This window comes from Nicotiana attenuata, chromosome 12 (assembly GCF_001879085.1).
Source record: "Nicotiana attenuata strain UT chromosome 12, NIATTr2, whole genome shotgun sequence".
In the NCBI taxonomy this organism is placed as follows: Eukaryota; Viridiplantae; Streptophyta; class Magnoliopsida; order Solanales; family Solanaceae; genus Nicotiana; species Nicotiana attenuata.
Window position 1 is genome coordinate 41,338,563 of NC_032000.1, and position 71,911 is coordinate 41,410,473.

At 42.0% G+C, this 71,911-nt stretch overlaps 3 protein-coding genes across 4 annotated transcripts; 2 read left to right on the forward strand and 1 right to left on the reverse strand.

The window, feature by feature from the left end:
* LOC109236061 lies at nt 8,169–9,187 on the reverse strand. The gene is made up of 2 exons (XM_019402290.1): nt 8,507–9,187; nt 8,169–8,456 (listed from the first exon to the last, which is right to left on the reverse strand). Exons 1-2 carry the CDS (start codon nt 9,185–9,187, stop codon nt 8,169–8,171), a joined length of 969 nt encoding a protein of 322 aa, XP_019257835.1.
* LOC109236243 lies at nt 12,067–13,707 on the forward strand. Its single transcript, XM_019402440.1, has 6 exons — nt 12,067–12,441; nt 12,533–12,641; nt 12,882–12,963; nt 13,049–13,094; nt 13,259–13,313; nt 13,413–13,707. Exons 1-6 carry the CDS (start codon nt 12,103–12,105, stop codon nt 13,589–13,591), a joined length of 810 nt encoding a protein of 269 aa, XP_019257985.1. The 5' UTR covers nt 12,067–12,102; the 3' UTR covers nt 13,592–13,707.
* On the forward strand, nt 22,412–26,797 carry LOC109235607. 2 transcript variants are annotated; one of them, XM_019401784.1, is made up of 9 exons: nt 22,412–22,790; nt 22,886–22,977; nt 23,776–23,914; nt 24,041–24,172; nt 24,299–24,445; nt 24,545–24,745; nt 24,833–25,897; nt 26,007–26,176; nt 26,287–26,797. In XM_019401784.1, the coding sequence occupies exons 1-9, from the start codon at nt 22,695–22,697 to the stop codon at nt 26,438–26,440; spliced, it is 2,196 nt and encodes a 731-aa protein (XP_019257329.1). In that variant the 5' UTR covers nt 22,412–22,694; the 3' UTR covers nt 26,441–26,797. The 2 variants fall into 2 exon arrangements, with proteins under 2 accessions (XP_019257329.1, XP_019257328.1); XM_019401783.1 differs by having other exon boundaries at nt 24,545–25,897.

Genomic DNA, 71,911 nt, shown 5'->3' on the forward strand with positions numbered 1-71,911 from the left:
ATGGCAATAAATGTAATAAGAGGGAGTTTATCACCCAAAGATAATGTGACTTGGATGATTCTCCCACCTGATAGCAACGTGGAAGGATGGGAGTCAAAAATGGATAATGAATCCTCGGATCTAACGGAAAGTGAATAATATATGTTGAGTTCAGTAGTCAGTGAACAAGACAATAGTTGTATATTCTTCTTTTTCAACTTTTTACAAAGTGTTCTTATCAGAGGTCAAGATCCCCCTTTTGTTCTCTATCTCTTCCTATTTATAAGGGATATTTCTCAAAAACCCTAAAAAGTACAAAATAAGGAATATCCAAAGGAATATTCCTTATATCCATATCTAAACTTATCCTACCGTTATTTCTTCACTTCAGCTGCCCGTCCTTGGCATCAACCCTCTCGAGAACGGCTTTCGGCTATTACACCATGGTCGACCCCGACCTTGGTCCCGTTTATCTATTACTACCAAGTCGCCAAATTTAAACCAATATAGTTAGTCCCTTCGCTTGTTGAGGTCGTGGTCCTGCACGCCCTCGATAAGCGGACCTGATTCACCTCTGTTTAGGAGAAATTTGGTTGTGTTGAATAAGTCGGGTTGGTCGAGGTGGAGAGAACGGCGCAACCAGCGAAGTTATGGTTGTTGTGGCTATCGTGGGGTGACGTCATGGCCACACGCGTCATCATTACGCATCTTCTCGAGACATCATCTGTGTGTCTGCCGCTTTGGTTTTGGTGCCATTGACAATCCTTTGCTTCGATTCTTGCGCCACCCAGCCCTATAAATATATGGGGGTTTCGTTTTTCAGAAGTTTTCACCATCCTTTACTTTGCATGAGTACTGTTCTTCTTTGATCTTCTTCCCCAGTTTCTGCTCCTAATTTTCCTTCTCCGGTTCCATTCCTCTCCTTCTTACCTAGTTGTTATCCTCTTCTTCGAGTTTTATAGAATACGTTTCACTGTCGAAATATGTCACTAACTCTTCACATTCATGATGAAGTTTCCGATGACACTCCGTTATCAGTGGCACTTCCTCCCAGTGGTGACGAATTTATGGCTGAAGAGGATGAGAGCTTCGCTACCGCGGAGGAGATAGTTCCCGGAAACCCTTTGGCTAGAAATGATTTTCCCAAGGAGCCTGCTCCTGCTCCTGCTAATGTGATCTCCGAGACTGGACCGTCTCATATAGCCGACCTTCGGTCCAAATATTGCATCCCTACCCATGTCGAGATAGTTTCGGATGGTGGTGACATCGTGGAGGTCCATCGACCTGGATATTGTGCCTTCTATGTCTACCCGTTCTTGATCGGTTATACTCTTCCTCTTCTTCCGCTAGCGGAGGAATTTTGCCGATTTTACAAGTCTGGCCGACGCAACTCTCTCCTTACTTGTATAAAGCTTTTTTTATGCTAACGAAGTATGCTGAATTGGCTAGTTGTGAGGTTGATGTTCGCCACCTACGGCACTTATTTTCACCAAGTTTTTATAGAGGTACTATGATACACCTACGACATCGTGGGACCAGAGGGCTGGTAGTCGGAATGGATGACAGAACGAATCGAAAGTTTTGGCATGAGTACTTCTTTATCAAGACCGAGCACTTGGTAGCGGACCCGACTGGGTTTCCCAAGCAGTGGAATTATAATCGTAAGTGTCTTCGTCATACGCTCGTTGTCTTCTTTCGTCCTTTCGTTATCAGCTCACTTGCGGTTTCTTTGTTTTTCAGCTGAAAGGCGTACACCCTCCCCTGTCTTCGACATTGAAGATTGGGTGGCTCGCGTGTTTCCTCACATGGCAGGGATTCGTGATTGGGCGACTTTCCTCAAGCGCTTCGGACCGAAGGTCCCATCTAGTAAGTGTTACTTTTGCTTCAGCTCTCTGTTGTTTACTATTGCTCATTGATACGACCTCCTTTTGGTTCCAGGTCGACGAATTTCCAAGAAGAAGGCTCCAGATTCTGCATTTCATCAAGCTATCGCATCGGCTGGGATGCAATTCGCTTTGGACGAGACCGTTCATGGAGGTCGTACTCAGGCTCCGTCAATGAGGGATTCCTCCCATCAGAATGTTGCTGTGCGGGATGAGATCTCTTCCCGGCCTATCTACCATCTTGTAGATGAGTCGTCTAGTGGAGAGGAGTCGCCATCAAGAAAAAGGCGAAGGATGGAGCTTAGGAAGGCCGTCGTCGCTGACATTGAGCCGGAGAAACTTATTACTCCGAAAGTGGCGTCTGCACTTGTACCAGAGGTAGGGGCCGTTTTTACGGCGGGTGCCATTATGGAGAGGAGGCCCTCTGGAGCCTGGGGGAGCATGATGGCGGGGAGCTTGTAAGGACCGCAGAAGGTGGTGCATCATCGGCGGCTGGGGGAGATAGCGGTACCTACGGGAGATGACGGCTCTGGCTCGGATACCGATCCTGAAGAGGTACGGACCTTCTTGGAGAGGAATACTCGCGTGGAGGTGAGGACGGAGGGTCCTAACCGGCACGTAATCATCCCAGTGGGTAATGACCTTTTGGCCAACTCGGAATGGGCGGTGCCGTCCTTTGCCCCCTTGTGCGCGGCTTCTAAGAACACGGCGCTACAGGCGATGAGCGATGTGGAGTTGTCGCTGAGTATATCTGGCATGGCTCTACGAGTAAGTGCTTTTTAATGTTAGAATTTGTTTCGCATGTGTAATTTGCTCATACTGACTCCTTTGTTTTGCATGTCAGAATCTTATCATGGGGATCGAGCGTGACTAGCAGGAGGAGCGGAGGACGGTCCTCTTTAAGAAGGTGACCTCTAAGTACAAGGAGTACCGTACTAAGCACCAAACGCTGGCCGACGTCTTTAACCAGGATAGCGAGTTTCAGTTGTTTCATGACGGGCTTAAACAGAAAGATAAGGAGTTGGGGAAGAAAGATGAAGAGTTAAAGGAGAGGGATGATGAGCTAATGAGAGCCATCGGTCAGTGCAGCGAGCTTGAGGCAGCTCCAAAGGCCGAGGAGGATGAGCTCGAGGTGAGCAAGGGGTGATGGCTGAGAATGCCGATCTTCAAGTGCGGGTGGCATTTTTAACTACCGAACTTGGGCAGAGGGAGGCGAAGGCTGTTGATCTGCGGGGCGATTTGAGCGACAAGGTCGAAGAATTGGCTCGTGCCGAGAAAGACAGAGTGGCCGTTGTAGCTGAAGCGGCAGCTTTAGAAGACGCCCTCCGCATTTGCAGATCCGAGCGGGAGAGTGAGTCGGAGACATCGACGCTTATGGTGGCGAGGTTAGAGGAGCGGATCCAGAATCTGGAGGCAGAGTTATCTGGATTGAATGAGCAGGTCGTTACCTTGAAGGCTGAGGAGGTGCGACGGCAGTCACAGCCATCCACGTCTTATACTTTTTCCGATCCCGGCGTGCCGCGGGAGTTGTATGAGATGTGGGTTCACACCGAGGCTCAGCTCGACGTGTATAAGTCTTTGAAAGTCGACGGGAAGATTTCCGAAGCAGAACTCGAGGGCGTCCGTGTTAAGGCACGTGCTGCCCATTAAGCTTATGGTTATGCCCCTGGTACGCCTGGTGGGGATGATGTTGACGATGATGCGGATAGGCTTGCCTTCGATTCTTGGTATGATTATAAGTATGCCGATGGGGATGACGCGCTGTAAAAGTCGTCATACTTAGTTTTTTGTTTTGTTTTTCTATTTTTGTAAGGGCGTCTTTGGGCCCTTTGTAAAAAGTATTGTAACTTGACAGTTGTAATGGAACAGCCCCCTTTTTGCTACGCGTTTCTTGATTTCCGTTCTCTTTTCTTTTTGTTATGTGAGGAAGTCCTTGATTTTTTGATAAGATCGATGTTCGACGCGGTTGAACATTGAAGACTTCGAGCGAAGTCGCATGCAAAACAATTCGAGCAAGGTCGAATGTAAAACAATTTTCGAGCGAGGTCGAATGTAAAGTAATTCGAGCAAGGTCGAATGTAAAACAATTCGAGCGAGGTCGAATGTAGAGTAATTCGAGCAAGGTAGAATGTAAAAAACGATTCGAGCGAGGTTGAATGTAAAGTAATTCGATCAAGGTCGAATGTAAAACGATTCGAGCAAGGTCGAATGTAAAACGATTCGAGCAAGGTCGAATGTAAAGTAATTCGAGCAAGGTCGAATGTAAAGTGTGAAAAGACTTGGTGGAGTGTAAAAATGCTATTTTATTTCATTTATTGGAGAATATTACATGTGTCCTTTGTTTCATACATATATTGGAGAAGTTTCCATATATCTAGTCCCTTCATCGTTCGGCTTGGAGAAGCAGTCGGCAGGCAGGGCGATGAACTATACTTGAACTTCGAGACGTCCCCTTTGTTGCCTCATTAAAAACCTTTCCGACAAAACCCAACTGGGACAAAACCCGGATGAGGGAAAAAGAGTACGACGCGGAGGGTGTCTGTTTTCAGAAGTTGAAGTATTTGAGATGGGCGACGTTCCAATTGTTTTATAGTAGTTTTCCCTCCATCGTTTCCAGCTGAAAAGATCCTTTGTTTGCTGCTGCCGTGATTTTATATGGCTCGCCCAATTGGTTCCTAGTTTGCCTTCTCTCGAATCTTTGCTCGCTTGTGTTTTAGCCTTGAGTACATAGTCTTCGACTTTGAGTGGTCGTACTTTGGCTTTTTGGTTGTAGTACCGTTCTGCTTGTTGCTTTTGGGCTACTATTCTTATGTAAGCCATGTCTCTTCACTCCTCTGCTTCGTTAAGGTCCTATTTTCCATTTTCGTTATTGTTTGGCCCGCTTTCATTGGAGTATCTCAAAATGGGTTCACCGACCTCAACCGGTATCATGGCGTCAGTCCCGTAGACTAGTGAGTATGGCGTTTCTCCTCTGCTTGTTTTTGGCGTGGTGTGGTATGCCCACAGTACCTCTGGTAGTAATTCGGGCCATATTCCCTTGACATCCTCAAGTTTTTTCTTCAAGATATTCAATATTGTTTTGTTGGAGGATTCAGCCTGACCGTTACCGGCAAGGTGATATGACGTGGAGAGTATTCGCTTGATGTGCCATTTTTCGAAGTACTTGGCGGTCTTCTTTCCGGTGAACTGGGGTCCATTTTCACAACTGATTTCTTTAGGGATGCCGAAGCGGCATATGATGTCTTTCCATATGAATGTGATAATTTCTTGTTCACGTATTTGGGTGAACGCACCTGCTTCTACCCATTTGGAGAATTTGTCAGTTAATCCAAAAGAAAACATACATTACCTCGCCCTACTGGGAGGGGTCCTACGATGTCCATTCCGCAGTTGATGAACGGCCATGGCGATGTAACAGAAGGGAGGTGCTCGCCGTCTTGGTGTATTATAGGGGCATATTTCTGGCACTGTTCGCACTTCTTGACATAATCGGAAGCTTCCTTCTTCATTGTGGGAAAATAATATCTTGCTCGAATAAGGCATCTGACGAGGGCCAGATTGCCTGTATGGGCACCGCAGTGGCCTTCGTGTACTTCCGCGAGTACGCATCTTGTTTGATTCGGCCCTAGGCATTTCGCCAAGGGACCCCCAAACGTTCTTTTGTATAACTCATGATTTATGAGGTTGTACCTGGCCGCCTGCTTTCGAAGCTTTTTGGCTTCCTTTTTATCTGCTGGGAGTGCTCCTTCCTGCAAATATGTTATAATACGGTTGGGCCAGTCCCAAGCCAAATTTACAGAGTGTACCTCGAGTTGGTCTATCGATGAATGGAGGAGGGTGACCACGTTTTCCTTCGTGATGTTTTTGGTGGCCGCTGATAACTTGGCGAGACCGTCTGCCTCGATGTTTTGTTCTCGAGGTATTTGATCAAGTCGCATCTAATGACGATTCGCCGTGCTCCGTATTTGAGAGCTAGCTTTAATCCTACAATTACGACCTCATTGTTAGTCATATCGGGGCACCGTATGGATTGGCGAATGACTTCGCCTATTGGGACCTCGAGTACGAGTCCTAGTCCAGATCCTGACGCGTTGGATGCGCCGTCGGTGTATAAGACCCATAGGTCGGGAAAGCTGGACGAGATACGAGAAGTTTCTTGTTCGACCTCAGTCATTATCTCGGCATTGAAGTCGGCTAGTACCTGTGATTTTATCGCTGTTCGCGGCTGATATGTTATATCATGCTCGCTTAACTCTATGGCCCATTTGGCCAATCTCCCCTATAGCTCGGGTTTATGCAAAATACCTCATAGGTGGAAGGTCGTTACTACCGATATGGGGTGGCACTGAAAATATGGTCTAAGCTTCTGTGAAGCTATAACCAGTGCTAAGGCCAATTTTTCAAGGTGAGGGTACATCGTTTTGGCGTCAACAAGTTTTTTGCTAATATAATAGATCAAAGATTGCATACCTTTATCTTTGCGGACTAATACTGCGCTTACCGCGACCTCTGACACGGCTAAGTATATTACGAGGCGTTCACCGTGTTCTACTTTGGCAAGCAGCGGGAGCGAAGATAAGTACGCCTTTAGTTCCCTTAGGGCCTCGATGCATTCTGAATTCTATTGGAGCCTGTTTTCCTTTTTGAGCACGTTAAAGAACTTGTGACATCTGTCCGAGGATCGTGAGATGAATCTCGACAGGCAGCTATGCGGCCCGTCAATTTTTGCACATGTTTCTTGCTGGTTAAAACTTCAGGTATTCCCTCAATGGCCTTGATTTGGTCGGGGTTGACCTCGATGCCTCTTTATGACACCAAGAAGCTGAGGACTTGCCTGAAGTTACTCCGAAGGCACATTTTTCGGGGTTCAGCTTCATGTCGTATTGCCTTAGTATCCCAAAGGCTTCCTTTAGGTGATCGATGTAATCTTCCTTCCTTTTCAATTTGACTAGCATATCGTCTATGTAAACTTTCATAATTTTGCCGAGTTGGACCTTGAATATTTTGGTTACCAATCTTTGATAAGTCACCCTCGCGTTCTTTAAACCGAATGGCATGACCTGATAGCAGTACATTCCTTGATGGGTTATGAAAGTAGTCTTCTCCCGGTCCTCTTCCTCCATGAGGATTTGGTTGTAACCTGAGTAGGCGTCCAGGAAGCTCAACAACTAATGCCCTGCTGTTGCGTCAATTAGCTTATCGATATGAGGCAAGGGAAAAGGAGTCTTTCGGGCAGGCCTTGTTCCGTGAAATCCACGCACATCTGCCACTTCCCGTTTTTCTTTTTTACCATGACTACATGGCGACCCATTGAGGATACTTTAGTTCTCGGATGGAGCTGTTAGTGAGTAATATATCCACTTCTTCGCTGAGGGCCTCGTTTATTACGGCATTGAATTTTCTTCTTACTTGTCGTACTAGGGGGTAGAAGGGACCGACGTTCAACTTGTGCGTGGAAATGTCTTTTGGAATACCTGGCATATCTGCGTGGGAAAAGCAAACAGATCGGCATTATTGATTAAAAACTCATGAAATTTACCTAGTTCGAATAGCTTATGGCCTATGTAGGCCTTTTTGTTGCTGTTGCTGCTATCTAGTTGGATAGGATCGAGATCTTCTATTGTTGATCCCGCGGCTTCCACGACGTCGGGGTCCTTGATAACGCCTTTCTGATCGTTGAGTTCGGACCCCGACTTTAGTAATTGCTATGCTTCTGAGTTTGTTCCTTTCAGCTGTTGAGTGAATGTGCAATCTTGGGCGATGCGGTAGCATTCTTGGGCCGTGCGCTGTTCGCCTGGGACGCTAAATATCCCCCACGGGGTAGGGAATTTGATTACTTGATACAAAGTGGATGGGATAGCCTTCATGGCGTGTATCCATAGTCGTCCTATGATTGCGTTGTGAGTTGTGTCCTGGTTTATGACATGGAATGTTGTTTCTAAGGTGACGCCCCTGGCCAGAACGGGCAGCGTTATTTCTCCTGAGGTCCGTTCGACTGCATTGTTAAAACCTGTTAGTGTTATGCAGCGCGGTACTATCTTATCCTCGAGTCGCATTTGTGCAAGAACCCGAGGGTGAATAATATACGCGTCGCTTCCGTTGTCTACCATTATTCTTTTAACATCAGTATCTGAAATACGTAAAGTAATGACAAGAGCATCGGAGTGAGGGAAGATCAAACCGTTGGTATCTGACTTATCGAAGATGATACTTTCTTCGAGGTCATCGTACCGCTCGTAGGTGATTGACCGTTTGAGCTTGTGTGTGGTGGTAAACTTTATGTGGTTGATTGTTGTTTCGTCGCCTCTACCGATGATCATTTGAATGGTGCGGGCAGGAGAGGGCGGCTTTGGTGGGCCTTGGTGTTGTTCTCATCCGCGGCCAAAATTGGCTCTTCCTCGGTCGCACATCAATTCCTTTAGGCGCCCTTGGTGGAGCATGTTCACTACCTCTTGTCGTAGGGCAGTCCTCAATTTTGTGACCTCTCTCTTGATGAAATTCACAAAGGATATTCGACTTTCGGGCACTTGGGTCGGATTTCATCTTTTGCAGCCACTTCACCTTCGGGCTAAGCTTCTCTAGTGCGTACACTATCTCTGAAGGGGAAACACAAAAATTATGAGCAAATAAGAGCGGAGGCATACATTTTTCGTTCCGCTGAGTCCCTGTATGCGGCCTGGACGGTCCTTCCACATGGCGAGGAGATAGTGGGACGCGGTTCTGACATAAGGTTGGTGCCTGTCTCGGTTGAAGCGGGGTCCTGACTGATCTCTTCGACCATCACTACGACGGTCCTTCCTCGGCTCTGTTTGAACCGATGTTAAGCGTTGTATCGGACCGTTGAGGTCGTCTTCGTCCGCTCTCACCTCGGCGCAGTAGGCGCTGTGAATTTCTTCCCAAGTGGTGGGAGGGTATTTCATGAGTCTGCTTAATAGTTTTCTTGTCGCCCTTGATCCGTTCCTATTCAACCCTTTCTGGAAAGCTGCTACCTCCATTCCTTCCGATACATTTGGTAAGCTCACTCTTACCCTGTTAAACCGGGCTAAAAGGTCCATGACTCCCTCGCTAGGCGATTGCCTGACGGCGAATATATCATTTACTCTGGCTTCCGCTTTCTTAGCTTCGGCGTGGGCGGTGACAAACTTGTCGGCCATTTCCTCGAACGTCGTTATAGACCGTGCCGGTCTTTGTGAGTACCAAGTTAGGGCTCCTCCGGTTAAGGTTTCGCCAAACTTTTTTAGTAGCACTGATGGTACTTGCTCCTTTGATAGGTCGTTGCCTTTCACTGTTATGATGTAGTGAATGATGTGATCTTCGGGATCCATCGTGCCATCATATATCTTCAAATATGGCAGCATTTTGAAGGTTTTAGGTATGGTATGCAGGGTTACCTCCTCGCTGTATGGTTGTTCGACGAATCGGCGGACATCCCATTTTGGTAGCAGTTTTGGGGCGCCCGTTATTTTATCGACCCTTTCTTGGTGTTCCCTCATCTGGTCGCGGAGCTCTTTGTTCTCGTTTTCCATTTCTTCCATTTTCATTAGGATGGTCGTGACTCATGAGTGCATCATTACCTGCATCAACTGTGGTGTGAGTGTTACCTGTTGGGGGAGCGGGTTGCTCACCTGTAGTCGTTATAATATCTGTCAGCGCGGCATTTCTATTCGCCCTTTGAACGGGTTTGTCGAGTATGTCATTGAGGTACTTGTCAGCCACCCCTCCAATAATTTCTTCACTGCTGGTGGTGCTTCCTCAGTCGTGGATGTGGAAGCTCCCCTTTCGCATGAAGCGGTTACACTTGCATGAGGAGGAGGTGAATCACTCCGCCTGGGTGTAGCATTTGGTGTTACATTCTCATCGTCTCCTCTGTTATCTTCGTTGATGGTGTCTAAGATGTTGGTAGTGACACTCATTATTGCTTTCTGTCTTTCATCTCCTTTTCCTGCCATTGTTAGTTTGTGCAGATGAGGAAAAGATGGTTGTCCCTTCTTTATGATCTAGAAGAAACAAAAATTTTAACTAAAAACTCCCCACAGACGGCGCCAAATTATTTGAACGAAAAGTGTTGAGCCTTTCAGTTAAACCAATTAATGATGAGATGAGAGATGAATCTTAGTTAAATATAACAAATTCTAGATCTAATGTTGAGGGGTATCGACTGTATAGATAATGTCTAATGGCAGTGAATATCAGATATGAGCTCAATGATTATCAATGTACGCTGCAATAATATGAACATGCAATAAATGTAATAAATGGCAATAAATGTAATAAAAGGGAGTTTATCACCCAAAGATAATGTGACTTGGATGATTCTCCCACCTGACAGCAACGTGGAAGGATGGGAGTCAAAAATGAATAATGAATCCTCGGATCTAACAAACGGAAAGTGAATAATATATGTTGAATTCAGTAGTCAGTGAACAAGACAATAGTTGTATATTCTTCTTTTTCAACTCTTTACAAAAATGTTCTTATCAGAGGCCAAGATCCTCTTTTTGTTCTCTATCTCTTCCTATTTATAAGGGATATTTTCCAAAAATCCTAAAAAGTACAAAATAAGGAATATCCTGAGGAATATTCCTTATATCCATATCTGAACTTATCCTACCGTTATTTCTTCACTTCAGCTGCCCGTCCTTGGTATCAGCCCTCTCGAGAATGGCTTCCGGCTATTACACCCCGGTCAACCCCGTCCTTGGTCCCGTTTATCCATTACTACCAGACCGCCAAATTCAGACCAATACAAGGGGGAAGGAACAGTAAAATGGGAATAGAACTAATATAGTTAGGAAGAAGAACTAAAGGAAATTGGATGGATGGGAATAATAGGAAAAGAATGGGGGGGAACACTATTAGAAATCCAGTAAATACCGACCAAAAAAACCGACCAACTTTGGTCGGTTATGGCCAATTACCGACCAAAACGCGACCAAATACGCTTGGACGGTATTTTGATGGTCGTTTTAATATACCGACCAAAGTTGGTCGGAAATTACCGACCAACGTTGGTCGGTAAACTAAATTCAAAAAAGAAATATTGCGACCAAAGTAGGTCGGTATTTTAATTATGTAATCAAAAGGTTCACGGTCAGGGAATTGAACCGGGGTGTGTACAGTGGCAGGATACTATTCTACCACTAGACCATTGGTGCGTTTTATTTTAAGATTGTCTTTTTTATTTATTTATACTCTATAATTGTATTTTCGCACGAAAATAACCAACCAAAGCTGGTCGATTTTATTAAATAAATAAAATTACCGACCAAAGTTGGTCGGTTTTTTAAAATGACTAGCCGAATTTACCGACCAAAGTTGGTCGATTTTTTTAATATTAATTTTTATTTATTTTAATTGCTAAAACCGACCAAAGTTGGTCGGTTTCCTGAAAAATAAATTTCGCGGGACTCAAAAGTAGTTTCCCGCATTTTTGCGCCAAAGAAAACCGACCAAAGATGTCGGTTTCGTAAAAAAATTAAAAATTAAAATATTTTGAAAAACCGACCAACTTTGGTCGGTTTTTGGCCAGTTTTTTTACCGACCAAAGTTGGTCGATTTTTCTTGGTTGGTTTTTGCCGAATTTCTAGTAGTGGAAGGGGAAGGGGGAATGGGAAGAATGACAAAAGGGGAGGAGCAGGTTGAAAGTGATAATTTTTTTTTTCTTTTTCTTTTTTGCTTTTCCTTGTAAATTTTTTTTTTGATTAAAAATCTATTTAACGAAAATCAATAGATTTACACGCCATATGAATGTGACTTGCACGCACTTTGTCCACGTAAGATAAGCTACTGCCACATCAGCATAGTCAATGGTTAAATGTGTTAATTAATAGTTATTCCATCAAATGTGAGTGTTCAAATGGGAAAATGAAGAGTTCATGTATGGGCGTTAAAATTGGGTGCAAGTTTAAGGGGATAGGAGGTCATTTTACCAAAAGTAAAAAACGCTAAACTTAAGAAACGTTCTATGAATGCTTTAAGGAAATGGAGAAAAGAGAGAGGGAAGCATCTGTTTTAATCGTGCATTGCCATAGCCCATATACATGTCCTGAGGAATGCTACAGTATAAGTCTAATTCCCAACAGTCATATTCTGAGGGGGAACCCTAATTTTAAAGCAAGGCACATAACATTACAACAATATTAAGAAAGGCACTTGGTACGACCCAGTGATTCCTTCTCTCCCTACCAAGGCATTGCATCAATAAAACATCAATCTTTCATTAAATTTGTTATCCATCATCATGGCATTTTTAGGCCAAATTGTCTGGCATAGTTTATTGTCCAAGCCGGAGTGTAGCAATCGCCAAAGCGTTCCACCATTAAAAGCTCAAAATGCAGCAATTGGAAAGACATACGAACAAAAATTCAAGCTAGGATGTATCAGGAGCAAAAAGAGGTCCTTGGTCACGCTTTCAATGCTCAATCCTGATACTTGCACAGGTTCATTTTCCGCATCTAACACAATTAGAAAGTACTACTCTAGCTTAAACAACAAGGACTTGAACCAACTGGCACTGCTCATATCTGAAGATTGTTTCTTTGATGATTTCTCCTTTCCTCAATCATTTCAAGGGAGAAAGGTTTGCCCCTAATTTTTCCATTAATAATAACATGAATTACACTCTAATTAATCCGACTCTATATATAGCTCCCTTTTGCAAATTTATGCAGGAGATTTTAAAAATTCTGGAGCAACTAATCGCGAGCATGAACACAGAGTTCAGCATAGACAACATTTATGAAGGTGTTGATCTTACAGCAATAGTAAACTGGCATTTAGGTAATCACTACTTTTTGAGAGTGAATTAGAATTGCATTTTTTTTTAATTACTGGTCATTAATCATATTGAATTACTCCTAAGTGGTGCTGTCTTGATGGAATCAAATAACCAAATAGACTCCTCAAATGGATCGACGATACCAATTATTCAATGATATGCTAAAATTAATTGTAACCAACTCATTTCTAGAAATGTATAGATTAGACGCTTAAATTGAAAGAGTATACTTGTAATTGCAGAGTGGAGGAAGAAGGAACTTCCTTTTACTAGAGGTTGCAGCTACTATGAATTATCAAGAGATGGAGAAGAACTACTCATTAAGTAAATAATTAAAACCCATTTTTAGTTTAAGCCTCTTACTTTATCAGCACAAGCTTAAATACTGAGTGACATATAATGCATGCAGGAATGCTCAAGTTATTACTGACTCATCTATGAAACCGATATTTTTGGTATGTTTTTTTTTTTTTCTTTTTCTGTTTGTATAATAAACAAACTGAACAAGTTAATTAATAAGAAAGAATTGAATGTCTTTTCTGGGCAAGTGGAATCGCAAATTCTTGTTCAGTTCCTGTTTCATTAACACACGCCTTTCTTGTCGTGATAAAAAAAACAGGCACTGTACAAGATCGTAACTTCAGCATTTGATTACTTCCCAGAAGCAGCTGAGAGTATGTCAATTTCTTTATTTTCTCCACACTTCAAAATGGAGGAAGTTAAGAAGGAAAAATGATCAATTCTCACAGGGCATGCATTTTTTTCCCTTGCAGGATTTCGAAAGAGCCACCAAATGACGTATCAACTGTTAGCAAATGCTTACAAGATTGTGTTTTACCCATTCATAAGTCCAATTCTTGCATGGTATAAAAAGTTATGGAGCTTCACAGTCACCCTTCTTAGATTCACCAACAAATTAGTGCAGTTCATTATAAAAAGTTTCAGCAAATAGAACATAGTTACAGAGCAAGTTCAAGATTCTCCTCATTGATTTGGCTTTTATCAGCATGATCATTTCCTAGGGGTCATTGTATCAATATATCTTTAAACTTCGGTTAGCAGTTGTTACTTCTTGTATTGGATCGTATTGTTACTTTAAATATATAATGTTTGTTCGAGTCAATTGCTCAAATGATCATTCAATTATCTCAAATTATCTCCTAAAATCACTTTTCTTTAGTTTGTAACAACAAAGTCACTGAACTATGCCTATTGCACTCAGAAGGTCACTCAACTAGATTTTCCAGATTTTGGATTGCCAGATACCTATTTTACCCTCCAAATTATAAATATTTATCATCTTTTATTTTATTTTTTAAAACTTTTTAATATTAGGATTTTCCCTTTTTCGTTTATATTATGGACTTACCTATAGAATAAATAACTATTATTTATAAATTAAAAAAAATAAAAAAAAATTTAAGCATCTATAATGCTGGAATAACAAAATAATGAGCATAGTAAAAGAATTAATTAGAATAATTTATTTGTAATTATAATTTTAGTATTAAGAACAAAAATTCAAAATTTATTTACACAATTCAGAATAAAAGAAAATAAAGGTTGTAAAATATATATTCCATGCACGTAGTATAAAAATAATTATTTAAATAAAAGTATTTTTATAATATACATTATATATTCTTGAAAATTATGCTCAATTATATTATACAGATTAATTTACACTTTTATTTTGCAAGTTAATTTACACTTTTATTTTGCCATGTTCACAAAATCGTACAGATTAGCTAACAAAATTTGCATTTTTTTTTATTTTCTCTTTCTTAATTCATTTTGCTCTTTTTCAACTTTGATTAACAATAGAAGAGAAAAAGAAACTGCCATATTTTCTCTATCGTTCGACAACATCCTTTCTATCCCCCTACTCCCTGGCGCTAGCTTCAATTCGCAATGGTGAAGACTATGGTTGGATGTTTACTCATTTACTAAATTAAATTTATTTTAAAATATTTAACGATTAAAAAAAGTTACTTATTACAGTAGTTTTCTAATCACAATTATCTTTATTTTCTTTAATTGGTGAAGTATTGACTAAAGGAGATGTTTACTTTAGATAAATAGTCACGTAATAGGATATTAACTATATTTTTTGAAGAGTATGCAAAAACCTTTAAAAAATAGCTAATCGTTTGAAAACGGACACATTGCGATGGCCCGTTCTTTCGTCAGGTAGATACGTGGAAGGATCAAAAGAAACATATCAGTAAGCTTGGTTTCTTATTTCCCATTCTTTTCTTGAATTTCTGAGCATACGTCACACACTTTTAAGTAACAAGCTAGAACGACCTCTTGCTTCACCATCTCACGATTGAGTAACAAAATTACTCTGAATAAGGGTGTGTTTGGTAACGAACTAAAATATTTTTTTGGAAAATAAGTGGTTTTCTTACTTATTCAGAAAATATTTTTGAAAAATATACTCCATCCGTCTCAATTCATCCGTCTCAATTTGAAACTAGCGATCTTAAAAGTTTAAGGGGTAAAAACTTTGTGCGGCCATGACATTTATGTGGTTATAAAAGCTTCTCATTAAGGGTAAAATGAAAAGTTTAAAGTTGAATTATTTTCAAATTTAAAAATATGTCATTTATTTTGGAACAGACTAAAAAGAAAATATCACATCTAATTTGAAACGGAGGATCTATTATTTAAGCAAATAATATATTAGACGAAATGAGTAAAAGCGAGGCAGGATGGTAAGGAGGGTTGGAGTAGCGGTGGCGATGCTTCGGAGGTTGGTGGGTGGGGGTGGAGATGGGAAATAGTGTGGGAAATGTTGACAAAAAATTTTAGAAAATATTTTTTAAAATTTGAATGAAGTGAGCTTTTGACTTGCACTTTGTCCCTCATTGGTGAGGGACAACTACATTTGTGTGCTTATATATAGAATCACTTCTTAAAGGTCTTAAAAGGAGTTGAAGAGAATGAACCCTCGCGCCGTCGTCATCGCTCAGCTCGGCTATTTGGATTTGGATTTGGTTTTGGATTTGTCAAATGATCGATCGATAAGATTATTTTTTGGACAAAATTTATTTAATTAATTATTTAATAATTAATTAAATGCCAGATCACTACTGAAGATTCAGAAGGATAGTCTGGCCGCGGTCCTGGCGTAACCGCGGTAGGACCGCTCCAGAACCCTGCTGCAGATTCAAAGGGCCACTCTAGCCGCGGTCCTGGCGTAACCGCGGTAGGACCGCGGCAGGCCGCGTAAACTTCTGAAAAGGCACATTTTCCAGAACAAACATCACACCTCTTCCAATAATTGCCTATAAATTTTGAGGCATGGCTTCGTTTTTAACACACCAAAAATATTACAGAACTTCTTTCTTTATGAAAATACTGCATTCTAATTCGCAGTCTCTCTCTCTCAAATCGTAAGTGTGATTTTGTTCCGTTCTTTAAGTTCGTTGGTATCCTGCAGTTTGTATTGCCACTGTTGCAGGAAGGTTTATTCCGTTTTATCCTGGGAGGATTTAATCCATTACCTTGGCAACGTGTGAGGGGGTTAAAATTCCTTAAGGACGCACAAGCAAATTGTGGACTCGGAATATTTCTTAATCTTTACTGTTTTTCCAGTTTCTTTTATTCTTCTAACAGTTTTTCTGATTTTGTGTTTTAACACAGTAGCAACAACAAGCTTAAGGAATTTTAAATACTAACATTCTGTGTTGAAATATATATTAAACTGTTATCTATATTTTGTATACTGGTTTGGAGACTAAAGCCTTCGTGCTTTCTACTCCAATAATTGTTCTGTCCGGTTTAAAGTATATCAAAATTTTATCGGAATAATAAATGTACGGGTTTGAAGTATATAAAAACTTCACCATTGTTACGTGTTGTATGTTTGGTTTGGTATTCAGTTTGAAGATATCAAAACTTCACTGATTTAACAAAGTTATGTTTCCAACTCTACAGAAAAATGACGAATGAAAACCAAACTAATGAAAATATTGCGGGAACGGGTGCTACTGTTACGAGTGTTGCTGCCTCGTCAAGCCGTTCAACTCCTGCTCATGCTATGGCACCAGCAGAAAAACCCGGAAAGTTTTCCGGTATTGACTTCAAACGTTGGCAAATGAAGATGCTCTTCTATCTTACTACGTTGAGTTTGCAGCGATTTATCAAGGAGAATCCTCCGGTCCTGGCTGAAGTCCGGATGACGAACAATTTCGTTGTAACTAAAGCATGAAAACATTCTGATTTCTTGTGCAAAAACTACATTTTGAGTTGTTTGGAAGATAGCTTGTACAATGTCTATAGTGTTATGGAAACTTCAAAAGCGTTATGGGATGCGCTTGAGAAAAAGTACAAGACTGAGGATGCCGGACTTAAGAAGTTCGTGGCTGCAAGGTTTTTGGATTTCAAGATGATTGACACTAGGTCGATCATAACTCAAGTCCAAGAATTACAAGTCATTGTGCATGACCTCCTTGCTGAAGGTATGATCATAAATGAGGCCTTTCAAGTTGCTGCTTTCATTGAGAAGTTACCTCCGTTGTGGAAGGACTTTAAGAACTATCTTAAACACAAGCGGAAGGAAATGACACTTGAAGACTTGATTGTTCGTTTAAGGATAGAAGAAGACAACAAAAATGCTGAAAAGAAGTCACGTGGAAACTCGACAATAATAAGGGCTAACATTGTTGAGGAGGCGCCACAAAATAAGAAGAGGAAAAAGGCTTCTGGACCAAAGAATTACCCAAGCAAGAAAAAGTTCAAGGGTAATTGCCACAACTGTAGAAAGTCTGGGCATAAGGCCGTGGACTGTCGTGCACCAAAGAATGATGTACAAAAGAAAAACAAGAAGAAGAATCAAGCAAACATGGTTGAAAATGTTGAAGACATGGAGGACTTGTGTGCCATGTTGTCTGAATGCAACTTGGTAGGAAATTCTAAAGAATGGTGGATAGATTCTGGAGCCACCCGCCATGTTTGTGCTAACAAGGAGTTATTTTCTTCTTATGCCCCCGCATGACCCGACGATACAATTTTCATGGGAAATTCATCTACAGCCAAAATTGAAGGAGTTGGCAAGATTGCGTTGAAGATGACGTCGGGAAAAATAGTGACTCTAAACCAAGTTCTCCATGTTCCAGAAATTCGCAAGAATCTGGTGTCTACCTCACTTCTTGTCAAGAATGGATTCAAATGTATTTTTGTTACTAATAGTGTTGTACTAAGTAAGAATGATATGTATGTAGGAAAAGGTTACCTGAATGAGGGCATTTTTAAGCTAAATGTAATAGCAGTTCCTATCAATAAAGTTAATGTTTCTTCTTACTTACTTGAGTCAAACACTTTATGGCATTCACGCTTAGGTCACATCAACTTCAAAACATTGCGAAAAATAATAAATTTAGAAGTATTGCCAAAATTTGATTGCATTAATTCCAAATGTCAAATATGTGTGGAATCAAAGTATGCTAAGCATCCTTATAAGTCCGTTGAAAGGAATTCAAGTCCTTTAGACTTAATTCACACAGATATTTGCGACATGAAGTCAACACCATCTCGCGGTGGAAAAAAGTATTTTATTACTTTTATTGACGATAGCACGAGATATTGCTATGTTTATTTACTTAATAGTAAAGATGAGGCAATTGATGCTTTCAAGCAATACAAGAGTGAAGTTGAAACACAACTAAACAAAAAGATCAAAATGATAAGAAGTGATAGGGGTGGCGAATATGAATTTCCTTTTGAAGAAGTATGTTTGAAAAATAGCATTATTCACCAAACAACTGCCCCTTACTCTCCACAATCTAATGGAATTGCGGAGAGAAAGAATCGAACGTTGAAAGAGATGATGAATGCGTTGTTGATAAGTTCAGGTTTACCACAGAACTTGTGGGGGGAAGCTATAGTTACAGCTAACCGAATAATTAACCGTGTACCTCATAGTAAAACACAGTCCATTCCCTATGAAAAATGGAAAGGAAGGAAGCCCAGCTTGAAATACTTCAAAGTGTGGGGGTGTTTAGCTAAGGTACAAATTCCTAAACCTAAAAGGGTTAAGATAGGTCCAAAAACGGTTGATTGTGTATCTATTGGATATGTAACCAATAGCAAGGCATATCGTTTTCTGGTTCATAAATCAGAAAATCCTGAGATTCACGTTAATACGATAATAGAATCAGATAAAGCTGAATTCTTTGAAACTATTTATCCGTATAAAAAGGAAAGTGAAGTGACCTACCAAAAGTCAAAACTACCTCGAGAAAATAACAGATGGTATGCCTAATGAGGAAAATCCGAGAAGAAGTAAACGTCAACGGACATCTACTTCATTCGGTCCAGATTTTCTGACTTTCTTGCTAGAAAATGAGCCTCTTACCTTCAAGGAAGCAATGTCTTCCTCAGAAGCACAATATTGGAAAGAAGCTGTCAATAGTGAAATAGAATCCATGTTGAGCAACCATACCTGGGAATTGGTTGATCTTCCTCCAGGTAACAAAACATTGGGTTCTAAATGGATTTTCAAGAAGAAAATGAAAGACGATGGTACTATTGACAAATACAAGGCAAGACTTGTTGTCAAAGGATTTAGACAGCGAGAAGGTCTTGACTATTTTGACACATACTCGCCGGTAACAAGAATTACATCCATTCGGATGCTAATAGCGTTAGCCGCATTGTATGGTCTTCAAATCCATCAAATGGATTTAAAAACAACCTTCTTAAATGGTGATCTAGAGGAAGAAATTTACATGAACCAACCCGAAGGGTTTGTGGTTTCGAGAAAAGAAAAGAAGGTGTGTCGACTTGTTAAGTCCCTTTATGGACTAAAACAAGCACCCAAGCAATGGCATGCGAAATTTGACCAAACAATGTTGAGGAAAGTGACTCTTTCCGATTCATGTCTGGCCCTTCCTGGATCTGGATCACAGTATACCGGCGAATGGCTTTAAGATTAATGAATGTGATAAATGTGTTTACATTAAGAACGTTCCAAATCATATAGTCATTGTTTGCTTATATGTTGATGATATGCTAATAATGAGCAAAGACATTGCCGACATTCAAGCTACTAAGCGTATGCTTGCTAGTAAGTTTGATATGAAAGACTTAGGAGTTGCCGATGTAATTCTAGGAATTAAAATCCAGAGGACTCCTCAGGGTCTAGCTTTGTCTCAATCACATTACGTGAAAATGGTACTTGAAAAATTCAAACACTTGGAATTTAGAAGTGCAAGAACTCCAATTGACTTAAATCATCATCTTATAAAGAATAAAGGAGAAAGTACGTCTCAATTGGAGTATGCTCGTGTGTTGGGAAGCTTAATGTACATCATGAACTGTACACGACCTGATATAGCTTGTGCAATAAGTAAACTTAGTCGATTCACAAGTAATCCAAACAAACATCACTGGGTAGCAATGAAACGAGTTCTGGGATATTTGGAATATACCCAAGACTACGCTTTGCACTACAATAAATATCCTGCAGTTATCGAAGGATATAGTGATGCAAATTGGATAACCGGCTCAACAGAAACAAAGTCCACAAGTGGATATGTTTTTACTGTTGGTGGAGGAGCAGTATCTTGGAAGTCTTCCAAACAAACGTGCATCGCTCGCTCTACAATGGAATCAGAGTTTATAGCTTTGGATAAAGCCGGTGAAGAAGCTGAATGGCTTCGAAATTTCTTAGAAGACATTCCGTTCTGGCCAAAACCTTTGGCTCCTATTTGCATACATTGCGATAGTGAGGCTGCAATAGGACGGGCAGGGAGCGTTATGTATAACGGAAAGTCTCGGCATATACGACGAAGACATAACACCGTTAGACAACTACTTTCTAGTGGAATTATCACTATTGATTATATAAGATCAAAGGATAATGTGGCGGATCCGCTTACAAAAGGCTTAACTAGAGAGGGAGTTGGGAAATCATCTAAGGGAATGGGACTATGGCCGAGGACAAGTCAACATGGCGATAACTCTACCTAGAATTTTGGATGTTCCGAGATCTAGGTTCAAGGAGCTCAAATAAAGTTGTAATTGACCGGTTCAACATTGTCAAAGTAAAATCTTTGGTCCCTTCTCGTGATAAAGACAATGTTCAGTAACAAGGATAGAATTTTACACGTTCTTTAATGATTACCTAAGTTTGATGTGGTATTTATCAAATAGTGTCAATCTAAAGGATTACACGTTTAGGAATCACCTATGTAAGTGTGAAGTGGAAGCCGCTTCAATGAGAATTCTGTAAGGCCAATTCTCTACACACTTATGAAACCAGGAGGTGTTCATGGCTGAAACGAACACAACAATGAGAACCAAAAGACGGTTAAGGGTTGGTTGTGTGACATATAGTTGTCTAGGTATACACTAAAGTTCGACGGTTCAAAGATATCAAATCTACCGATTGACCGAGTATATCCGATATATGTTCACTACGGAAAGTTCAAAGGGAAACCTACTTATCTAGATGCGATTAATCCTTACTTGCAAATCACACAGCTTTCATCTATGATCATTCTTGTTACATCCATTCCCATTCATGTGGGGGATTGTTGGACTTTAAAGGCATTGAGCTTCAAAGACTTTAAGTATTGGGCTTTAAAGTATAAGAGTGTGAATTGGAAATGGTGGGAAATAAAATGGAGGGAAATGAAAATTTGAATGAAGTGAGCTTTTGACTTGCACTTTGTCCCTCATTGGTGAGGGACAACTACATTTGTGTGCTTGTATATAGAATCACTTCTTAAAGCTCTTAAAAGGAGTTGAAGAGAATGAACCCTCGCGCCGTCGTCGTCGCTCGGCTCGGCTTTGGCTTTGGCTTTGGCTTTGGCTTTGGATTTGGATTTGTCAAATGATAGATCGATAAGATTATTTTTTGGACAAAATTTATTTAATTAATTATTTAATAATTAATTAAATGCCAGATCACTGCTGAAGATTCAGAAGGATAGTCTGGCCGCGGTCCTGGCGTAACCGCGGTAGGACCGTGCCAGAACCCTGCTGCAGATTCAGAGGGCCACTCTGGCCGCGGTCCTGGCGTAACCGCGGTAGGACCGCGGCAGGCCACGTAAACTTCTGAAAAAGCACCTTTTCCAGAACAAACATCACACCTCTTCCAATAATTGCCTATAAATTCTGAGGCATGGCTTCGTTTTTAACACACTAAAAACATTACAGAACTTCCTTCTTTCTGAAAATACTGCATTCTAATTCGCAGTCTCTCTCTCTCAAATTCGTAAGTGTGATTTTGTTCCGTTCTTTAAGTTCGTTGGTATCCTGCAGTTTGTATTGCCACTGTTGCAAGAAGGTTTATTCCGTTTTATCCTGGGAGGATTTAATCCATTACCTTGGCAACGTGTGAGGGGGTTAAAATTCCTTAAGGACGCACAAGCAAATTGTGGACTCGGAATATTTCTTAATCTTTACTGTTTTTTCAGTTTCTTTTATTCTTCTAACAGTTTTTCTGATTTTGTGTTTTAACACAGTAACAACAACAATTTTTTCTATTTTTGGCAAGGAAGTCACTTTTTTTCATTGGAGTTTAATAAATTCATGAGAAAAATATTTTCTAAATATTTGTAGTTTATGTACAAAGGATAAAACTCAAAAATAAGACAACTAAATAAATCAATAAAAAACACGGTTTATTTTAAAAAACGAAATCAAATAAAAAAGAATATAGTGTTGTATGGGAAGAAGAGGAGAGGAAAGCCCGAAAAGGACGGGACGAAGAAGAAAAAAGGGAGAAAAAACAAAAAGCGTGTCCGAGATTTGGCGGACTGGATTCTCTCTTTTTGTTTTCATCTGACCTAAAAGTAAAACACAGTCCGTCCACAAGAACTTTTTCACTATTTCCTGCCCTAAATTAATTAAATTTTCCCTGTCACTGCACGCAGTAGCTGCGTCTACGCGGCTACTCCTCCATCCTTACATTTAATTTTCCCCATTAATGTTCCATTCTCTACAATTTGAAATTTGAAAATTGAAATTGAACTTGAAATAGCTATATGTCAGTGTAGGTATTACTCATATTTCACAAGTGAATTTACTTATTGAAGAAAACAATGGGCGGCTACCGAGCTGTTGCGGCAGTCAGCGGTGATTCTTCTAAATCCTCGGCTGAATCTAGCTTTCGAGAACTTGATGATGTCTTCTTGCAGGTCTTTTTCTTTTTATTTTCTCTGTGAAATTCAGTTCTCACCTGTCAGTGTGTGTGTGTGTGCGCGCGCGTTGATAAGGATGATGTATATTTCAGACTCAAACGAGAATATGGCTTGGGGAAGTTCTGAAGATGAGGTTTGACGAGCACCTACATATTTCTGATTTGCTTGCCGATGGAGATCTTCTGTAAGTTTGACTAGTTCTTCTAGTTCTTGCACCTTGACACTGTATCATTTCATTTCCCAATTGTTGGCTTAAATTTGGTGTTTACTTGTATCCTCTTTGGCTCCGAAGAATATTGTAGCTTACTAGATTGTCAAAGGGATATGGCCTTGTATTTGTTATGACCTCAATATTTCAAATCAACCAAGCTGGTAATTTCACTTCAATTTAACTAGACGAAAAAATCGCAATTACAATGGAATTATGAAAATAACAAGGAAACTGATTAACTGCTACTACAATTATGGAAACTAGATAGCAATTACAACTGAAATATCAGCTAACTACTGTGAGTCGCAGCTTCAGCTTAACAACTCCAATTCCTCAAAACTTCAGACACCAACATCAACTGCATTCGCTATTTCAATAACCCTGCGATAAGAACTTAAGTGAGAAACTAATGGAGATAGAGTTTCAGAGAAGAAGAAGAGAAAAGAATCAAGAAGGGAAAGGATTCAGAGAGAAGAGAGAGAGGGAGAGAGAGCTAAGAGAGAAATGCTCGAGGAAGGAGAGTAATTTTGCCAGAATTCATTATGCCCGATCCCACACTGATTAGAGCTATTTATATCCTTTCTGAGAGTTGATCTGGGCCGTAGGTTGCAATGAATCCTAGCCATCCACGTCAGATTAACTAATTTTTGAATTAGCTGTTAATCTTGTTTAGCTGCTAACCTTTCCAACTGTGTCGTTTCTCTTTTCTTTTCCTTCTCTTTATGTCACGAATATAACAGTATTAACATTTGGAAGTGATAACTTGTGTAGGTTTGAAGTCTCCAAAGTATTATGGAATATGCTATTGGCCAAGTGTGGCGAGCTAAGACATTTGAAGTATGAACCACTTGGTTCACGGAGATGCAGTGGGAGATACATGCCTTACTCTAATGTTGACTCATTCTTGAAGGTAAGTCATAGCTGCATCCTAGTCTGATTTGGCTCTTTTCAACGGCCGATAATGCTATTTAAGAGGGGGATAGCCTTAATGAGACCCGAAAAAAGGGGATAGCCTTGTAATCCCTTGTTTTGGCAGATCTGCAAAATACTGGGATTAAATGGTATCGATCTCTTCTCCCCATCAGATGTTGTTGAGAAAAAGAACATTCGTAAAGTTTGTATTTGCATAAGGGCACTTTCAAATAAGGCCCGTTCCAAACAATTGAAGGTATGAATCTTTTCCCAGAGGCTATTCACTTCCTTCTGAAGAAGTTCTGCTTCTTTGTCTCGTTCTTATGTTCCCTGGGTTGCTAGTTATACTTACTTCTGCAATAAACCTGTTCGTATCCCTTAGGTTCCTGACTTTGACTTGGTGACCTATACGGTAGTCATGCCAAAAGATATGGTAGGTGGCATTAGAAGAAGCTTGGAGACATCAAGCAGCCTTTCAAGTTCTTCTGGTTATTACTCGTATAAAGAAAAAAGATCAAAACATATGGAGGTATGGTTAAATGCATCATTAGTAGAAAATATCTCCTTATAACAAAAATGCATACACCTTTATATTAGAGATGCTAATGTATCCATATGTATGCTATAGAGAAATAAAACCAGAGAATCTGAAGGAAACTATGATTCTTTATCTGAAGAATCTGACGAGGCTGAGAGTAAGTTTGTGGGAGAAGAGTCTTGTTGCTCATCTACGAATCAGCTTGAAGATGATAACGCCACAGATTCAGATGCAGACAATTCTATCGACGAACATTCATCTGTTAGAAAGAATGGCAGAGAGAAAATTAGTGTACTCTCATGTTCTCATGACCATCATGTTTATAACTGTGATTTCTGCAAGTGCGGATCAGAATTATCTAAAACTCTTCCATCTCAGTGTGCTAGGAATGACCGTACAGAAGATAGCTGTTCATCAGTTTGCACCAATTCTCAATCAAGATCACATCATAGAACTTCTCCAGGAAATGGAGGGAAGTATAGTACTGCCAATGATAGGATACACTTTGATTATAGTGACCTTAACGTGGTAAATGATGAGTCAGTTGTTGGAGATTCTATGTATGACAATGAAGTGGAAAGTAGTTATATATCTAACTACTTAGCATTCTCTGATTCAGTTATTGGTGGAACTGATGGAAGTACTCCTGTACTGCGGAAAGGTGAAGATAATATTTTGAACCTTTTTATGGCTATTGATTCTCATGAACCAAATTTAAGTGAAGGGACTTCCCAAAACGGACTTCGGAATAAATTTTCTGATACTGAAGATGCAGAAGTTTCATCAACCACTAGCATGAGTTCTGTATTATGTCGGGTGCGTGCTTTGGATTTCGATGACCAATTTGATGCAGATGATTGTTTAACAGCAGAAACTCCTTGTGCCTTGCTGGAAAATGATGCTGATAGGCAGTATAAGTATGCATCTGCAAGTCATAATGCATTGAATGTTGCAACCAACGAGCTCATGTTTCATGATACTAAAGAACCTTCTATAGTTAAACCTAAAATTTCTGCTAGTCTCAGTGAGCTGACATATTCCTGTCCAGATGAATTGCAATTTGCTGCCAGAGAGCCTCTTACTGATAAAATTGTCTCATCGCACGGAAATAGCTCAAATTATTTTGATGAAGAAATGGAGTCTGCAAGAAGTAAAGATAAGTTTGTTGATACTGCATGCAGAAATAATCTTAAGAATGTGTCTTTAGTTAACACTAGTGAAGGATGTGATGGTGATTCACAGTATCTGAAATTTGTTTCTGATGAAGTCAGTAGTACATGTGAATCATCCTTGACTTTGGATGGTGTTAACATGGATCAAAATTCTGTTATTTCTGCAAATTGTTGTGAGCATATTGAAAAAGGATACCCCTGTTTCTGCTCCTCTGTCTACGATTCAGGAGATGCAAGTGAAGTTTGTGAACCAACAGTTCCAGGAGATGATGTAAGTATTCCTCATTGCAAATTTTCTTGAACTAACTCTTTTTAATTACAATTTCAAGGCTTTGCCTTTCAATCACATTGGTAATTTCTGTTTTCTTTTTGTTAAATAGGATGATACAAAACATAAAGTTTCATATGTGTTGGAAGAAAATGCTTCACAGAGGCGGCAAGAAACAGATGCTGGTCAATTAAATGACAAACATCGACATAGGCCATTGCTGAAAACAGTTGCCAGAGGCACTGCACTTGTTGGTGTATTGTGTCTGTTGCTGCATTTCAGGTTTGTATTTCTGGTCCTATTTCATTTGTTATTTTGTTTCCTCTCTCGATTAGTGGCAATCTTCTCTATTTGGTCAATCACCATAAATCTTGTGCCATTTACATTGACAGTCGTAGGAGAAACAAACAGGAAAGCAGTGAAGCCGGCAGTAGACCAACTCAAAGTAAGAAGTTCCGTGGCAGAGATTTCTCGTATGGGGATGGACAAAATGGACGTCGAGTAGATAGAGTTTATCCTTCTGAAAAACTCAAGTTCAAGAATTAGATTCTGGATCTGTGAGACTTAGTAAGAGGCATGGCTGGTTTTTCATACGTTCAGCCCATCTCATTTTTAGGTAGAATAAGCATGAGGTATGGTTCATACGCTAATAGCACGTTGAATGGTAAATTTTAGGTTTCCCTATGCCGCTTAAAGAAGAAAACAAGAAAAGTAAATAGCTGCTTACTTCCATGAGTTAATGTAATCTTGAAGGAATTAACGGCTACAATCTCTGTAGTAGGCACAAAGCATGTAATGATGGCAAAGTAGCATCTTGTACCCATTTGTTAATTCGTACATCACGTAGAGTACTGTTTATATACTTCATCTTTTTTTTTTTTAAAAATGATGTCCTATGAGGAACATTTATTTCTTTTATTGGCGAAATACATAAATAGCCCCTTTAAGTTGTCCTTGGCAATCAGATTAACAATTCAACTGAGCCCCTTTTTATTTTGACACTTCAAGTGGCTATTAAGTTGATCAAGTTAACACCCGAGTATAGCAGATTCTATGTGTGACTTGCACTTTCCAATGACATATCAAATGGATCAATCAAAAATTACAGGTGTAATTTTGCCATAAGAATTTGACACATAATTAACCAAAAAAAAAAAAAAAAATACATTTTAAGACAAACATAACCTTCTTTTCCTAAGCAAGCCCCCCACATCTTCATCCGCCCATCCCGTCTACTTAAATCCACCAGATTGTCCTAGAATAATGCATTCAGCCAAAAGATCCACCAGATTGTCCTAGAATAATGCATTCAGCCAAAAGATCATAGATCAAAACCGACAAATTGATAATTAAGAACCAATTCCCACCAATAATATTCCAATTGGAATGTTTTAAATGTCTTAACATCAATTTAAGAAGCAGACAGCAAGTGGGTTTCTTCCAAATAACTAATTGTACAATACCGCTTGAAGTTCTTGAGAATATGAAGGTGGAGGGGTAAAGACGTGACTAGCAGAAGGAAGATGGAGAAATAAAGGATGAAGTGAAAATTAGGGTTTGGATTTGCGCTTAAATTAGAGATTTCACTAAGGTATATTGCATTACCATTTATTATAGGCAATGTGTGTCTCATAGAGTGTATAACACGCAAGATGAGCTGACTGGATCGGATGTTTACTTGACCTACTTAATAGCCACTTGAAATATTAAAAGGGGACGTTTATGTATTTTGCCTCTTTTATTTCATATTTTATCTTTTGAATCATGAAAGAAAAAGTTTCTAACTAGACACTTGTGAAAAGGGACAAAAAAGAAAAGAAAAGATACAACCCTTCTCCCAAGAAATAAGGTCATATTTCCTTAAGATATGCATTTAAATCAGAGCCATCGTAATCAGTTGAATCGATCAAAACACTACGATTGTTGCACGTTGTATATGCATGATCCCTTGGAGGCCATTGGGGTTGATTTGAGGAGGATTCGAACGATGGTAGAAGCTGAAAATTTGCAGAAGGCCGTGGCTGCTTGAGGAATGCTGCTAACGCAAACGCCAGAAAACTTGCATGAATCGCGAAGGCGGCCTGCATTCCGCGAAAGCGAAAGAATGTTGTCCAGAAATTGTAGAACTCAAATTGACTACAATTGTTACACAGGTATTTCTGCACTACTGAAAATTTATGCAGTTTGTGATTGAACTTAGAGTTATGATGCTGAAGTTTGAAACAAAAAGCTTTGCTAAAATTTAGTTGCAGCTATGGTCTAATTCCTGACACTGATTTGTTGGCATAGGAATTCATATGGTTTACCAGTTGATTTTGATTTACAGAAGACTCAAAAATTGAAAGAAGAAGACAAGATGAAGCAGAGAGGAAAGATAAAGTTGATCGGCTTTGGTCAGACTTTGAAGACTTTGAATTGTCTGAAAGATTCGAGATATATAATCAAGCATCATGACCGTTCATCTATTAATTGCATGATTCAATCCTAGCCATTGATATTAGAAGAGGTTACATATTTGTCAAGAATTGTATTTTGCATATTTTAGATGATTCTTACATACGTGTATTGTTACTAGATAAAAGAGAATTTTTATTGTTGTATAGCAGGTCATGGTAGTTACGCATTAGCTAGTAGAAAATAGGCAAGTGTACAAATAGGATTTCATTATTTTCTTCATTCTCTTGTATTTATATCCGTATAAAAAATCATTGGAATACACAGAAAATTTCCAGCAATATATTCTCATCAGTAGATTTTCTTTTAACGTCTAACATGGTATCAGAGCCCTAGAGGCACGATCCATCTCTCAAATTTTCACTCTTCATCTCTGTTCTTCATTTTTTTTTCCAGCTTCTCTTTTCTGCTAAAAGCTAGTTTACAATGGGAGAGCATTCTGATGTTCAATCTGTCACTCCTAAGGTAACATATGTTGTTGCATCTGGTGTGTCTGGGAGCTTGATCCCAGACTCTTCTCACCCCTTTTACCTCCATGCCCCAGACTCACCTGGTATGATTTTGGTGAACTAAGTTTTCGATGACAAGGGATATAGAGGCAGGCGCAGAGGGATACTTATAGCCTTGTCTACTAAGAACAAGGTGAGATTCATAGATGGAACCTTTGCTCAACCTAAGATCTCTTCAGATTCCTTCAAACCTTGGTCCGGGTATAACGACATGGTGATTTCCTGGTTATTGAATACTCTTTCTAAAGACATCGCAGTAAGTGTTCTCTATTCCACAACAGCTAGGAAGGTCTGGATTGAGTTGGAAGAAAGATTTGGACAGAGCAATGGGCCACAGCTCTATCATCTGCAAAAGGAAATCAGTCAAACAGTGCAAGGCAACATGGACATTCCTACTTACTACACCAAACTCTAAAGGCTTTGGGATGAGCTCGATAGCTTGGATACATGTCAACACTGCACTTGTTAATGCAGTTGTGGAGGCAAGACCAAGAGTTTCAAATCTCAACAAGATGGAAGGCTAATTCAGTTCCTTATGGGACTGAATGATGCCTATTAAGCTGCCAGAACTAGCATGATCATGCTTTCCCCTTTGCCTTCAATCGACCATGCTTACTCTTTGCTCATCGGGGATGAAAAACAAAGAGAGGTGCATATAATTCAACATTTTAGTGATGGAGCTTTCCTGGCAGCAAAACAGTTGGGAGTTCAAAGATTCAACTTAGAGAAAAGGAGCTATTCAGATGCAAAGAAGTCTGCCTAGTTTTGCAATTACTGCAAAAAGCAAAACCATATCATTCAGAACTGCTACAAGCTGAAAGGTTTTCCTGTAGACTTCAAATTCGTCAAGCCAAGGAAGTTCAATCCAGGTGCTAAGAGAATGTTGTTTTGCCTGCAGAAGAAAATGGATCTCAGTCAGAAACTCCTATTTATTGTGAAAGACGTGCCTAAACCTATTTAAGTTAGTTTGCCTAATTCTCATAGAGTCTTAGTTTTTCAGTCAGGTTATGTTACCTTATTACCTAATTTCATTCTTCAGAATGCCCTATTTGTCCCTTGTTTCAATTACAATTTATTGTCAGTTCATAAATTATGTGTTCAATTTCATTCTATCGTAATGTTTTCTTGTAAGGCCCCGTGAAAAATTTATGCTCAAAACCTAGTAGCTCGTAGGGTCAGGTTCCGAATATGTGTTGGGAATGTGTAAGCTCGCCGCGGTTCGGACCATTGTACTGATCTAAGTATTTAAAAATCAAAGAACCAAGTTTTTCCAGAAAAGTGCTATTTTGCGGTCCAGAATGCGGTCGAAAATCAAGTATGCGGACCGCATTTCTGCCGCAGATTGAGTCAGTGGTTTGGTTAAAATTTGAGGTCAAAATGCGGTCCATTATGCGATCGCATAACTGATATGCGGACCGCATTTCTATCGCAAAATGAGTCCATGTGCCAGTCAAATTTGAGGTCAATTATGCGGTGCATTATGCGACCGCAAATCGTGTATGCGGACCGCATTTTTGCCGCAAACCCAGACAGTAGGATTAGAGTTTTGGAGCACTTTTGGGTCCATTATGCGGATCGCATTTCCACTCTGTGATCGCAAAGTGCGATCGCAAACCTGACTCGGGCTCCTATTTTTCTAAATTTTAAACCCGACCCCCTTTTTAATAAAATACCCCAACCCCTCATTTTTACATACCTTCTGAGCAAAATAAGAGAGAGAGGGAAGAGAGGGTTCTTGAGAGAGAAAGCTCATCTTCATCAATTTGATTCTTCAAAACCATCCAGGCCAGGAAATTTCAAGTAATTGTCTTCTTCTCCATTCTTGCAGGTAAAATCCCCAACCCTTTTTCTTTGAATTTTAGGTTTAAACATAAAGGGGGATTCTCATGCATTGATTCTTGAAAACAAAGTTGAAACATACATGCATGTCTTTTAAAACCTAAAACCTAGTAAGGGAAATTGGGTAGAAGCAGAGGTTTGCAAAAGAAGGGTTGATGACCTAAATATGGGTGGTAATTGTGAGCTTCAATTCTAAGATATATGTGTTAACTTGTGCACTAGATTGACGTTGCTAGACTGTTTGGTGAATTGAAAGTAGAAGTTAAAAGGGAATTCGGCTCCAGGTATGTATGGATAACTTTAACCTTTGTAGAGTCACCTTGTTTGGTGTACGAGTATTTGGTATGTGTTACTTATGTGGACTATTTGTGAATTTTGGTTGCTTCACGGGTGTTAAGGCAAGATTACCTATTTCATGAATTCTTGCGATTAATATGCCTTGAACATTGTTGGTTAAACGTTCCGATATGATGGTGTAGATAAATGGCTACAAACCATATGTGTGTGTAAATGTGTTTATGTGGTAAGGGCTGTGTAGTAAATGATGGAAAGAAGTCGTAATTGATACAAATAAAAACTCTTTGTGAATTGTTATTGTTGTTGTGAAATGATATTCTGGATGGCCTGAAGCCATGTGATTGAACTGTGGACTATTGTTGTTGTGTGAAATGTGATTGTCCGGCGGGATCGGGTTGCGCGCCGCAACACAAAATGATAAATTGTGGGTCGGGGTGATAAGGGTGGCCGAGGTAATAAGGGTGGCCGAGGTAATAAGGGTGGAAAAGTGATCGAAATCACTATTGAAATGAACATATGTGAAAGTTGTGAAATCATTGATGTGATGAAATGATGTTGGAAGGGAAAATGAGAGATTGTGAAACTTGTTTGACTTTGGTTGTTCCTTTCATGTGCATTTGATTGTTGATTCTATTATTGTATGTGACTTGTGTATTGTTTGAGTTTACTTGGGGTAAAGTTCGTTCATACATACCAGTACAATTCAAATGTACTGACGTCCCTTTTGCCGGGGGCGCTACATTCGTGTTATGATTGTAGGTGGATCTATAGCGGTACTCCAGTCCACTGTTCGTAGCATTCCTTCACTTCCCGTCAGCTGAATTAGTGAGCCCCTTTCCTCTCGGGGCCCTGCTTGGCTCATGCCGCTTTTGTTCCGGAGTCTTGTTTTGGTATTTGTGTAAGGTATAGCCGGAGCCTTGTTACCGGCAAGTATTGTATCATCCTTTTGTATCCTTAGAGGCTCCGTAGACAGGAAATATGGGTTGTGAACTTATGTAATATGTATTTTGTATGTTGGGCGATGTAAGTTGTAAACCACGCTAAGTAACCATGTTCGTTATGTATATTTCAAAAAAAGGTGTTTTAATTATAAATGGCTATTTCCTTTGGTTAATGAGTAATGAAAATACGGGGTAACACGTGGGATAGGAAAGGCACCCAGGTCCGCTTGACTGGGGCTACCTGGTCGAGTGTCGGTCATGTCCCTCGACTTTTGGGGCGTGACATTCTTCCCTTGGTGCTACATTGCAGGCCCCTTCAATGAAGAGGCCAGTAGTGCTTGGTGAAGTAAGATATGGGCTCTACTTTTTGTTACACTTTATACTTTCGTACGTGAAAGTACTCCATAAGTAAATTGATATAAGCTCGGGAATGAGAATATTTTTGAGGTTATAAGTATTATGCTATTTCAAATAAGGGATAAGCAAATTCGTGAAGGTGAGAGGTTAAGCACATCGAAGCAAATGAGTTTCGTCGAAGTTTGACATTTTGAGATAAAATACGGTCCAAGCTATAATACCCCGTGTTTATGGACTAGTGCCATACAAGGTACCACATGACCACAATAGTAAGGTATATAAAGTGTGTTAAAAGTGATTAGTATTTTAAGCAATTTGGGATAATTTTTAATCATGTGAATAATTGGTTAATTATTAATTTGAGTGGGAATGACAAATTAATTAGAAGTTTGTGGATAATTATTTAAGTGAGAATTTGGATAATCATTAGGGGACAACACTTCCACGTGGGATTGTAGAATCGTGGCAGCAAATTGCCATCTAATTAGGTGCTTAAGGAGGCGGTGGCAAAAATTTAAAGATATGGGCACCTTATCTCATTCTTGTTGAAGAATTCTATTAAAAGACCTCTCTTTAATTCACAAAAGGGAATGGAAATGTTTTACATCTACTAAGTAACGGGTGAGGCTTCAGCAAAGCATTCATACAAGATTATCAGGTAATAGCAGCGCGAAATGCAATTCTAAGAGAGCACAGTACAATCTTTCTCAAGAATATCATATGAATTTTTCTCTACTTCGATCCGCCGTTACGTGTTTTCGCAAAAGACGTGTGTTAGAGGGATTGTCAACAGAATCGGTTCAGGTGTTGGTGCGCACCATTTTCTCTGGTGTTGCTTATTTGGTCAGTATGATTTGGCATGCAATGATTGGTATGGCGGGGCCCTGTCCCGTCCTTTATGGTATTTATCTAATCCTAGAGGCTTGTAGACATATGTCATGTACGTGAAAAGATTGTATGGCCTTGTCCGCCTATGTTCAGTGTACGAGTAATCATTTTGGTCTTATAGGCTCATACGTCATATGTATAAGTCGGTATAGAGTATTCCCTCATGCTTTATTCTGGTTATCTCATGACAACCTTTCCGATTTATTTACCTATAATAGTATGATACGAAAGATATGTTATGTTGGTACTCGGTTGAGTAAGGTACCGGGTGCCCATCGCGGCCCATCAGTTTGGGTCATGACAAAAGAGGTATTATAGCAGTTGTGTCCCAGGGAGTCTACAAGCCGTGTCTAGTAGAGTCTTGTTTATGGGTGTGTTGTGCACCACACTTATAAGCAGGAGGCTATAGGGCATTTAGGAGTGTCACTCTTTCTTCTTACTCTAGATCGTGTGGTAGAGCTCAGTTGTAAGAACTCAATTTCCTAAACTCTATCTCATTCCTAATACGATGATGCGTACATCTACAAAGATGGTTGGTATGGGATTGAATGTGGCTGTGGAAAAGTTGAGTTAGAGGAACTCTATTTTTCATCATGCTTATGATGAGTAAATGTAAGGTCTCCAACAGATCATGTGTGTACTAAGACGTGTGAGCTTCTGGAAAAGGATCCCTAAGGCATGAATAAATCCACCCATATGTTAAAAAGCAACGAGATATCAGAAGGTAGATACACGCTTCAACAAGTAAAACAAGCAAGGTGATAAGGGTACGAGGTACCCAGTTAATGAAGATTACCGGTATTTACAATTCAGGTAGAGAAATATAAGCATTTTGAGTTACCTTCAACAGTAAAATAGGTATGTACAATTGGCCATACCCATCTCAGTTATGCCTAATAGGAGTAGTTTAAGAGAAGGACGGGGTATCAGGATCCGGCTGGGGTTATAGTAACCCAATATGATGAATGGATTGTTTGTGTTAGTTGATATTTTCGAAGGATATTGCAATTATGCTAATAGATCTCCTTGTGAGACACCAGATGGTGCACTCTAGAATAGTACAACCAGATATAAATACTAGAATGTTCAAATTTTTTTTCAAAGATAGGCACTGGAATCCTGGAAGGGATAAATATTACCTTAGTATGGCTCCCGTCCCTAGCTGAGCGAGAATGTTAAGCAACCCGAAGAGCCAGGGAATGGAGCAAGGGGAGCTAAAGCAAAAGAATATCTTGTTGAAGTTTCAGAATAAAGTGATAGACAAAAAAATATTAGCAGGAAATACGAAGAGATATAATGAAGCATTATGAGTAAGATGTGATACATGGATGACAACGGTAGATCAAAATAAATAAATAAATGAAATAACAATATTGCAGAGTCTATAGTCAAGGGAAGGAAAAGATGAGAGGTGACAGGCCTTGAGACAACAAAAGAATAGGCCATCAAGTCATATCTTCATTTTGAGAAATAAGTTCGTGACTCTAACGTGATTACTAGAAGGAAAAGTTAGACCCTAGAGTAATAGAAATCAGTATGGACTGGTGAACAAGATGAACTAAAGATGAATTAGGGACTGAGTGATTTGATAATCGTCAGCATCATGAGAATTTCAGATTTCATTCTGGCGATAATAGAATGGACGACAGAAGAATAACCTTTAAAGATCATTCGGGAAGATGCTCTCCTGAAGCAAGCAATGTGAGCAAAGTCACCCCCGTGAGTAAGGAATTTTGTTATCCTTGGTACAGAAGGATTACTGCAAGGCGAGTAAGAGTCATCCATGACGTGAAAAGACTCCAAAGATGAAGAGGTAAAACATCTATAGATAGATCGTCGTAGCTCTAAATCTTAGTACTCCCCTAAAGGGGGGAATATGGAGTGATATGGCTTTAAGTTAGAATTAAGTGGTTCTAGTAACTATGGAATAGTAAAGGAAGGATGCGATGAAAATGAGAAAGGGATGAGATTGCACCTATTCAAATCCTACAGATATGCTACGATTCCAGAACATTATGCAAGCACGACGTCAAGGGGGGGGGGGGGGGAAGTAATGGTACCTGCCCAAGATGTTATTGATAGATAAGGAGCTAGTGCGAGACGTAAGTTAAGACAAAAGAAATAACCCAAGAGAGATGACATGGAATATTGAAATGAGAATGGACCAACGAGCAGTTAGTAGTTGATTCAGGAAGAGTCTAGTTATGGATAGACAAGAGGTTATGGATAAATGAACAGATCGTACAAGATAATTGTAGTGAACCCCAACATAAGGAATTCAGTCTCGCAGATATGACATTGTGACCCTTGAGAAATATTCAGATCAGAGTTGGGGTAGTTAAAGGTACCGTATGAGTGTTACGGAAATAAAAGAGAGTGCAGTACTACAATGAAAGACTAGCTGAGGGTTACAACTTTACAAGAGTTAGAGGGTCCTCCATAAGTACTACAATGAAAGACTAGCTGAGGAAATAAGGAAAAAGGCTTCAACCTGAACATAGTAACTTTACAAGAGTTAGTGTTACAGCTTTACAAGAGTTAGAGGGTCCTCCATAAGTACTACAATGAAAGACTAGCTGAGGAAATAAGGAAGAAGGCTTCAACCTGAACATAGTAACTTGAAGAAGAAATGGTCATGTAAAAACAGTCTCACTACAACATTGTATGCACTCCATAAGAAAGTGGAACCTACTGTGGCTAATGAACGGAAAGTAAAATCAAAAGTAATATTCGAGATCATATGAGTTGTACAAAAATTCTGGCATGCGTGGGAACTAAAATAAGCTAGGTATGCACGCAACAAGGGGCAGAAAGACCAAGAAAAGTAATAGATTACGTTTAAAGAAAGTTGAGAAGGAACAAAAGGAATTATTCAGCCAATGACCCATAGTTAGTTACGTTATGAACGCACTTGAAATTTCGGAGTATTATCCATGCAACATATATGTTGACATTCATACAGCAGTAGAATATTTTGGTATAAGTTAAAAGAAAGGATTGAGTCCAGGTCATAGATAAAGGATTAAATTGTTAGATGATGGTACCACGGATATTCCATAGTGTCCATGAAAGGCTAAAGTAATAACTAATACCAGGAGCTGCAGATCGGAAGATAGCTTAAGCCTACATAAAGGCTGATCAGAAGGAAGAGGAAACTAAAAAGCTTACATCAACCAAGTAAATCAGGAATCTGATTATTGGACCTAGAAAATTATAGAAATCGTGATTGAGAACATGCAGGATCACTCTTAATATCAGAGGTACAAGAGAGATAGTACAACAACCATATTCTATAACGGAAAGCCAGTTAGAAGAGTACCGGCCTCATAAGCGTTCAGTAAGCTCCCACAGGATTATGTATGCACCAGAGGTGCAAGTATTATAATAGAGCTTCAAGTTGTGGATGTGAATCATACCTATGTGGAAGGGGGGAGGGGGTTATGAAAGAGATAGAAGATACGATTCGAGATTTTACGGCAAGTAAGGTAAAGGTGAACAGCGTACGAGATACTCAAGGGGAAAAGGTTGTAAATAGTCCATACTTTAGATAGAGGGATAGAAGTGCTGGGATTCAGTATCCAGTAATGATAGCGGCATCATCAGTGGCATATCTTCCAGCCTATGGTTTCTAGGTATCGAGAGGTCGAGTTAAGAGAGTAAAGAAGAGTTAGAGATGATGCGATATCTCGCTTGATGTTCCAGTATAACACAAGGAAATATATGGTGCTAGCAAGTTGAAGGAAAGTTGCGAGTATTATAAATAGATATGTGTAGGTCGCAAGATAAGTATGGTAGAACAACAAGGTTCTAGGAAGACAGGAGTAAGGAAAAAAAAAGGCAAGTGAGAAGGTGACGAAAATGGATAAGTCCTTGAGATTAAGCCCATGAAAACAAGAGAGCTAATGGTTTCTCTAAGTTATAGAAAGCTCAGTATAGCCTGAATGAACTCAAAGGAGTCTAAGACTAATAGAATTTAGAAAAGATGGAATGCTGCCCTGGTAGTTGAGTGAGGGTATAATTGTGATAGATAAAGGATAATGTTTAGGCCTTCGATTGAGTAATGATTTGATGAATTTTACAGGATTAAAATACCCACGTAAGGAGAATCACATTGTGATGCTATGAAATATGGTTATGGAAGTATGGTATCATCCCTAGGTGGATCAGGAAAATCACTTAAGATGTTCCCCGATGTGACGTGAGCCCTAGTGGCAGTGTTACATAAGAGGTCAAATTATCAGTGGTAGATTATAGATCAATATTTAGGTGAATCAACAATAGATGGATAAAAGTGCAACAGTATAAGATGAAATCTGGTTGTCATTCATAATATGAACAACAATGAAGAAGCATTAAAGGACTTGATTTACACATATATGATACGCAACGAGAGTAACCTGGAGTTTGCTAGCAGACTGTAACGACTCGGCCGGTCCTTTTGAGAATTAACGCCCGGATACCTAATTAACTACTTCTCCGTATCTATTTTCTGCTATTGTGATTTTTCGCGATGATTCATTTTGGGTTTCGGAGTGTTTTGGGACACTTAGTCCCTAAATGAGAGATTAAGTTTTAGAATTTGGACCGTAGTCGGAACAGTGTAAAGACGGCTCCGAAATGGAATTCCGTCAATTCCTTTAGCTCCGTTGGGTGATTTTGGGATTAGGGGTGTGTCCAGAATGTGTTTTTGAGGTCTGTAGCTCATTTAGGCTTGAAATGGCGAAAGTCGATATTTTGGAGTTTCGGGCCGATAGTGGAATTTTTGATATCGGGGTCGGAATCTGATTTTGGAAGTTAGAGTAGGTCCATAGTGTTGAATATGACTTGTGTGCAAAATTTAGGATCAATCGGACATGGTTTGGTCGGTTTCGGCATCGGTTGTAGAATTTTGAAATTTCAAGTTCATTAAGTTTGGATTGGAGGGTGATTCGTGATTTTAGCATTGTTTGATGTGATTTGAAGGCTCGACTAAGTTCGTACATGTTTTAGGATTGGCTGGTATGTTTGGTTGAGGTCCCGGGGGCCTCGGGTGAGTTTCGGATACTTAACGGATTGGTTTGGGACATATGCATTTTGCTGAAATTGCAGCACCTGTTGTCTTTGCACCTGCGCATTTTGGACCGCAGGTGCAGAGCCGCATATGCGAAGATGGGCCTAGTCAGCTGGGATCACAGGTGCGGCTAAGGGACCACAGAAGTGGGCTCGCAGATGTGGCCCCAGCCTAGTTAAGTGGGTTTCGCACCGCGATGATTCTTCCGCAGGTGAGGGACCACATATGCGGTCCTAGGGGCGCAAAAGCGGAATCGCTGGGCAAAAAGAGTGAAATCGGGGGATTGAGTTCATAACTCCAAAATTTGATTGAGAGCTTGGTAGAAGGCAAAATTTGGGGAGATTTTTCGAGGAAGTTTGTGGGTAATGATTCCTAAATCCTTTTTGATTATATCCCATTAATCTAAGCTTAATTTCATCATTTGATTTCAGATTTGGGGTGAAAAATTGAGAAAAGTTCTTAGGCCGAATTTTGGTTGGGCATTTTCTTATTTTCTTGCCTTAGCTTTGAATTCATTAGCTAAATTAGTTGCTTGTAGCTATATTTACGTTATGTAATTGATTTGATTAGATTTGGGCCACTCGGAGTTGGATACTCGTGGCAAGAGCATGATGATTGATTTGAGCTTGGTTCGAGGTAAGTGGCTTGCCTAACCTTGTGTGGGGGAACTCCACTTAGGATTTGGTACTGTTTGATATATGAATGCCGTGTACTAATCGGTTCCAAACCTGCACTACTATTGAGTAGCAAGGATAGTCAATGCAGTTTTACCCAACAAAGGTCGGGATCGAATCCACAGGGAGTTAATTTGTTTGGAGTTAGGTTTATATCTGATGAGGGCTTTGCTCTTAATTGCACTTCCACAAATGGTTGGTTTGTTTTCTACTTCTACTTCTATTCTAATTTGAAACTAAGTACAATATTTTTGTTGGTTGTTTTCAAAGATTTAAAAGGACTAGGGTAGTGACTTCCGCCTAGGTGGATATCTAACGGGTAGCAAGAATCTAGGGCAATCTTGTGATTAATTGGGGTCGTAATGTAGCTATCACACTCGGGTACTCACTCTATACCTCTCTGTAGTTTGAGTGATTTTGCCGAATTCGGCATTCTCAAGTCCAAATGGGTATTCATGCAATTCAAGTGATTTTAGCTCAAGTCAGGTATTACTATCTCTTGGTTTAACCCTTTAATTGAGGCTATCAATTTCTTGAGTTCACCCCAATTCCTTGTTAGTCTAGTTTTCCTAGACTTAGTCCCTCTTTCTCAAGTAGAGACTAAGTCATAAAGGCATAAATCAGTGTTTGATACCACTAATTCAATAGTTCTAGCAAGAACTAGGCTAAAAATCACTAACCCATACACATTCAAACCCTAAAATTCAAGACCCATTAAACACCCACACTAGGGTTGGGTCACAACCCTAGCTATGGGTTTAGCTACTCATGAACTTAGCAGAAATCAAAGATAAAGAGAAGATAAAATCAATAATAATAAATTGAAAGATGGAAATCTAATGTTATAAGGTAAATCTTGTACAAAATTGCCCAAATAGGAATAACTAGCCGTCTCATGCACTCAGCAAAACATAACATAACCTAAAAATGTGAAAAAGATCTATTTATACTAGGCTGAAATTTTTGGACAAAAATGCCCCTGCGGAGGTTTCACGGCTGCGTAATTCTGACAGCGGCTGCACTCTTGCTTTTGCGGCCGCATAATATTGAGCGCGGTCCGTGTTTCTTTATATCTGACTGGGCTGGAACTTGTTTTTTGGACTACGTAATTGTAACCGTGTCCGCGTGAGAGCCTTCTGCAGCCGCGTAATTTTGATGCGGTCTGTGCTTAACATTTTTGCCTATTTAGTGAGCTCTCTGAACCTTAGCAAACGCGGTCAGCGAAATTCCAATCACGGTCGCGATGGTATTTCCGCGGCCGCCAATTTCTGGCGCGGTCCACGTCCATGTCCGTGCCCAAAAACCACCTCTCTGATTCTCCCTTTCGCGGTCTATGAATTCATGACCGCGTCCGTGGTGACACTTTCGCGGCCGCACTTTCTATCGCGGTCCACGTTCTACAATCTTGGTCTTTGTTCATGTTTTGACTCCTTTATGAGTTGATCATGGCCACTTTGGCTCATTGTGAACAATCCCTGCAAGCAAGCATATTATGTTATTTTTCGGGAATACCTTTACGCATTTTAAGCCCAAAACTCAAGTAAAAAGAGAGCAAATAATGGTTAAAATCTCCACTTATTAACTCCCGCAAACTTAAGCGTTTGCTTGTCCTCAAGCAAATAAGGTAATTTCCACCCCCATTTCAACAAAACAGAAGGATATTTCAGCTGCCCTAATGCAAATCAAACATGCATCAATTGGGACTAACAATTACCCTTAACACAAATGAATTATCAACATACAACCTTTTGAGTACCATAGTTCTAGTGTGACACAAGAGTATCAAGAGTTGACTTAACTCACCAAGGAGCTCTATCTACTATGTAGGTCATTGTGGAACCCAAACTCTTCCTCCTCTACTCTCCATAAGCAAATCTCACTTTAGATTGTAGCACTCAAAACAAGGATTGTGGAGAAGCACGCTCGTCTCTCTCAAGGGAATGTCACAAGTCCAGCTCTAAGTACCATAAGCTTGCCCCTTATGTAAGTCACCACTAATGTAAAATCACTCAACTCGAAATCATATAGGGCTTTTGCGGGAATGTAATGAAGGCTTTTGATTCAAGGTAGGACTTATTGGCATATGATGGTTTCATCTTTCCTTAAGCACTCCATTTTCTCAAATAGGCTCACACTTTCTTGACTCTTTGAGTCATTTTCTTCTTCCTTAGGGGAACTAGAGAGACACACTGTTACTCTTTCTTGCTCATGACGATCATTTTACTCCTTTACTAATCTTTCCATGCCTTTCATCATTGCTTTCTTTGAATCCCTTCACTTTTCCATCTTATTCACTTTCTTTTTGACATACTTCTTTTTGGCTTGTCTTTCTTTTCTTTTGCCTTTCCTTTTCTTCATTTTTTACCTTTTATCACTTTCACACTCCTTGTCTCTCCCCCAAACTTATGCTTTTGCCAATTGTGAATGCTAAGGAAAGATCGGATGCAAAGAGAGGGTCATTATAGAACGGATAAAGGCTTGTATCATGGTTATTGAAAGGAAAAGGGCTTCGGCTCAATGGGGTTGACTAGGGAAATCATACTTGGTAGGCTATGGATGCATTCAAGTTTCAAATTGGATCAAGGAGAGCCTATAATCATTTCTCAAGTCGAGCTACACTTAGACTTTTGCCTAGACAAACATTCAGGGCAAGTTCTAGACTTATTGGCACGGGACTTGGACTTGCAATTCAATACCTCACCTCACAAGCAATTGGATTGTTAAAGAGAACAGAGTCGAGGGCCCACAACAACCCTAGCTAAGATTGAGCATCACAAATGGCTCCAAGAAGCCAGTCGATGATTGTTTAGTCAACACAAGAGTCTAAAGGTCACAACTAGAACTATTCTTTGCCAATCAACTTGTTTCTAACCATAAGGTCGAAGGTAAATGTGTTAGGCCCAAGTGAAGCTTGCTTGAGGCACTTTTATTCATTAATACTATTTACACAAAAACATAAAGAAAAACAGACTCAATCCCTTAAGAAGGTTGTCACGGCATCCATCATCGAGAAGAGCCACCCGGTTCACACAACATCCACCTTTGGAAAGAACCGTGGCATTAAGAAAACCAAAGGCTTATTGTCCACATAAAATGTAAAAAGAAGCTAACAACTTAATAAGAAACTACTAAAGGAAATAAGAAGCTATGAATTAAATTACAGAAATCAACTGAATATATACAAATTTGAAGTAAAATGAATATTTACATAAATGAAAAGGAATATATACATCAAATGAAAAATATATATACATACCAAATGCGAAAGTTACGAATATATACATACCAAAAGTAAAGTAAAGAGAAGTAAAGATAAAGAAAAATAGTCTCATAGTTATTACATACCAATGTTATCCAATTATCACCAAATCAAAATAGACCACTCCCAAATAAAAAATAGCATTGTCCTCAATGCTAATATCAAAATAAGATCAGGGAAAGGGTTAGAGAGTAAAGAAAACTCCTTATGTTGTCTGCATCGGGTCCCGCACATGAGTGGGGTAGTTGGACTGCATAGGATCAGCAGCTCCCTCCGGGTCCTCTAACTGGATCTCCAAATCTGACTAGGGGACCACAGGGTTGCGGAGCATCTAGATCAACTCTGCAGCACTATGTGTAGCAGCAGCTGGCTCCTCAGACTGGCCAGCTGCTGGTGCCTACTGCTCTAATGCATGTGTTTCTGGGACTTGCTCCTCCATGAGCAAATCCAGTGGAATATAACTAGCAGATGTGAACCTCTCTACATCCTTCTTCAGCTGCTCCACTGACTCCTTTGAGGCCCGAGTCTTCTTCTTCATCTTCTTGACTTGCTTGCCTAGATCCTTTATAGCCCTTCCATGAATATCCAATGTGTCCATGATCTTCTTCTGGTTGTCTAGGAGCTTCTTATGGTTGTCTAGAAGCTCCTTCAATGACTCATCCACTGATGAAGGTACCTGTGGCTGTGCCGGGGCTGACTGTGCTATTACTGCGCTAGATAAGATAGACAACTTTAATGTAGCTGCCTGCATCCAGATTGATGCTGGATAAAGTTTGAGAAACCCACAGTGCAGTCTGAGGGTCAGTGGAAGAAGAGGGCACAGACAATGGCATGGTGATGGATAGCCCGGATGAAGGAAAGGGTATGGCAGATGAAGATCCCCCTGCTGTGGAAGGCTCTGACTCGGCGGCTACGACGCTTGGCTCTTCAGACTGGCCAGTGGAGATTGCGGCTTTACCCTTTGCTTTAGGGTTGTCCGGTCCTTTGGTGCTATACCAAGAGAAGGGCTTTTTTGGCCTTGTCTTTGTGTCATAGATCTTCTTCTCAACTCCTTGGTCCTCGAAATACATGGTTAGGAAGTTGGGGTAGGGGTAGGATCTTTCTTCCATTCCCACTGCCTTCGTGATGTGATAGTACATGAGGTTCCCTATGTTGATAGGATACCCCGCCATGATGGAGGCTATCAAGACACACTGGGTGAGTGGGAGGATATTATCGTGCTAACATGGGTCCAGCCGGCTGCATACAAAGGTGGACCAACCCTTGGCTTCAAAGCTGAGGGTGTTTCTGTATATTAGGTTCCAACTGTGAGCCATGCCAGTGTCGTCCCTAGGGCTAATACCTCCGCCAACCATGGTCGGGCTGCTTCATCAAGTGCCAGCTTGTCCAAGTATTGCACTGCTTCTACATACTCAAAACCAGCATATTCATTCGTGTGCCCTTCAAACTGGATCTTCATGTTCCCGACCTTTGTCACAGTGGTGCCCTTTTTGATGTGGGCAACGTTTGCATAGAATTCCTTGACAAGATATTCATTGGCATCCGAAACTTTGCTGCTGAAGAACTTCCACCCTATTCTCTCCTCGAACTACCTTTTTACATTTGGATTGTAGGGAAGGAGGTCTCTATCTATGAATTGTCTCTCCAGGGTAAGTGACCTTTGGGGCCACCATTCTCGGAACTTTTGATAGTCTAATTCACTCACAAATCTATCAGCCCACACCTCGGCTTTTTTGTATCTGACCAACCCCCCAATATTGGTGTCACCCCATCTCCCGTCATCCAGAACCTCATCATCATCATCCACATAAATAGGGGCAGCTGGTGAAGCCGAAGTTGTAGCAGGCGGGGAAGATGGTGCCGAAGCCTCACTACCTTCCTCTGAGCCATCAAACAACTCAGAAGAGGAGGTAGGTTCATCACGTAACTGGAACTTTGCCTGGAACTATGCGTGGACATGAGTGGGCACAAAGTCTCATTCCGAAGATTCCCGGGAAGGGACATACTCGCTAGTGTCTGAGTGGTTCGCTGCTCTATCCGCAGCTTTGATGGCAGCTCTCATCTTGCCTATTGTTTTTTTGACTGCTAGGGGTATTTTGGTCTTTTCTTTACTCCTGCCTCGGGATGGTTCTGCCCTCCCTTTAGATGTATCGCCTTTACCTCTGGATCGGACCATTGTTTGCAGCAAACAAGCAATGAAATATATTCAGAATAAAGCTTCAAGCTTACGTTAAAATAGTGCAGTTGAAATGAAGAAACTGCTTCTTAGAACCAGGCACAGCTGACCGCTAAAAAGTAAGCGCGGACGCGGAAGGGTCATCGTAGATCGCGTAAAAATAGTCGCGCCTCGAAGAGTTTGGGTTCAAAATACCAACTCTCTTATCATGGTCTTCCGCGGTCCACGAAATAATGGATGTGGACGCGAAAGACCAAATGCGGACCGCGGAGAAGTCACCACGTCCGCGAACATGCATCCATACTCAGTTCATACAAATTAGGGAACGTGGACCGCGGACCACAAAGTTCAAACAAAATGGGCACTGATGAACATGTGACCTAAGGTTTTCACTAAATTCATACAATCCATTCAATTAGTAATTAAGGTTACTAACCCTATCCCCACTAGGCATGTAAACATTACCCACATATGATTAATCAATAATTTTAGATGAAGGGATGTATTTCACTCTAACTACAAATTGAAAAGAAAGAAAAATTAAAACAAAAAGAGAAGAAAAGAAGCAGATAAAATTAATGCATGGATTTGAGCAATTGTGAATTTTTAGTAGGAAAACAATGCTTGATTCGATGGAGATGAGACGGAAAGCCAGAGAAGATGAATAGTGCTCTTTGTACGGTGAAATTTTAGGGTTCAAAAAGTGTAAAAGGTTTAGGGACCCCCTATTTATAGATAGCAGATGTAGACCCCACTGACTTACCTGAACGCGGCCGCAAAATTCTACCGCGGTCCACGTTCTTCTACCTGATGAAGAACATCTTCAAGCATCTGACCGCGGTCCACGGAATTTTGAACGCGGCCGCGGAATTCACCACGGACCGCCAAACTATGAACGGGACGTGAACTCAACTCAGAGAGCTGATATTTTGAGCTCTTCAAGTACGCGTCCGCGAACAAAAAGTGCCACTGCGTATTGTTAATGCGAACCACGAGATTTTGGGTGCGTCAGCGAAATACCCCATACTTAGGCAAATTTTTCCAGCCAAAGTCCTGCACTGCACAAACAATTCCTACACAAACTTCACAACCAGTTAGTCCAAAACAAAACCTAAACTAAGAAGAAAATCAAAAAGGAAGAAAAATACATGGGTTGCCTCCCAAGAAGCGCCTAATTTAACGTCGCGACACGATGCATGTTACCATCATCATTTAAAATTGATCAAGGCCACCACGTGGCTATCATCAAACTTGCCAAGATAGTGCTTCACTCGGTGCCCATTAACTTTGAAGATTTCACCATTTTTATTTTTCAAATCAAGAGCACCAAACGGAGTTACATGCACCACTTCAAAGGGACCGCTCCATTTTGACTTTAGCTTTCTCAGAAACATTCGTAACCGAGAGTTGAATAAGAGAACAAGGTCACCTTCTTTGAATTCTATGTTCCAGATATACTTATCATGTAGGTAATTTGTCTTGTCCTTATACAAGGACGATCTGGAGTGAGCATGGAACCGGAACGTATCAAGTTCATCCAATTGCTCCACCCGAAGATTTGCAGCTACATCCCACTCTAGGTTCAACTTCTTCAACGCCGACATGGCCTTATGCTCTAATTCCACCAGGAGGTGAGATGCTTTCCCAAATACCAACCGATACGGGGACATACCAATTGGAGTCTTGTAAGCTGTTCTATAGGCCCATAAAGCATCGTCAAGTTTCCTTGACCAATCAGTCCGGTTTGCATTGACAGTCTTGGAAAGAATACTCTTGATCTCCCTGTTGGAGACCTCAACCTGTCCACTTGCTTGGGGGTGAAAGGGAGTTGACACCTTGTGAGTGACACCATACTTGGAGAGTAAAGTGTCAAAGGCTTTGTTAAAAAAATGAGAACCCCCATCACTGATGATCGCCCTTGGAGTGCCAAACCTTGTGAATATGTTTTTCTTTAAGAAAGCCACCACACTCTGTGCTTCATTGTTGGGCAAAGCCACAACTTCAACCCATTTGGAGACGTAATCCACAACAACAAGAATATAGGTGTTCCCACATGAACGCACAATTGGACCCATAAAGTCGATGCCCCATACATTAAAATATCAATCTCAAGGATGGTGGTGAGAGGCAGCTCATTCTTCTTGGAAATCCCACCGGCTCTTTGGCACTCATCACATTTCTTAACAAGCTTACTAGCATCTTTATACAGGGTAGGCCAATAGAATCCACAACTGAGAACCTTGAAGCAGTTCCCGTCCCACCATGATGACCATTGTAGGGCGAGGAATGGCAAGCATCAAGAATACTCATTTGCTCCTCTTCGGGAACACATCTCCGGATCACACCATCATTGCAAATCTTGAAAAGGTATGGCTCGTCCCAATAATAATCCAAGCTGTCCTATTTAAGCTTCTTCCTTTGGTAGAAGAGAGCTCATTCGGGGCAATGCCGGTCACAAGAAAATTATCCACATCGGCAAACCAAGGCATGCTATTCAAAGACACGAAGAGGAGTTGTTCATCAGGAAACGAATCATTAATTTCGAGGCCATCATGGGGCCTCCCCTCCTCTTCCAAGCAGGACAAGTGGTCCGCCACTTGATTCTCACTCCCTTTTCGATCAATGATTTTAAGCTCAAAATCTTGAAGCAGAAGAACCCATCTCATCAACCTCTTAGAGTCCTTTTTTTGTCATCAAGTAACGGAGTGCCGCGTGATCGGTGTGCACAATCACTTTGGTACCCATGAGATATGGCCTGAACTTTTCCATGGCAAAGACAATGGCTAATAACTCTTTCTCGGTCACCACATAATTGACTTGGGCATAATTCATCATTTTGCTTGCATAATAGACCCGATGAAATATCTTGTTGATCCTTTGCCCCAAAACTGCTCCTGCCACAACGTCACTAGCATCGCACATGAGCTCAAATGTTAAGCTCCAATTGGGTGCGGTAATGATGGGAGTGGTATTCAATCTATACTTGAGAAGTTCAAAAGCTTTCATAGTCATCATTGAACACAAACTTTGTATCTTTTTCCAACAACTTGCACAAGGGATTCACCACCTTTGAGAAATCCTTGATGACCTGACGGTAGAAACCCACATGCCCTAGAAAGCTCCTCACTCATTTGATGGAAGTAGGACGAGGGAGTTTTTAAATCACTTCAATATTCACCTTGTCCACTTCAATACCGTTCTTTGAGATCTTATGGCCGAGGACAATGCCCTCCTCGACCATAAAGTGACATTTTTCCCAATTATGCACTTGGTTGGTCTCTTCACATCGTGCCAACACTTTGTCAAGATTATCCAAGCATTCTTTAAAGGAGTCACTCACAACATTAAAATCATCCACGAACACTTCGAGGAAGTCCTCCACCACATCCGTAAATATTTCCATCATACACCGCTGAAAGGTAGCTGGTGCATTACACAAACCAAACGGCATCCGTGAGAATGCAAATGTGCCATACGGACATGTGAAGGTGGTTTTGTCTTGGTCTTCCAGTGCAATTAGAATCTAGTTGTATCCTGAGTACCCATCCAAAAAACAATAGTAGGCACGCCCGGCAAGTCTATCCAACATTTGATCAAGAAAGGGCAACGGAAAATGGTCTTTGCGGGTCACTTTGTTCAGCTTTCGGTAATCCATGCATACCCTCCATCCGGTGACAGTCCTAGTGGGGATCAACTCATTTTTCTCATTTATGACCACAGTCATACCCCCTTCTTCGGCGCACATTGTACCGACGAAGTCCATGAACTATCCGAAATGGGTTACACAACCCCTGCATCTAGCCACTTAATAATTTCCTTCTTGACAACCTCTTGCATGGCCTCATTCAACCTCCTTTAATGTTCCACGGAGGGTTTGGCATCATCCTTTAGTATAATTTTGTGCATGCGAAAGGCGGGACTTATACCTCGAATGTCAGCCAAATTCCATCCAATTGCCTTATTCCTTCTTTGGAGCACCGCAAGGGTGGCATCTACCTGCATGTTAGTTAAGCACGAAGAAAGAATAACAGGTAAAGTTGAACAAGGGCCTAAGAATTCATACCTGAGTTGTGAAGGCAAAGGCTTCAACTCCAATATGGGAGGCTCCTCGACTGAGGGCTTTGTTGGTAGAGTCTTTCGGTTCTCAAGATCCAAGGAAAGTTTCCAAGGCTTATATGTGTATGAACCCATTCCTTGCAATGAATTGACATATTCCACCAAGCCTTCATCCTCATTCACATCATGGTTCAACAACACAGCTTCCAAAGGGTCTTTCACATTAACCATAGCACTGGTGTCCTCAACAATCACCTCGGTCACAAGATCCACAAATGAACATACTTCGTTGCTTGTTTACCTTGAAAATGATAATGACAATTATATTTGATTTTGTGGTTCTAAAAATACGTGATTTATTTTAATACTAGTTGTTAGGCAATAGATGCTAAGTGTAAATAAATAGAATAAGGAAAGCAAACCAAAGTTGTCACAAAATCGAGCCTCGAGCTGGCCGGAACAGGAGCTTTGAGGCTTGCTTAGGGCAGTTGGTAATGAGCTTATTGACGAAGAAACAATGATAATGAAGCCTCAAAGATGGCCTTTTGCGGTTAACAATGAGCAATAAATGAAGAACAATGAATGAACAATAAATGAACAATGAAAGAATACACAATAAATGTGTAGAACAATTGTCTAAGCAAGAGCAGAGAATGTTGTATTGTAAATCAATGTATCGTGTCCTTACAAAATGACAAGGGTCCCCTTTATATAGGAGAGTGAATCCCAACACAGTACATATATAATAAATGATGAAGAAATGCTACTAGTACAGCTATACAACGGCTTAGTACAGATTTGTACTATTCTTGCAGACTCTGTGAGTCCTCATTGCGTGCCCTCGGTGGTTTCCCGCCTTTCCATGATGATCACCGACTTGTGTTGCTCCGGGATTGACCTTTGATATGCCCCCTCGAGGGAAGTACCTCAGGGTCCGCCTTCGAATTCCACTTCGAGCTCCTCGAGGTCGGGCGTAGAGTGCCACAGTAGCCCCAAAGTCGAACTCTCCGATTTTGGCCGTCTACAGATAGTCCCTGCGTTTCTTAGAATGAAAAGATAAGAAACGATCTTGACTTCGATTTTCTCGAACCTCTCGTGATGATTTCCGCTTGTGAAGTAGGCATTCGAAACATCCCATCGGTTCATTTCCCTAGAAGCATTGAATGCGCCGCCGGTTTGCTTCCCAAAAAACATTGAGTGCACTGCCGGTCCGTTCCCCCAAAAGCATTGAATGCGCCGTCAGTTTCGTCGCCATTTCTCTATAAATAAGGGATTTCCGAAACCAAAGCTTCATTCATTCTTTCATCAATAATCTTTAGTCCTTCCCTTTCTCTGTATCCTCTTCTGATCTCTTAATCTTATGGTTCAAACCTATGACCATAAGGTCATAAGGCAGCAACCTTATCAGTCATGCCATGGCACTTTTTCGAAGCCCTTCCCTTCTAAGAGGAATTATGCTGAGTTGTTATTGTTGATGGCCCGAATCGATGAGAGGAGGGCATCAGATTCTTCCCGTATCAAAAGATATGTGGACTGTAAACCGCTGCTCATCTCTCTTATCTTCAACCTGGTGTGGCGCTTCACTGCTTTTGCTTTCCATGGAGTGAGGTGGCGCTATCTACTAACTTTTTCATCCCACACCCGTGTAATGTCTCAAGAAGTGTCTTCACAATAGTAGTGCTGACGAGACCCGTACTCGCCAAGCTTTTCACCAGGCCACAATTTTCTTTGCTATCGAAAGCTTTTGCTCTTTGATAGGCTATAGCCTTTTCTTCATCTATTGCTGCTTCGGAGGAGGTTCTCGAAGATGACGTTCTAAAGATCGAAATAGAGTTCCCGAGAAAAGGGTTCTTGAGGATGTTGCCCTTGATGACAATATCGCGACAGTAGATTAGGCCTTTGGCTGTTGTTTTTTGCTTCTTTGTTTCTGTGTAAGGGCCCCTCGTGGGCTTTGTAAAGCATCTTTTATTAATGCAAGAATTTCTTCATTTTGCCTTGGTTTGTGTTGAATTCCATTATGCATTCGTTTTTGAAAAATCCAAGTGTACGACTCTAAAGATTGGTCCGAATACCGGATCCAGAACATCCCTCAGGTTATTAATTTAATTAATGCGATGCTTCTTGAAGTCCTTCGTTATCCCTCGGACTGAGCTTGGATTGGTTTGATGCGAACTTAGGTCGCCGGGACTTCTGAGCCCGAATTGAGTGAGAGCTGAGCCTCGACTTTTGAAATAAATCTAGCCCTTTTAGGCTTTGTTGGCAGTCCTCGAGTGAGAATTTTCTCGAACCCAATTAACCTTTGGATTCAGCAACCGGGTGACCTTGTTCGATGATCTGAAAAGATAGCCCTTAGGCCTTTACAAATAGTCCCCGAGTGAGAGTTTTCTTGAACTTGAGATGAAGATAGCCCTGAGGCTTTATTAATAGCCCCCGAGCAAGAACTGGCTCAAACTCGGGTAGCCCTTGGGCTTAATAGTCGAGCTAGCTTTTGCTCGAACTCGAAATAAAGATAGCCCTGAGGCTTTATGAATAGTCCCCGAGCGAGAACTGGCTCGAACTCGGGTAGCCTATGGGCTTAATAGTCGAGCAAGCGTTTGCTCAAACTCGAAGTAAAGATAGCCCCGAGGCTCTATGAATAGTCCACGAGTGAGAACTGGCTCAAACTCGATTAGCCCTTGGGCTTAATAGTTGAGCGAGCGTTTGCTCGAACTCGAAGTAAAGATAGCCCTGAGGCTTTATGAATAGTCCCCGAGTGGGAACTAGCTCGGACTCGGGTGGCCATTGGGATTTAATAGCCGAGCGAGTCACTACTCGCGCCCAACTTGTAGATTTTCCTTAATAATTTCTGACAATCCGATTCCTGATGCTTTGGTCCTGACGTCAACATCATGACATAATCGGTTGAAGTGGCTGAAGGGTTCCTTTTGTTCGATTCCTAAAATCATTAATTGTAGGTGGCCAACGGTCGGCCTTTTGGCTTCCTCAGCATGTTCAAACAACCTTTATAAATAGACAAAACCCCATAACTTTGCCGATATTACTCTCTTAGTGCTTCCAAGATTTCATTTAGCCCCTTGAACTCTCCCTTCTCTTTTCTAACGACATTTTCCATTTTCTCAGATCTTTCGCTTTATAAACGGCAAAAACCTCTAAAACTGTTTCTCAAAAGGAAAAAGCTTCATCATCTTCTCGAACGACCAAAGGTAAACCGGTAGTTCCTCCTAGTATCATGGAGTGTACTCTCGGGCCTTGTGATACATCTTCTGATTACCAGGTCAAAAACTCCTCCTCTATTCTGGGACGATGCGAACCCATGTCTCGATATATCAGTTTAATAACTGAAATCAAGAAAGTGACGGCCGACTGCCGTTCGGGAGAGGCGGTGTAAGTAGAGATTCCTTCACAAGGAGAAGACATAACCAAGCACAAGGCTGGTTTCCTCAGCGATACACATATCCTTTCACCTTAGGCCCGGTAGAAGCCTCTTTACCATCGATAGATCTAGTGATCCTCGATTTCTACAGCCAATATTAGGTGACACTTGGACAAATCTACCCATCATTCTAGCGCATTGTTTATATGATTAGGTATTTCTCAAACATGGTCGAGGGGATGCCTTTTACCCTCGACCATCTAATTAGACTGTATAGCCCCCGACTTTATCGAGGTGGCCTGATTAAGCTAAAACGTCGATCCCCAAAGGCCTTTTTTGCTAGCATCGATGAAGACAATGACCGAGGGTGGATGAGCCGCTTCATCCGAGTTAGGATCTAGGACCTGATTCCTGCTGAGAGAATGCCATTCCCTGAGGAATGGAATATGAATCGTAAGTAGACACGTTTCGCTAATCGGATATGTTTTCTTGCTTCCGAATTAACTCCTTTCGATAAATTAACTCCTTTTGATGAATTAACTCCTTTCGATGATACAGCTGCCGAGTGGTACCCCGGTGCCGTCAAGGATCTCCCGGGCTGGGTCCGACGACTCAGTTCGATCAGCCCATATGCTAAACGCGTGTGGCATGATCTTGCTAAAACCCGTTGGGATGCCAAAAACCATGGTGAGTTTTTATTTTTGTCATACTTGAGCCCCTTAGAGAATATATCTCTCGATAGTATTCTCATCCTCTGTGCCTGTGCAGGCCTTAGAGATGTCGTTTTGTTGAGGGAACCCCTACCTGGGGAAGCAGATGCCCCGAAGCCTTCTAAGGAGAAAAAGATAAAGAAGAAATCACCAGATGAGTCCCCAAAGCCGAAAAAGGATAAAGTTTAAAAGCCCGAGGCTGATTCAGTGGCCTCAACTCGGGAGGCGGCCGAAAGTCTTTGCGCCGAGGGCGAAGAGAGTGATGATTGCCCGCTGGCAGTTAGGGGGAGAAGGAGTGTCGTTTCCTCGAAGTCTACTGAGCTGGAGGTGGCTGAGCTGGAGGCTGCTGGAACAGAGGCTGCCGAGGTGATCTCGACCTGAACTAAGGGAAGTGTTAAAGGGGGCTTAGACGAAGTACCCATGCCAACCAACGATCAAAACACATCGGGTGCCGAGGGGCACCTGGTTGATGAACTCGAAGAAACCAATGATGAATCCCCTCGAAGGAGGGAGAGGGCTCCCGTCGAACCAGTCGAGGTGATCAACATAGATGAGCCTCTACCGGGCCCATCATTCTCTCCTGGGCAAATACGGGATGCCCAAGATATGAAAACTCCCGTCGTGGGGGCATCCCCTGGAGTGAATAGTATGTTTGAAGGATATTTTGTCGGGTTTGAGGAAGGCCCCGATATCGACGCCTTACTGATCTTTGAAGAATCCGAGAAGCTTCGACAACAAGTAATCTTGACTTGACTGTTGTATTTTGAGTTTTGATTCTTGGATTTCCGACTCCCTTCTTCTGTGTTTTCAGGCCTTGAATCTCTCCAACCAAGATTTTTCCAAGTCACAAGCTGAGTTCGCTCGTAGTGAGGATGAATTTAGGAAGCTCGTTTTCGAATTGGAAGAACTTAAGGCCTTTTATGCCCATAAGGATGGGGAGCTAGGTGACCTTCAAGCTCATTTGGAGAGGATATCTCGAGAGCGGGCCGATCTCGATGAGCAAGTAATATGACCTTCGTGGGCTCATTTTTGTGCTTCAGTTAATTGAGCGTTTGATACCTTAATTTTACTTTTTCAGCTCAAGCAAAAAGATGATCTAATTCGAGAGGAGCTTAAAGTCAGAGATACCAAAATCCTTGGGTTGATGCAACGTATCGATGAGGTGTCTTTCGATAAAGAAACTCTTCGAGAGAAGCTGACCTCGGTTGAGTGCCATTTTCAAGGGGCGAGGGGAGAAATCCGCAAGTACAAAGATCTCTATGTTGAATTAGTTGCCGAGCTATCTGCAGCTATGTCCGAAGCCGCTGCGCTCATATCCTTATACCGAAAAGAAGCTGCTACTGCAAATGCTTGATCCAGGAAGGTATCCGAAGAGGCCGAGCTTAAAATGTCCCGAGCCTTGGAACATGCCTTATTAAGATCTCGGAGACAGGCTCTCGAGGATGTATATGCAGGGGGCATCGATTTGTCTGCCGAGATAGAGAGAGTGAAGGCCCTAGAGGAAGAATCGGCGACTCTGCTTTCTTTCGATGATGGTTCAGCCAGTGATTCGACCAGCGGCTCGGAGGATGATGAAGACGAAGGAGAAGTCCCCGAGAGGGAGGAGGCCGTCGATGTTTCGGAGGTCGAGGGCCAGGTCGTTGAAGGCACAACTTCCAAGGGAGCTCTGTCTGGGCAAGTAACCCCGATGGTAGATTAGGTTTTCATTTGCTCCTTTTTTGTGTAAGGGCTCCAGGCATGAGCCTTGTAAATATGTCTTCGTGAAACTTTATCATATATATGTGGATTCTTGTTTTTCGTCATTTCTTGTTTTCCCTTTTTTTGGAATAAATTTCGATTCTTGTCGATAACCAGTTCGGTGTGTCGGACTTATGCTATAAACCCCTCAGGTTTATATGCTCGATGAGTGATTGATAATAGTTGGCCGTTCGGCGTTCGATCCTCAAGCCAAATTTTGACTCGGGCTCATTGACCCTTAGGTTTTCAACATATTGGCCCTTAGGCTATTTAGGCTGGCCCTTAGGCTGTTTAGGCTGGCCCTTAGGCTCTTACACATTAGCCCTTAGGCTCTTTTTAGGTTGGGTCGATGCGACCTCTAATATGGCTATAGTTTTCCCTCATTTTAGCTAAAGACTTTTGAAGTTTTGATTATGCCTTGGCATGTTTTATGTTCGTCCGACTCTTCGACGGCTCAAACGAGAACCTCGATTATATTCGATATGTGACGATAGCTGAGTACCTCGGGAGGCTCGCTCGAAGGTTGAGTTTTTGAAACCTTTTCATCGAAGGTTGATTACTTTCGAAGCCTTTTTATTGTTCGGAGCTAATATTATCGAAGCTCCTTTGCTTATGCTGAGGGTAACTTGATTAACCAGTTCTTTTCGAAGTATTTTCAATGTATTTGGAGGCCTTTAGTTTTATAGCGGCAGTCGGACGTCTCCGAGTCGCGTTAATTCGGCAGTAGCCTTTTAGTTCGACCATAGTCTTTATGTTTGGCCGTAGCCTTTAGTCCCCGTGTGTGGTGACCTTGGCGTCTATATCGAGGGTATGCCTTTTTAGGGGTCTTATAAGTTCGATTTATAGCCTTGGCCTTAATATCGAGGTTATGCCTTTTTAAGGTATTATAAATTTGAGTATGCCTTGTTGAGGTCTGATAAGCTCGGTATTTCCTCATTGAGGTCTTATGAGTTTGGTATTTCCTCATTGAGGTCTTATGAGCTCGGTCATGCCTTGCTGAGGTCTTACAGATTTGATGTTGCCTCACTGAGGGCTTATGAGCTCGAAGTTGCCTGATCGAGGTCTTACGAATTTGAGTTTTTGATGGCCCGATGAACTGACTATTGATGACAGTCCCCGAGTGTTCGAGAGTTTCTGGCCTTTGAGCCGTCTTTTGTGACAGTAGAGAATTTCTTCGAGGCACAAAGTGTTGATAAGCAAAGAGGCTTCCTCAATTACTTGATATATGCGTACATGTTTTTTGCCTTGGGAGGCTCGATTATCTACATGGACACGGTTCATTTGACCGTTTGGCCCAATACAACATTCTCCTATCGAGGTTCTCCTAGGCATAGTTTGATTTCTTCTGAGAGGTGACCTCCTAGGGTGATGCCCCCAGTATTTAAGGTTGATCGAAGAGAAGCCTTGAATACTTGATGAGTTCTCTTTTGGTAGCACATAGATGTTGCCTCGTTAAAAACCTCGCTGGTAAAATCCGTTCGGGATAAAACCCGATCTAAGGGAAAAAGAGCGCAACGCATGCTTTAAAACCTAAGGTCTTCGAGCTGGGGAGTCCTTTGATTCCTTTCAATTGAATACCTGCAATAGGTTAGTATAAAACATAAATGAAAAGGGAGAGGGTTGTACCTCAACAATGATAGCGTTTGAGCCTCGATGTGTTTCAATAGCTTCGATGCGTTTCAATTGCTTTCTACGGGGGTGCGTCACAGTTCCTTATTCACTTATTGGGGTGCAGCCGAGAATGTCAGTTGCGGTTGCTACTTGGCTGTTTGTTTGTCTAAATGCTTCTTCGAGGTGGAGGGCGTCGATGCTGGTTCCATGTCGTGCACCGCGAACATATCCCTCGCTGCATGCTGCTCCCCGTACACTGCTTTTACTCCGTCCTTGGTTGGAAATTTCATCATTTGATGAAGGGTTGATGGCACTGCCCTCATACTATGTATACGTGGACTTCCAAGTAAGGCATTGTATCTCATGTCACCTTCGATGGCATGAAATTTGGTATCTTGGATTGTACCGTCCACGTTGACCGGGAGGATGATCTCCCCTTTCGTCGTCTCGCTCACCATGTTGAATCCATTGAGGACTCGAGAGGCGGGTACAATCTGGTCGAGCAGCCCTAGCTGCTCTACCATCCTTGACTTGATTATATTGGCCGAGCTACCTGGATCCACGAGCACACGTTTAATTTGAAATTTATTCAGGAGAAAAGAAATTACTAGTGCGTCATTATGAGGCTGAGACAAGGTCTCGATGTCCTCTTCGCTGAATGTGAGAGCATCCTCCGGTATGTAACTCCGAGTTCGCTTTTCCCAGGTGATGGATATTCCCGTTCGTCTAACAATGGGTCGTTGTGGGGCATCGACCCCACCAATGATCATGTGGATGACGTGCCATGGTTCTTTTGGTTCGTTTTTCCTATTCGCCTCTCTTTCTCAAAAATGGTTTTAGCTCGGTTGCTAAGGAACTCTCGAAGATGCCCTTCGCTGATCAGATGGGCTACCTCTTCTCGAAGTTGTATGCAGTCCTTGGTCCTATGACCGTGAGTGCCGTGATACTTGCATATATAGTTAGGGTTCCTTTGTGAAGGGTCTGATAATATGGGTTTTGGCCACCTAGTATCTTTGATTCTGCCTATGGCTGATGCGATTCCCAAGATATCGACATTAAAATTGTACTCGGATAGTCAGGGTGCCTTTACTGGCCTAGTATGCCCATCAAACCCGGCTTTACTCATGAGTCCCCAGGAATTTTGACCCCGATCTGTCGTTCGATCGCCTCGAGGCACATTACGCTTTGGGGCGTTCCTTCGATCTTCTACGTAAGGCCGGTATCTTTCCTAGTTTGGTATCGACTCCCTTTCCGTAAACCTTTGTTCCTTTGTTAAGAGCCTTCTAGGATATACTGAGCCCGAAGAGGCTCCTAATTGGTCGTCTTCGACCCTGATCTTTGATTGATACTTGTTGTGCACATCCGCCCAGGTCATGGCGGGATATTCGATCAAATTTTGTTTTAGCTGCTTCGAAGCTACCGAGCTTTGTCCGTTCAAGCCTTGAGTGAAGGCTTGTATTTCCCAGTCATCGGAGATCGGTGGTAATTCCATTTGCTCTATCTGAAATCGAGATACAAATTCCCTTAGCGTCTCGTTTTCTCTCTGCTTGATTTTGAAGACATCGGACTTCCTGGTGGCGACCTTGATGGCACCGGCGTGTGCCCTCACAAAAGAGTCTGCCAACATGGCAAATGAATGTATCGAGTTCGGGGGTAGGTTGTGGTACCACATCATGGCCCCCTTCGACAGTGTCTCTCCAAATTTCTTCAGCAAGACGGATTCAATCTCGTCATCCTTTAAGTCATTCCCTTTTATAGCACAAGTATAAGCGATGGCGTGCTCATTGGGGTCCGTGGTCCCGTTACACTTCGGGGCATCGGGCATTCTGAATTTCTTCGGGATGGGCTTCGGAGCCGCGCCTGGTGGGAATGGTTTTTGTATGAACTTCTTTGAATCTGCGCCCTTCAGGATCGGAGGTGCGCTCGGGATATGATCGACCCTCGAGTTATAAGTCTCCACCTTTTTATCGTTATCCTCTATCTTCTTTTCCCTTGATTCAATCCTTTTGGTGAGGTCCTCGAACATCTTCATAATAGGGGGGCGATCTGTTGCTGACCCGTTGTTACTCGATCTCTCCGGTGCCTGCTCAATTCGAGGAGCCGTTTTTGGTGCTACTGTTCTTGGAGTTTTTCGGTGACTTTGTAGCTGAGCAATAGCCACTTGTTGTGCTTGCAAAATTTCAAAAATGACTTGAAGACTAACATTTCTTTCCTCACCGCGCACACTTTCGTCGGTAGGAGAGCTTACATCGACATGCACAGCGTTTCGTGAGCTCACGTCGATGGGGATTTGTGCTGGTGCCTCCTCTGGGTTTTACGGTGGTACACCGGCATCTGCTGGTGCTACCCCTGGGTTTTGTGGTGGTATACCGGCGTCTGCACCATTTTATCCGTGAAGCCCAATACCGTTGTTTTCGCGTGCATTTGCTGAGTTAGTCATTTTGACCTGAAATCAGAGATTCTTGGACAAGAAAAAGTGTGAAGAATAACTTGTGTTTTTAGAAAACTAGCACCAAAACAATCACTATTATATTTAGCCCCACGGTGGGCGCCAAATTGTTTACCTTGAAAATGGTAATGACAATTATATTTGATGTTGTGGTTCTAAAAATACGTGATTTATTTTAATACTAGTTGTTAGGCAGTAGATGCTAAGTGTAAATAAAGAGAATAAGGAAAGCAAACCAAAGTTGTCACAAAATCGAGCCTCGAGCTGGCTGGAATAGGAGCTTCGAGGATTGCTTAAGGCAGTTGGTAATGAGCTTATTAATGAAGAAAAAATGATAATAAAGCCTCAAAGATGGCCTTTTGCAGTTAACAATGAGCAATAAATGAGAACAATGAATGAACAATGAAAGAATAAGTAATAAATGTGTAGAACAATTGCCTAAGCAAGAGCAGAGAATGTTATTTTGTAAATCAATGTATCGTGTCCTTACAAAATGACAAGGGTCCCCTTTATATAGGAGGTTTGAATCCCAACACAGTACATGTCTAATAAATGACGAAGAAATGCTACTAGTACAGCTATACAGCAGCTCAGTACGGATTTGTACTATTATTGCAGACTTTGTCAGTCCTCATCGCGTGCCCTCGGGGGTTTCCCGCTTCTCCATTACGATCACTAACTTGTGTTGCTCTAGGATTGACCTTCGATATGCCCCCTCGAGGGAAGTACCTCGGGTCCCGCCTTCGAATTCCACTTCGAGCTCCTAGAGGTCGGACATGGAGTGCCACAGTATTCCCAAAGTCGAACTCTCCGATTTTGGCCGTATCCATTACTATTAGGCTGCCTCATAGACTTGTTCACATGGAACACAACTTTTTCATCACCCACCCGGAAGGTGAGCTCCCCTACTTCCACATCCACTAAAGCCTTCCCTGTAGCTAAGAAAGGTCTCCCCAATATGATCGGCACCTCATAGTCAACCTCATAGTCAAGTATCGCAAAATCTGCGGGAAGTATGAACTTGTCAACCCGTACTAGCACATCATCATTTATCCCCAATGGCCTCTTCATTGTCCTATCTCCATTTGCAACCTCATGGATGTCGGCCTTGGTTGCCCAATCCCCAATGTATTGAACACAGAATATGGCATCAAGTTAATGCTTGCTCCCAAGTCGCACAAAGCTTTGGCGAAATCAGCACTACCAATAGTGCACGGGATTGTAAAAGCACCGGGGTCTTCTAGCTTTGGGGCCATGGAATGTACAATGGCACTCACTTGATGCGTCATCTTAATCATTTCACAATTCTTAGATCTCTTCTTTGTTACCAAGTCGTTCATGAACTTGGCATATCCCGGCTTTTGTTCTAGAGCCTCCACCAAAGGACATTTATGGACAAACTTTTCATTCACTACCGTTTCCGGTATGTCTATCACGTGTTCCCTAGATGGGTTCACATCATTTTGTGTCTCCTCCACTTTGTCATCAATGTCAATTCTCACTTCTTCATTCACATTCTCATCACTCACTTGCATCTCATTGCTTGGCTCATCATCATCTTGCACTAACACATCATCACTCACAACCTTTGTTGGATTAGAAGTACTACCAACTCCACCTCTACCACTTCTTGTAGTCACTGCCATAGCATGGCCCGTATTGTTCCCTCCCGTCGGTTTTACTACTGTGTCACTAGGTAGTGCCCCCTTAGGGCGAGTATTCAAAGATTGAGAAATTTGGCCAAGTTGGACCTCCACGTTGCGGATAGAAGTATTGTTGATACATCGGAGGCCTTTGAAAGCCTGGCCCCCGATTCCCTTGATTGTTGTTGTTCCAACCCCCTTGGTTGTTATTGCCTCCCCAATTGCTATTGTTGTTGCCACCTCAGTTGCCTTGGTTTCCTTGGTTGTCCCAATTTTGATTGTTGCTGTTCCCCCAATTACGTTGGTTGTTGTTCTTGCCACTATTCCAATTTCCTTGTCTATTTTGATTTCCCCAATTTCCTTGGGATGTCCACTGTTGTTGATTTTGAGCATTGCCCCGTTGACCTTGATAGTTGTTTACATATTGGACCTCTTCACTTTGATCATCATACACATCATCTTGATTGTAGCCACTACCACTTTGCTCAAATTGATCCGGATTTCCTTGAACTTGTTGACCTCGTTGCCTCCTCTCGTTGACCATCATATTCACCCCCTCCATGGCATTCACTTGTTTTGGCCCTTGAACTTGTTGCAACTGCGCTTTGGCCAATTGGTTCATAGTAGTTAACTCGGTTATTGCTTGGCCGTGGTCATGGAGCTCCTTGTGTAGGTAAATGACATTTGGATTACCTTGTGGCACATTAGCTCGGTTTTTCCACGCCGAAGAAGTATCCGACATCTCATCAAGTATTTCAAATGCCTCAGCATAAGACGTGTTCATGAAGTTTCCTCCGGCGAGTTGGTTAACTACACACTGGTTGGTGGGGTTGATGCCACGGTAGAATGTTTGTTGGATCATGGCTTCGGTCATGTCATTGTTCGGACATTCTTTAACCATCGTCCAATATCTTTCCCAAATCTCATGAAGCGGTTCATTTGGCTCTTGTTTAAAGGCAAGGATCTCATCTCTCAGCATCACCATATGTCCCGGCGAGAAGAACTTTGCTATGAATTTCTCGGCCAACTCATCCCAAGTGGTGATGGAATGGTTGGGCAACCTTTCAAGCCAATCCAAAGCCTTCCCTCTTAGAGAAAATGGGAAAAGCCTTAATCTCAATCCGTCCTTAGAAACGTTGGTTTGCTTGCTCCCCCAACACGTGTCAACAAAACCTTTGAGATGCTTGTATGCGTTTGGTGTGGAGCTCCGGTGAAGAAACCCCTCTATTCTAACAGTGTAAGCAAAACATTGGTTATTTGGATGTTGCCCGCCTTCATTGGAAAACACCCAGTGTGCTGCCCTTGGTGGAGCTGGGGGAGGGTTTGGAATATTATCATGAGGCGGTCGGCCTCTCCTTTGTGCTTGAGGTTCGGGTTGAATCTCATCCACATTATCATCATCTAGCTCCTCCCCCAATGGAAAATTTCTGGGAGCATCATTGTTAAGAGCCATTTGGTACCTAAAAGCAATTCACAAACAAATTAGAAAATCGGAAGGAAAGAAGAACAAAACACACAAATGTTCAGATATATAGCTAAAATCGTTGAACTCCTCGGAAACGGCGCCAAAACTTGATCGGTTCCAAACCTGCACTACTATTGAGTAGGAAGGATGGTCGATGCAGTTTTACCCAACAAAGATCGGGATCGGATCCACAAGGAGTTAATTTGTTTGGAGTTAGGTTTATATCCGAGTAGAGATGGGGGTTTTGCTCTTAATTGCATTTCACAAATGGTTGGTTTGTTTTCTACTTCTACTTCTATTCTATAGCATGCAATATTTGAAACTAAGTACAATATTTTTGTTGGTTGTTTTCAAAGATTCAAAGGGACTAGGGTAGTGACTTCTGCCGAGGTGGATATCTAACGGGTAGCAAGAATCTAGGGCAATCATGTGATTAATTAGGGTCGTAATATAGCTATCACACTCGGGTACTCACTCTATACCTCTCGATAGTTTGAACGATTTTGCCCAATTTGGCTTTCTCAAGTCCAAATGGGTATTCATGCATTTCAAGTGATTTTAGCTCAAGTCGGGTATTACTATCTCTAGGTTTAACCCTTTAATTGGGGCTATCAATTTCTTGAGTTCACGCCAATTCCTTGTTAGCCTAGTTTTCCTAGACTTTGTCCCTCTTTCTCAAGTAGAGACTAAGTAATAAAGGCATAAATCAGTGCTTGCAACCACTAATTCAATAGTTCTATCAAGAACTCGGCTAAAAGTCACTAACCCTTACACATTCAAGCCCTAAAATTCAAGTCCCATTGAATACCCATACTAGGGTTGGGTCACAACCCTAGCTATGGGTTTAGCTACTCATGAACTTAGTAGAAATCAAAGATAAAATCCATAATACTAAATTGAAAGATGAAAATCTAATGTTATAAGGTAAATCTTGTACAAAATTGCCCAAATAGGAAAAACTAGCCGTCTCACGTGCTCAGCAAAATATAACATAACCTAAAAATGTGAAAAAAATCTATTTATACTATGCTGAAATTTCCAGACAAAAATGCCCCTGCGGAGGTTTGCGGCCGCGTAATTCTGACAGCGGCTGCACTCTTGCTTTTGCGGCCGCATAATATTGAGCGCGGTCCATGTTTCTTTATATCTGACTGGGCTGGAACTTGTTTTGTGGACTACGTAATTGTAACCGTGTCCGCGTGAGAGCCTTCTGCAGCCGCGTAATTTTGATGCGGTCCGCGCTTAACATTTTTGCCTATTTAGTAAGCTCTTTGAACCTTAGTAAACGCGGTCAGCAAAATTCCAATCGCGGCCGCGATGCTATTTCTGCGGCCACCAATTTCTGGCGCTGTCCGCGTCCATGTCTGTGCCCAAAACCCACCTCTCTGATTCTCCCTTTCGCGGTCCACGAATTCATGACCGTATCTGTGGTGACACTTTTATGGCCGCACTTTTCTATCGCGGTTTACACATTTTAAGCCCGAAACACAAGTTAAAAGAGAGCAAATAATGGTTAAAATCCCCACTTATCATGTACGTGAGGTGACGAGTGCGTACACAAGCTATTTGTTGGAAAACCCCATTTTGATAAAGCAAATATCTATTTTTTCCCTTAATTGAGCAATGTTAGAATATGTCACTATCCTGTTTAGCCTAGGAAAGCATGCCTGCATGCCTTAACTGTCTTAACTGCCTTAACTACCTACCTGTACTCCGTGCAACATGTTTAGTGTAAAATTTCCTGTCTTCTCTAATATGAATTTTATCTGAACTATAGATTTTTCCTTGTTGAAACTGTTGTTTATGTTGATTGAGCTGTATATATACCTTGGGACTACGGAACGGTATTCCGGGAGATCCCCCTACATTTTTATGTTTGGGACTACGGGGCGGTATCCCGGAGATCCCCTGTATTGGATATATTTACTTTGGGACTATGGAACAATATTCCGGGAGATCCCCCTGCATATTTACGTTGGGGACTATGGGACGGTATCCCAGGAGATCCCCTGTACATTTACGTTTGGGACTACGGGACAGTATCCCGGGAGATCACCTATTGCTATCTCTTTGTACTGAATTATTATTTTTCTGTGATTTCATTTTCGCTGACTGTTAGTATTTATCTTCACAACGATATTTCATACTATTTTATCTTATTATACATATATACCAGTAGGGACCTGACCTCATCTCGTCACTACTCGACTGAGGTTAGGCTTGGCACTTATTGGGTACCGCTGTGGTGTACTCATGCCGTTTCCTGCACATGTTTTTCGTGTGCAAATCCAGGTTCATCGTACCAGCCCTATCACTAGTTGCAGTCGCTGCTTCCTGTTTGAGACTTCAAGGTATTTCTGCCCGCGCCCGCAGATCCTCGGAGTCCCCCTCTATTCCCTTATATTCATTTCTCTTTCTTTCTATAGAGATGATGTATAGAACAATTAGAACATCTTAGTAGCTTGTGACTTGCGAGCTTCTGTGTTTTGGGTATTATTTGGTACTTTTTCTGAAGTGTTAACTGTATATGCCGAGTGGCATTTAGTTGCTTAATGGATAGTTGTGTTGCTAATAGTTAATATTCATGCTTTTGTTTTCATTTCTGCAATCTGTTAGGCTTACCTAGTCGTAGAGACTAGGTGCCGTCACGACAATTCTGGGAGGGAGGAATTTGGTTGTGAAAAGTTGGTATCAGAGCTGTAGGTTCATAGGAGTCGTGTGTCAGAAGTCGGTTTATTAGAGTCTCGCGGATCGGTACGGAGACGTCTGTACTTATCTTCGAGAGGCTATGGAACTGTTAGGAAAATTCCACTTCATTTGATTCTTTGTCGTGCGAGATTATTAACTTCGAAATTCTAAACTTATGTCTTCTATTCTCTCACAGATGGTGAGGACATATGCTACCGGAGGTGACCAGGCACCCGCTTCCCCTGCTAGAGCCGCCAGAGGCCAGGGCCGGGGCCGGGGTTAAGGCTGAGGACGCGCACGTGGTGCAGCCAGAGCACATGCGCGAGCTGCTATGGAGGAGCCACCAGCAGCTCCAGATGGAGCCCAGGCACCTGATACGCCTACTACTACTACTCCAGCTCTCCAAGAGACCCTTGCACAGTTCATGAGTACGTAGAACACTTTAGCTCAGGCAGAGTTTATTCCCCTAGCCACATCTCAGGCCGGGGGAGGAGCACAGACTCCCGCCGCCCGCACCCTAGAGCAGCGGGTTTAGGTTGATCAAATCCCAGAGGTTATACCGGTGCCGCCTGTAGCCCTAGCTCAGCCCGAGGGTAGGGCAACAACTTCAAAGGAGGAGCAACGGAGACTTGAGTGGTATAAGAAGTACGACCCTCCTACATTTAGTGGTTTAGCATCAGAGGATGCTCAGGGATTTCTGGAGGAGTCCCACTGTATCCTCCGCACTATGGGCATAGCAGAGTCAGAGTGGGGTTTCTTTCACTGCCTTCCAGCTGCGAGGGGCAACCTATCAGTGGTGGCGTACTTTTGAGTTGGATAGTCCAGCTGAGGCAGCTTCCCTTACATCGACCCAGTCCTCGGATATATTTTTGAGGGAGTATTTCCCTCATAGCCTCAGAGATGCATGGCGTGCGAAGTTTGAGCATTTGCGCCAGGGTACTATGACTGTTTCAGAGTATGCTGTCCGTTTCAGTGACTTGGCTAGACATGCACCGGCCTTGGTTTCTATAGTTCGTGAGAGAGTTTGTCGGTTTATTGAGGGGCTCATTCCTAGCATCAGGTCTAGCATGGCCCGGGAGTTAGAGATGGATATCGCCTATCAGTAGGTGGTGAGTAATTCTAGGAATGTAGATGGCAAACTTGCTCGGGAAAGGGAAGAGAGAGAGGCCAAGAGGTCTCGAGAGTCAGACCATTATTCTGGTGCCCGTGCCCCAGCTACAGCCCGTCATGGTAGGGGTTATGTGAGTCGCCCCGTTCATTTAGATCTTCTAGCAGCCAGTGGTATTCCAGCTCCTCCTGGACCTCAGGAGCCTTATTATGCACCTCCAGTATCTAGTGTGCCTCCTGCACGAGGTGCTTTCAGTGGTCAGTCTAGCAGACCTGGCCCGATCAGTCACAGTCGCCACGCCCTCCCAGAGCTTGTTTTGAGTGTGGCGACACACGCTATATGGTGAGGGATTTCCCTTGACTTAGGAGGGGTGTGCCTCCACAGACTTCTCAGCCATAGCGTGCTCCACAGGGTTCCTAGGCTATGATCACAGCACCAGCTGCCACCCCACCTGCCCAGCCAGCTAGAAGTGGAGGACGGGGAGGTAGAGGTCGCCCTTGAGGGGGAGGCCAGGCCAGGCACTATGCCTTTCCTGCCCGTGCTGAGGCTGTTGCCTCCGATTCTATCATTACAGGTATTGTTCCGGTCTGTCATAGAGATGCATCAGTTCTATTCGATCCGTGCTCCACTTATTCCTATGTGTCCTCCTATTTTGCCCCGTATTTGGGCGTATCACGGGATTCTTTGGGTTCCTCTATTTATGTGTCTACTCCTATGGGAGATTCTCTTGTTGTGGACCGCGTTTATCGGTCGTGTTTGATTGCTCTTAGTGGTTTTTAGACCAGAGCCGATTTATTATTGCTCAACATGGTAGATTTTGATGTTATCTTGGGCATGGACAGGTTTTTGCCCCATTATGCTATTCTTGATTATCACGCCAAGACCGTGACGCTGGCTATGCCAGGTTTATTGCGATTAGAGTGGAGGGGTACTTTAGATTACACTCCTAGTAGAGTTATTTCATTTCTTAAAGCTCAGCGAATGGTTGAGAAGGGGTGTAACGCGTATTTAGCTTATGTGAGAGATGCCAATATTGATACCCCTACAGTCGATTCAGTACCGGTAGTGCGGGATTTCCTTGATGTGTTTCCAGCTGATCTTCCGGGCATGACGCCCGATAGAGATATTGATTTTGGCATTGATTTGTTGTCGGGCACTCAGCCTATCTCTATTCCTCCTTGTCGTATGGCTCATCCTGAGTTGAAGGAGTTGACTGAATAGTTGCAGGAATTGCTTAACAAGGGTTTCATCCAGCCCAGTGTGTCACCTTGGGGTGCTCCTGTTTTGTTTGTGAAGAAAAAGGATGGTTCTATGCGTATGTGCATTGATTATCGAAAGTTGAACAAAGTTACAGTGAATAATCAGTATCCTTTGCCTCATAGTGTTGACCCGTTTGATCAGTTATAGCGCGCTCGAGTGTTTTCCAAGATCGATTTGCGTTCAGGTTATCATCAGTTGAAGATTTGGGAGCCAGATATCCCGAAGACTGCTTTCAGGACTCGGTATGGTCATTACGAGTTCTTTCTTATGTCTTTTGGGCTGACCAATGCCCCAGCTGCATTTATGTATTTGATGCACACTGTATTTTGGCCATATCTTGGCTCGTTCGTCATTGTTTTTATTGATCACATTCTGGTGTACTCCCGAAGTTGGGAAGATCATGAGCAGCACCTGAGGACAGTGCTTCAGACATTGAGAGAAAAGAAATTATATGCAAAGTTCTCTAAATGTGAGATCTGGTTGGATTACATGGCATTTTTGGGTCACGTAGTGTCGAGTGAAGGGATCAAGATGGATCCAAAGAAAGTGGAAGCAGTGCAGAGTTGGCCCAGACCATTCTCAGCTATAGAGATTCGTAGTTTTTTTGGTTTGGCGGGTTAGTACCGTCTATTTGTTAAGGGATTCTCATCTATTGCAGCACCTATGACCAGGATAACCCAGAAGGGTGCTCCATTTAGGCGGACTGAAGAGTGTGAGGAGAGCTTTCAGAAGCTCAAGACAGCCTTGACTACAACCCCAGTATTGATATTGCCTACAGGTTCGGGGTCTTATACAGACTATTTTGATGTGTCACGAGTTGGCCTCGACGTGGTGTTAATGTAGGACCATAGGTTGATTGCCTACGCGTCCAGACAGTTGAAGGTGCATGAAAAGAACTATCCTGTCCATGATCTTGAGTTAGGTGCTATTGTTCATGCCTTGAAGATTTGGAGGCACTATTTGTACGGTGTCCCTTTTGAGATCTACACTGATCACTGGAGTTTGCAGCATCTGTTCAAGTAGAAGGATCTTAATTTGCGTCAGAGGAGGTGGTTACAACTGCTTAAGGATTATGATATCACTATTTTATACCACCCGGTGAAAGCCAATGTGGTGGCCGATGCTTTGAGTCGCCGGGCAGAGAGTTTGGGGAGTTTGGCTTATCTACCAGCAGCAGAGAGGCCCATGGCGATGGATGTTCAGGCCTTAGCCAGCCAGCTTGTGAGATTGAATATTTATGAGCCTATTAGAGTATTGCCTTGTATGGTCTCTCGGTCTTCTCTTTATGATCGCATCAGAGAGCGTCAGTATGATGACCCCCATCTGCTTGTCCTGAAGGACACGGTTCAACACGGTGATGCTAAAGAGGTGACGATTAGGGATGATGGTAATTTGAGGATGCAGGGTAGGCTATGTGTGCCTAATGTGGATGGTTCGCGTGAGTTGATTCTTCAGCAGGCTCGCAGCTCGCGGTACTCTATTCATCTGGGTGCCGCGAAGATGTATGAGGATCTGAGGCAGCATTACTGGTGGCATAGAATGAAGAAGGACATAGTGGAGTATGTTGGTTGTTGTCTAAATTGCCAGCATGTGAAGTATGAGCATCAGCGGCCGGGTGGGTTACTTCAGAAGTTAGAGATTTCGAAGTGGAAATGGGAGCGGATCACTATGAATTCCGTTGTTGGAATCCCACGGACTCAGCGGAAGTTTGATGCAGTTTGGGTGATTGTAAATAGGTTGACCAAGTCAGCTCATTTCCTTCCTGTGATGACTACCTATTTTTCCGAGCAGCTGGCTCGAGTTTATATCCGTGAGATTGTCAGGCTTCATGGCGTGCTGGTATCTATCATTTCTGACCGGGACACGGAGTTTACATCATGATTTTGGAGAGCCGTACAGCATGAGTTGGGTACTCGGGTGGAGTTGAGCACAACATTTCACCCCCAGACGGACGGACTGTCCGATCGCACTATTTAGATTCTTGAGGATATGCTGCGTGCGTGTGTGATGGAGTTTGGAGGTTATTGGGATCAGTTCTAGCCACTTGCGTAGTTTGCCTACAACAACAATTATCAGTCCAGCTTCAGATGGCACCGTATGAGGCTCTATATGGTAGGCGGTGTAGGTCCCCGGTGGGTCGGTTCGAGCCGGGCGAGGCTAGATTATTGGGCACAGACTTGGTTTAGGACGCTTTGGGGAAGGTTAAGGTGATTCGGGATAGACTTCGCACTGCCCAGTCCAGACAAAAGAGTTATGCGGACCGGAAGGTTTGCGATGTTTCGTTTATGGTGGGAGAGCGGGTCTTGCTTCGGGTTTCGCCTATGAAGGGCGTTATGAGATTTGGAAAGAGGGGCAAGTTGAGCCCAAGGTTTATTGGTCCCTTTGAGGTGTTGCGGCGTGTTGGGGAGGTTGATTATGAGCTTACCTTACCTCCCAGCTTGGCAAGAGTTCTTCCGGTATTTCATGTTTTGATGCTCCGGAGGTATCACGGAGATCCATCTCACGTGTTGGATTTTAGTTCAGTCTAGTTAGACAAGGATCTATCTTATGTTGAGGAGCCAGTGGCTATATTGGACAGGCAGGTTCGAAAGTTGAGGTCAAAGAGCATTGCCTCAGTAAAGGTTCAATGGCAGGGTCAGCCGGTCGAGGAGGCGACTTGGGAGACCGAGCAGGATATGCGCAGCAGTTATCCTCATCTTTTCACCATTTCAGGTATGTCTCTATGCTCATTCGAGGACGAACGAATGTTTTAAGAAGGGGAGGATGTAACGACCTGGCCAGTCTCTCTGAGAATTAATGCCCGGATACCCTATTAATTGCTTCCCCGTATCTATTTTCTGCTATTGTGATTTGCCGGGATGATTCGTTTTGAGTTTCGGAGTGTTTTGGGACACTTAGTCCCTAAATGAGAGCTTAAGTGTTAGAATTTGGACCATAGTCAAAACAGTGTGAAGACTACTCCGGAATGGAATTCCGTCTATTCCGTTAGCTCCGTTGGGTGATTTTGGGCTTAGGGGCGTGTCCGGATTCTGTTTTTGAGGTCTGTAGCTCATTTAGGCTTGAAATGGCGAAAGTCGAATTTTTGGAGTTTCGGGCCGATAGTGAAATTTGTGATATCGGGGTCGGAATCCGATTTCGGAAGTTAGAGTAGGTCTGTAGTGTTGAATATGACTTGTGTGCAAAATTTGGGGTCAATTGGGCGTGGTTTGGTCGGTTTCGGTATCGGTTGTAGAATTTTGAAATTTCAAGTTCATTAAGTTTGCATTGGAGGGTGATTCTTGATTTTAGCGTTGTTTGATGTGATTTGAAGGCTCGACTAAGTTTGTATGATGTATTAGGATTGGTTGGTATACTTGGTTGAGGTCCCCGGGGCCTCGAGTGAGTTTCAGATGCTTTACGGATTGGTTTGGGACTTATGCATTTCGCTGAAGTTGCAGCACCTGTTGTTTTTGCACCTGCGCATTTTGGACCGCAGGTGCGGCTGGGGGAACGCAGAAGCGGGCTCGCAGATGCGGCCTTGTGCCCGCAGATGTGGCCCCAGCCCAGTTAAGTGGGTTTCGCAGCTGCAATGATTCTTCCGCCGGTGCGGGACCGCAGATGCGGCCCTAGGTGCGCAGAAGCGGAAATCGCTGGGAAGAAAAGAGTGAAATCAAGGGTTTGAGTTCATAAGTCCAAAATTTGATTGAGAGCTCGTCAGAAGGCGAAATTTGGGGAGATTTTCGAAGGAAGTTTGTGGGTAATAATTCCTAACTCCTTTTTGATTATATCCCATTAATCTAAGCTTAATTTTATCATTTAATTTCGAATTTGGGGTGAAAAATTGGGAAAATTTGAGAAAAGTTCTAAGGCCGAATTTTGGGATTTTGATCGAGATTTTGGTATCGGATTTGAGTAAATTGGTATGGTTAGACTCGTGAGTGAACGGGTGTTCACAATTTGTGACTTTTACCCGATTTCGAGACGTGGGCTCGGGGAGGATTTTTGGGCTTTTTCCTATTTTCTTGCCTTAGATTTGAATTCATTAGCAAAATTAGTTGCTTGTAACTGTAATTACGTTATGTAATTGATTTGATTAGATTTGGGCCACTTGGAGTTGGATACTCGTGACAAGAGCGTGATTTCGGATTGATTTGAGCTTGGTTCGAGGTAGGTGGCTTGCCTAACCTTGTATGGGGGAACTCCCTTAGGATTTGGTACTGTTTGATATACGAATGCCGCGTACATGAGGCGACGAGTGCGTACACGGGCTATTTGTTGGAAAACCCCATTTTCATTAAGCAAATATCTATTTTTCCCTTAAATGAGCAATGTTAGAATATGTGACTATCCTATTTAGCCTAGGAAAGCATGCTTACGTGCCTTAACTGCGTACTTGAACTCCGTGCAGCATGTTTAGTGTAAATTTCCTGTCTTCTCTGATATGAATTTTATCTGAACTATAGATTTTTCCTTGTTGAAACTGTTGTTTATGTTGATTGAGCTGTATATTTACTTCGGGACTACGGAATAGTATTTCGGGAGATCCCCCTGCACGTTTATGTTTGGGACTACGGGGCGGTATCCCGGGAGATCCCCTGGACTGGATATATTTACTTTGAGACTACGAAACGGTATTCCGGGAGATCCCCCTGCACATTTAAATTTGGACTACGGGACGGTATCCTGGGAGACCCCGTGTTGTTATCTCTGTGTACTGAGTTATTGTTTTTCTGTGAATTATTTTTCGCTGACTGTTAGTATTTATCTTCACTACGATATTTCATACTATTTTATCTTATTATACATATATACCACTAGGGCCCCGACCTGATCTCGTCACTACTCGACCGAGGTTAGGCTTGGCACTTACTGGATACCGCTGTGATGTACTCATGCCGTTTCCTGCACATATTTTTCGTGTGCAGATCCAGGTTCATCGTACCAGCCTCATCACTAGTTGCAGTCGTTGTTGCCTGTTGGAGACTTCAAGGTACATCTGCCCGCGCCCACGGATCCTCGGAGTCCCCCTCTATCCCCTATGTTCATTTCTCTTTCTTTCTGTAGAGATGATGTATAGAACAATTAGCACATCTTAGTAGCTTGTGACTTGCGAGTTTCCGGATTTTGGGTATTGTTCGGTACTTTTTCTGAAGTGTTAACTGCATATGCGGAGTGGCATTTAGTTTCTTAATGGATAGTTGTGTTGCTAATAGTTAATATTCATGCTTTTGTTTTCATTTCTGCAATCTGTTAGGCTTACCTAGTCGTAGAGACTAGGTGCCGTCACGACAGTTCACGGAGGGAGGAATTGGGTTGTGACACAGACCTTAGTAACAATAAATTAAAGTAAGAGTTATGATATTGTATGGCCTACTTAGAAATAGTAAAGTCATATGATGGATAACCGGGTCTATGAAGTAAGATATAGCAATATTCGTAAGTTCAACAAAGTACCAAGCGAAGAACTTCAGTATACCTATAGATGCCCAGAGGG

Coding starts and splice junctions, on each gene's coding strand:
- LOC109236061 (XM_019402290.1), bottom strand. CDS start 9,187: ATGGATCCCGAAGATCACATCATTCACTACATCATAACAGTGAAAGGC. Junction 8,457..8,506: donor GACTCAGCGGAACGAAAAAT/GTATGCCTCCGC, acceptor TCCCCTTCAGAG/ATAGTGTACGCACTAGAGAA.
- LOC109236243 (XM_019402440.1), top strand. CDS start 12,103: ATGGCATTTTTAGGCCAAATTGTCTGGCATAGTTTATTGTCCAAGCCG. Junction 12,642..12,881: donor AATAGTAAACTGGCATTTAG/GTAATCACTACT, acceptor TTGTAATTGCAG/AGTGGAGGAAGAAGGAACTT. Junction 13,314..13,412: donor CTTCCCAGAAGCAGCTGAGA/GTATGTCAATTT, acceptor TTTCCCTTGCAG/GATTTCGAAAGAGCCACCAA.
- LOC109235607 (XM_019401783.1), top strand. CDS start 22,695: ATGGGCGGCTACCGAGCTGTTGCGGCAGTCAGCGGTGATTCTTCTAAA. Junction 22,791..22,885: donor TTGATGATGTCTTCTTGCAG/GTCTTTTTCTTT, acceptor TGTATATTTCAG/ACTCAAACGAGAATATGGCT. Junction 26,177..26,286: donor TGTCTGTTGCTGCATTTCAG/GTTTGTATTTCT, acceptor TTACATTGACAG/TCGTAGGAGAAACAAACAGG.